The sequence below is a fragment of the Somniosus microcephalus genome, chromosome 8 (genome assembly GCF_052327205.1).
Source record: "Somniosus microcephalus isolate GS21.2 chromosome 8, FLI_Smic_1.0, whole genome shotgun sequence".
Lineage (NCBI taxonomy): Eukaryota > Metazoa > Chordata > Chondrichthyes > Squaliformes > Somniosidae > Somniosus > Somniosus microcephalus.
Window position 1 is genome coordinate 212575415 of NC_140994.1, and position 72089 is coordinate 212647503.

The 72089-nt window shown below is 45.2% G+C and overlaps 1 protein-coding gene across 2 annotated transcripts; it reads right to left on the reverse strand.

Moving 5' to 3' along the window:
* Positions 1–7006: 7006 nt before the first annotated feature.
* On the reverse strand, positions 7007–40448 carry cyp2u1 (cytochrome P450, family 2, subfamily U, polypeptide 1). Of its 2 annotated transcripts, none has more exons than XM_085995694.1 (5): positions 40074–40448; positions 32726–33361; positions 31336–31497; positions 26221–26388; positions 7007–12237 (listed from the first exon to the last, which is right to left on the reverse strand). In XM_085995694.1, the coding sequence occupies exons 1-5, from the start codon at positions 40426–40428 to the stop codon at positions 12059–12061; spliced, it is 1500 nt and encodes a 499-aa protein (XP_085851820.1). In that variant the 5' UTR covers positions 40429–40448; the 3' UTR covers positions 7007–12058. The 2 variants fall into 2 exon arrangements, with proteins under 2 accessions (XP_085851820.1, XP_085851819.1); XM_085995693.1 differs by lacking the exon at positions 7007–12237 and adding an exon at positions 23000–23419.
* Between the last annotated feature and the right edge of the window lie 31641 nt (positions 40449–72089).

Sequence of the window (72089 nt, forward strand, 5' to 3'; positions counted from 1 at the left end):
GCATGCTTTGTCCTTGAACCAACAGTCCTTCTGGTCATGGGTGGATCTGCCGCAGCGATAACATCTCTCGACACCCCGTGTCATTTCATGGGTGCCGAAGTCCTGTGGCTTTTGCTGTATCTCTGCAGCTCCTCTTGCTGCTGCTTCGTATGATACAGCCACACTGAAAGCCTTGTCCAGTGTCAAATCTTTCTCAGAAAGTAGTCTTTTCTGTGTTCCTTCGCTTAGGAGACCACAGACGAATTTGTCTCATAGAGAATCTGCCAGTCCTGCCCCGAATTGGCAGTGCTTTGACAGCTTTCGTAATTCGGTGAGGTAATCAGCGTTACTTTCATTCTTGTGCTGATTCTTCCTGAAGAATTTGAATCGTTCCGCTGTCAGCAGCGGTGCTGGGTTTAAGTGCTCCTGTAAGGTATCAACAATCTCCTTAAAATTCTTGTCCATCGGTTTGGCTGGAGTGATCAAGTTTTGTAACAGCCCGTATGTCCTTGTGCCCATCAGATTTAGAAGTACCGATGCCTTTTTATCATCCGCTACTTCATTCGCCTTGCAATATACCTCCACTCTTTCCACATATGTGGTCCAATCTTCGATATCACTATCGAAAGCAGTAATATTGCCAGTCTTCGGCATCTTGAAAATCTAAAATGGCGCTTCCCGCGCTTTTCCTCCGTCCCCGATGGATCAAAATGGCGCCTCCCGCGCTTTTCTTTCTTCCCCGCCGAGTTAAGATGGTGCCTCCCGTGCTTTCCCGCCGCTGCCGCTGCTGCCAACGCTGTTCTCCGCGGTTCCTGTTGCGACCTGCAGCTTTTCGCGGTATTTCTATATATTTTTTTTTATATATCGCTTCAATAGTTTCTCCATTACTTGGAGAACCATTCCCATCGTGGAGTGGACCCTCTGGGACTTTCCCCTCCCTCTGCTCGGTCTGAACGCCGACCTGCTTTGCAGCACCGGCCGCGCCCTGAGTGCTCCACCCTCTCTCTCTCTTTGCTTCTGCCTCCCGACTCGCTGCCCGGCCCCGTTGCAGAGTCACCCGATCGAGCTCTAGCCCGCCGCAGCCCAGGAAGGATCAGTGCACTACCTACCACCAGCCCGTTTAGCTGGTGAAACCACAGCTTTTTTTTCTTGCTTCTGGCTTCGACCTTCGTCTGAGGAATCGAACTCCTTGAGGTGCTGCCGAATTGCAGGTAAGTTCGTTTCTAACTCGTCGCCACTGTTGGATCCGTGTGTTAATGGAGACATGGAATGCAGGAGTTGATTTAACAAGTGTTTACTGAACAAAGTCTGGAGGTGAACTAACTACACAAGACGCTATACAGGCTTATATACCCGAGTGGTCACTACTGGTACTACAGTATACAGGGGCTTCAAAAACATAGTTCCTCTTAAAGGTACATACACTACACTAATCTCTCATGCGGGACCTTATCGAAAGCCTTCTGAAAGTCCAAATACACCACATCCACTGGTTCTCCCTTATCTATTCTACCAGTTACATCCTCAAAAAATTCCAGTAGATTAGTCAAGCATGATTTACCTTTTGTAAATCCATGTTGACTTTGTCCGATCCTGTCACTGTTTCCCAAGTGCTCTGCTATTACATCTTTTATAATGGACTCTAGCATTTTCCCCACTACCGATGTCAGGCTTACCGGCCTATAATTCCCCATTTTCTCTCTACCACCTTTTTTAAATAGTGGGGTTACATTAGCTACCCTCCAATCCATGGGAACTGTTCCAGAGCCTATAGAATTTTGGAAGATGACCAACAATGCATCTACTATTTCTAGGGCCACTTCCTTAAATACCCTAGGATGTAGATTATCAGGCCCTGGGGATTTATCGGCCTTCAATCCCGTCAATTTCCCTAATACCATTTTCCTACAAATATTGATTTCATTCAATTCCTCCCTCTCATTAGACCCTATGTTCCCCGACATCACTGGGAGGTTATTTGATTCCTCCTTTGTGAAGACAGAACCAAAGTATGTATTTAATTGGTCTGCCATTTCTTTGTTCCCCATTATAAATTCCCCTGATTCTGACTGCAAGGGACCTACGCATGACTTCACCAATCTTTTTCTCTTCCCATATCTATAGAAGCTTTTACAGTCAGTTTTTATGTTCCCTGCAAGCTTACTCTCATACTCTGTTTTCCCTTTCTTAATTAATCCCTTTGTCCTCCTTTGCTGAATCCTAAACTGCTCCCAATCCTCAGGTTTGCTGCTTTTTCTGGCCAATTTATATGTCCTCTCCTTGGATCTTATGCTATCCCTAATTTCCCTTGTTAGCCACGGTTGAGCCACCTTTTTTGTTTTATTTTTATGCCAGACAGGGATGAACAAATTCTGTAATTCACCCATGTGATCTTTAAATGTTTGCCATTGCCTGTCCACCATCAACCCTTTAAGTAATGTTCCCCAACCCATCCTAGCCAACTTGCGCCTCATACCATCATAGTTTCCTTTATTTAAATTCAGGACCCTAGTCTCTGAGTTAACTACTTCACTCTTCATCTTAATGAAGAATTCTATCATATTATGATTGCTCCTCCCCAAGGGGCCTCGCACAACAAGATTGCTAATTAATCCTTTCTCATTACATAATACCCAGTCTAAGATGGCCTGATCTCTAGTTGGTTCCTCAACATATTGGTCCAGGAAACCATCCCGTATACACTCTAGGAATTCCTCCTCCACAGTATTGTTACTAATTTGGTTTGCCCAATCTATATGTAGATTAAAGTCACCCATGATAACTGCTGTGCCCTTATTGCACGCATCTCTAATTTCCTGTTTAATGCCATCCCCAACCTCAGCATTACTGTTTGGGGGTCTGGTTACAACTCCCACTAACATTTTCTGCCCCTTGGTATTTCTCAGCTCTACCCATACAGATTCCACATCATCAGACCTAATATCCTTCCTTACTATTGTGTTAATCCCCTCTTTAACCAGCAATGCTACCCCATCTCCTTTTCCTTTTTGCCTGTCCTTCCTGAATATTGAATACCCCTGGATGTTGAATTCCCAGCCTTGGTCACCCTGGAGCCATGTCTCCGTAATCCCAATTATATCATATCCGTTTACATCTATTTGCACAGCGAATTCATCCACCTTATTACAAATGCTCCTCGCATTAATACACAAAGCCTACCGGTTTGTTTTTTTTAACACTTAATCCTTTTAGAATTATTATTTGCTGTGGCCCTGTTTGATTTATCTTTGATTTCTCTGCCTTCCACTTTTGCTTTTCTCCTTCCTGTCTTTTGCTTCTATCCTTGCTTCCCTTTCCTCTGTCTCCCTGCACAGGTTCCCAACCCCCTGCCATTTTAGTTTAAATCCTCCCAACAGCACTAGGAAACACTCCCCCTAGGACATCGGTCCCGGTCCTGCCCAGGTACAAACCGTCCAGTTTGTACTGGTCCCACTTCCCCCAGAACCGGTTTCAATGTCCCAGGAATTTGAATCCCTCCCCCTTGCACCATTCCTCTAGCCATGTATTCAACTGAAATATCCTTCTATTTCTATTCTGACTAGCACGTGGCACTGGTAGCAATCCTGAGATTACTACCTTTGAAGTCCTATTTTTTAATTTACCTCCTAACTCCCTATATTCAGCTTTTAGGACCTTATCCCATTTTTTACCTATATCGTTGGTACCTATATGCACCACGAGAACTGGCTGTTCACCCTCCCCCTCCAGAGTGCCCTGCAGCCGCTCCGAGACATCCTTCACCCTTGCACCAGGGAGGCAACATACCATCATGGAGTCTCGTTTGCGGCCGCAGAAACGCCTATCTATTCCCCTTACAATAGAATCCCCTATCAATATAGCTCTCCCGCTCCTTTTCCTCCCATCCTGTGCAGCAGAACAACCCATGGTGCCAGGAAGTTGGCTGCTGCTGCCTTCCCCCGATAAGCAATCTCCCCCAACAATATCCAAAGTGGTATATCTGTTTGAGAGGGGGATGGCCACTAACATTGTACACAATGCCCTACCCTCCCATTATATAAAGGCATCCGATCCAAGATCTTTCCCACACAAACTGGGCCATTGTCATTTGGTATGTCCAGTGGCACTGACCTACGCAATACATCTCATGCATCAAAACAGGCTAAGTGGCTCCATACTAAGTGGCTCCACAACTTGGACGGTGGGGCATATTTTCTGATGGAGTGCAGTTCAGGTTTGAACACTTGATATGCTCATCCTACACTCCAGTATAGACTATCAGCACAAGCATAGTGCGATGTAGCGGGGGAGTGAGCGATGGAGAAGAGAAATATGAGAGACAGAGACTGGGGAAAGGAAGTGGAAGAGATGAGATAGATTAGCAAAATTGGCAGAAAGGAAAGTGTTAAATTGCAGTGCAATAAGATCTGAGAACTATGATTGAGCAGCTCATTACTGTTGTTCAATACCAAACAGCGGATCGGCTAATTGTCCATTTGAGATTTTATCCTTGTCGGATGTCAGCCACCTTAATGTTATTTAAATATAGAGCTTGTAGAGAAGGGAGAGTTTCAGTTGAGTGTATTATGGAAGGTATGTTGCTTAAGAGGTGTGAGGTAGCCATTGGCTGTTCATGGTGAGGTTGTCAAAATCTCTGTATCTTGCAATTGAGATTCAGGTTGAAGGTTCTGGAAGAGATAATCCAGCTGATAGTGAGGCTTTGTGCCTTTTTGGTGAGAAGACTGCTAATAAAGAATGGAATCTGGTGAGTAGTAGTGAGATGGTACCTATGGTTATGGGTATTACATCAAAATGGTGGATGCCACTGTACGTGTTGATTCTGCAATAGGTGTACATCATTAATATTGAAATTGGTGCAGTTTTGAGACAGACTCTTATTCCTAATATGAGTCAATGGGGGAGAAATTCAGTAGATTGCGCCACCCGTTAGCACCTTAAGAGGGCGCTAAGTGGGTCGCAAGCCAACTGGCGCCCGGGCGCGGCACTGCCCACGCCTCCCGCTAAATTCCGCGGGGCGTTAGTGGTGGCGCTAACTGTTAGCGCTGCGCCGCTGCCGTCATCGGTGTGTGCAGCACCCCGCTGACGCCCCGGCCGCGATATTTGGCAGCGCCCCCTGATTTACAACCGGACGCTATGTCCGACGGGTTCAGGGGGGCGTACCTGCGGCCGGGGAGGCGCAAATTAAAGGCGAGGTGCGGGGCGGCCATTTTTGTTGTTGGCCGCCAGCCAGCACCTGCCTGCGCTCCCGTCCCCGGCCTCCCGAACTCCCCCCCACTGAGTGCCGGCTGCGCTCCAAGAGCCCGGCACTTCTCTTCGGTGCTGGGCCCTTTTGCCTGCACTCCCGATCCTCGGGGGCCCAGCTGGGCACCAGATCTTGCTGCACAAGGCCCCTCCCCTTTAAGAAGGGGAGGAAGGCCTGCAATACCGCAGCGCGACGTGCCGCAGCGTGTGGCGCTGCGGCACGTAGCGCCACGATATTCACTCGCAGCACCCCAAGAGGGATGTGGGGTGCCTCCAGTAGCGCCGCGCTTCCTTTTGGGGCGCAACCACTCAATTTCCGGTGTGGGGGCACGAATGTTTCCGGGGCGCTACTTTTAGCACCCTGGCGCCCCAAACGGGGCTATACTCAATTTCTCCCCCAATATGTTTAATGAATTGGTAATAAGTTCAATTTCCAGTTGCAGATGCTGCGAGCCTCAGGTTATATAGTGAAATGTTCTACAAGAATTCAATTCATGAGCTTGCTTGGTTGGTATGCCGAGGAGAAGTTTTCCTCGGTCTGTGTCTTTGAAAGCTAGCACTGCCCTGGTTGTTGATCTCTGCCTGTTATGTTATTGGTTTGATGTGTTGAATGGATGAATGCTCGAGTGAAAGATGGCATTTAATTGTTCTGATTGGTTTAACTAAGATGCATTATAAAGTGGCGCTGAATCTAAATGTTCAAATGAGACGGGTGGATCCAGCTTAGCCCAGTTGGTGCCTATCAGACCTTTTGTTTGAGCCCCCAATCGGGGCATGATCCCTGTCCAGTGCACCTAATGAAGTTGGTGCCAAGGCTATGGCAAATTGGTCTGCTGGCCTCATTTGCTTATTACTGGTGAGCTGCAGATGCCAGTCATTGCCCAGAGGCAGCTCGTTGGTTGTGGAGGGGGGCGAATTCGGCTGCTTTGGACTCTTGTTCCTCCCAGCTCCACAGTAAGGCAAGTACAAAAGTCGAATCTTGCCTTTTTTGGTTGTAGCTTCAAGGGATCCTTCCTGACAGGCCTCTGATGCTGATTTTAAATTGGTGAGCTGAGTGCATTGTAGAATGGGCAAGAAAACAGGAATTTTGACGGCTAATCAATTCTGCTTATTTGCATTGATGATGACTCTGCAACAAAGGACTCACTCATTCTGTGCACGACAGCACATTACAGGCATGTAACATTATGGAAAATTTAAGGATGCACAGATCAGAGAGGAATCTAGTGAGTTTCTGAACTTGTGATTTTTCGAGCTCCCAATTCAGTTTCTACTGGTGATAGTCCTTTCACTTTCAGGCTCGTGCAATGTAAAAAATCTCGACCTGTTCCCCCTCCTCCTAGAATGGATCTTGGTCACCATGGTGAGGTCCCTTCTCTGAAAGGGGCTCGAATAGCAAAACTTAGCATTAAAAAAAAAAAGTCCTGATGTGCTCCTTTTTAAAACTGTTCCCGATGGTAAGACCCCTTTTCTGAGGGACCTTTATTGGGAAAAATCTTTCATAGGGGGATTAATTCCAAGATCTTTACTTACAATTAGATTTAGCTTCCCTATGGCGACAATGACCAATCACAAATGAGACACTTGTATCCCTTAGTAGTCTTGTTGAAGGGAGAAATGCACCATAATTAGAGCCCACGGTCCTGACTAATTCAGTAACAGCAGTATTTAAGGAAGCAAGGAACCTAATTTACACCATATGATTAGCAACATTTTCTTGAAAAAAACCTGCATCCTACAAGATCAAAAATAACACATCTGCATCAAAAATGACAAGGACCAATACTGTGTGCACAGGAAATCTTTATTATTCAGCAGCTTGTACAAAAAACAATTCTAACATTGTTCCATTAAAATTTAATGGACAAGGATTTTTAAAAAATTAAATGTTCCAACATTAAGTTAATTCCAAGCAGAAAAACATCTAGAAATAAAAATTTGTAACGTCACCTATATGAAGGTTGGGGCAAATCTACCTTACCTGAAGTATTACATTTTTTAAAAGCATCCATTTAAGATCCTTTTTTCAAAAAAAATTCTACATCTGCAATAGGTGTACAAGTGATTGATCAGTACTGCCACATGATTCTACATTTTGAAATATTTTCAGGCAAGTTGAACTTAATGTTGGTACAAAATATAAACATGGGGCTATAAATTGGTTAGCCCCAGAAAATGGGCACGGGGATCACTATGCGCGATTAACCCACGCTCGTTGAGTGGAATGCAGGCAGCATGCCAACTTTGTACTGCCTGCTAATTATGATTTGTGTGTGCAGCCAGCGCTTCCCCCGTTGCTCATTGGCTGCACACATTAGCAGGGCCCCAATATAGTTAGTAACTTCCATTTCTTAAAGTTAGCCTGCACTACTTAAAGCTGGCATGCACCTCTTAAAGGGGAGGTGCATTGTGGCTGCAGCAGATGCTGAGAGTCGTTCTGCAACTGGTTCTGACCTGGGAAAGAGAGATCAATGGCTGACCATGGGAGAGACCGGGCACCCAGGTTTTTGGACGTTGCAATGGAGGTCTTGGTGGAGGAAGGGGAAAGGAGGCGCAACATCGTGTATCCTCAGGGGAGGCAGGCGGTCGCCCAGAAACACTGAGAAGGCAGTGGGAACAGATAGTTGCAGAGGTCAATGCCAGGAGTTTAGCCCCAAGCACTTGGATGCAGTGCTGGATGAAGTTTAATGATATCACGCAAGTGGTCAAGTCAATGAATGCATCTTCAAATGCCTTATCCTACCAACTGCACCGCGAGCCTCAGCTCAATTCACCACACCCCCATCACTCACCTACCAACAATCTCCATCAATCAGGACTCGTACCTAACCTTCATCTCACCCTCACACACTTAGCACTGTTCAGAGAACAAAATAGACTGTTGCATGCCTCAAAGCCAAATCTCTCAGCTTGCACACACTGGCAGCTATTCAACCATGTCAGCCACATCACCCAAACAGAAGAACATAATAGGAGCAGGAGTAGGCTGTATGGCCCCTCAAGCTTGCCCCGCCATTCAATAAGATAATGGCTGATCATTGACCTCAACTCCAATTTCCCGCCCGATTTCCATATCCCTTGTTTCCCCTAGAGTCCAAAAATCTATCTATCTCAGCCTTGAAGATACTCAAAGACTCAGAATCCACAGCCCTCTGGGGCAGAGAATTCCAAAGTTTCACAATCCTCTTAGTGAAGAAATTCCTCCTCATCTTGGTCTTAAAAGGCCTACCCCTTATTCTGAGACTATGCCCCCTAGTTCTAGACACTCCAACCAGGGGAAACAATCTCTCAGCATCTACTCTGTCAATCCCCTTCAGAATCTTGTATGTTTCAATGAGATCACCTCTCATTCTTCTAAACTCCAGAGACTATATGCCCATTCTGCACAATCTCTCATCATCGGAAAGCTCTCTCATTCCAGGATTCAATCTAGTGAACCTTTGTTGCACTGCCTCCAAGGCAAATATATCCTTCCTTAGATAAGGAGACTAAAGCTGTGCACAGTACTCCAGGTGTGGTCTCACCAAGGCCCTGTACAATTGTAGCAAGACTTCCTTACTCTTATACGCCAACCCCCTTGCAATAAAGGCCAACTTGCCATTTGCCTTCCTTATTGCTTGCTGTCCTTGCATGCTAGCTTTCTGTTTCTTGCACAAGGACACCCAAATCTCTCTGAACACCAACATTTAAAAGTTTCTCACCATTTAAAAGTATTGTTTTTCTATTCTTCTACCAAAGTGAATAACCTCACATTTCCCCACATTATACTCCATCTGCCACCTTACTGTCCACTCACTTAGTCTATCTATATCCCTTTGCAGGCTCTTTGTGTTCTCCTCACAGCTTACTGTCCCACCTAGCTTTGTATCATCAGCAAACTTGGATACATTACACTCAGTCCCTTCATCTGGGTCATTAATATAGATTGTAAATAGCTGAGGCCCCAACACTGATCCTTGTGGTACCCCACTTGTTACAGCCTGCCAACCTGAAAAAGACCCATTTATCCTGACTGTTTTCTGTCCATTAGCCAATCCTCTATCTATGCTATTATATTACCCCCAACGCCATGAGCCCTTGTCTTGTGTAATAACCTTTTTCTATGGCACCTTATCGAATGCCTTCTGGAAATTCAAATATACTACATCCACTGGTTCCCCTTAATCTACCCTGCTAGTTACATCCTCAAAAAACTCTAATAAATTTGTCAAACACAAATTCCCTTTCATGAAACCATGTTGACTCTGCCTAATCATGTTATGATTTTCTAAGTGCCCTGATACCACTTCCTTAACAATGGATTCCAGCATTTTCTTGATGACTGATGTCAGGCTAACTGGCCTGTAGTTCCCTGTTTTCTCTCTTCCTCCTTTCCTGAATAGCAGTGTTACATTTGCTACCTTCCAATCCACTGGGACCACTCTAGAATCTAGGGAACTTTGGAAGATCAAAACCAATGCATCCACTATCTCTGCAGCCACCTCTTTTAGAAATCTAGGATGTAGGCCGTCTGGTCCAGGGGATTTGTCGGCTTTTAGTCCCATTAGTTTCTCTAGTACTTTTTCTCTACTTATATTAATTGCGTTAAGTTCCTCACCCTCATTAGACCCTTGGTTCCCCACCATTTTTGGTATGCTTTTTGTGTCTTCTACTGTGAAGACAGATACAAAATATTTGTTTACCGTTTCTGCCATTTCCTTATTCCCCATAATAATTTATCCTGTCTCAGCCTCTAAGGGACCAATGTTTACTTTTGCAACTCCCTTTTACATACTTGTAGGAGCTCTTACCATCTGTTCTTATATTTCTTGCTAGTTTTCTCATTCTATTTTTTCCCTTTCCTCAATTTTTTGGTCATCCTTTGCTGGTTTCTGAAACTCTCCCAATCCACAGGCTTACTACTATTCTTCGCAACATTATAAGCTTCTTCTTTCAATCTAATGTTATCCTTAACTTATTTAGTTAGCCACGGACAGATCACTTTTCCAGTGGATTTTTGTTTCTCCATGGAATGTATTTTTGTTGAGAATTATGAAATATTTCTTTAAATGCTAGCCACTGCTTATCTACTGCCATACCTTTGAATCTATTTTTCAAATCTACCTTAGCCAACTCGCCCCTCATACATATGTAATTGGCTTTATTTAAGTTTAAGACTCCAGTTTCGGACTTAGGCAAGTCACTCTCAAACTTAACATGAAATTCTATCATATTATGATCATTCTGCCTCAGAAGATCCTTTACGAGATTGCTAATTAACCCTGTCTCATTACACAACAGATTGCACGACACTCACTGACACACTTCCCTCTCTTGCAGAACAAGGTGGCGTATAACCTGAGGCAGCAGGAACTAACCGGAGGGGGAGAGGTGTATCTGCAGGTTCTAGCCCCCATGGAGGAGACGGTGCTGGCCATTATGGGAAGGGCCATTGCTGAGGCCGCTGCCATCATAGCTCTGGATACCAGTGTGCAAAGGGTCTTCCAGGGCGTCACAGCACTCCTGACATCTGTTCTCCAACAGATCTTCTCCCTAAAGACCCTCTGCCGATATAGCTTCCGCCTTCTTCTAGTAAGCTTGTTCTGCTCTGCGTTGCCTCTGCTCTAAAGGTTTCAATAATCTACAGGGAGTGGTCTGGCTGGTGCTGAAGTAGATTATTGAAACTTTTAACAAGTATGGAAAAGCATCCAAAATGTGTAGAATTGCAGCAACAGCCAGAAGAAATAATCCAGCAACTAACCTGTAAGTGGTTGATGATCCCTTTAAATAGCGCTGATGGGGGGCGGGGGAAGGCAGTTTCATGCCATTGAACGCATGTTCAGCTGTGGGAGGTTAAGAGAAGGCGTAGGCTGCTGCATGGAGCTTCAAAATGGTAGCGCTGGCGTTGCACGCTGATTGGCGTCATGATCTGCCTGCTCTGCATACTTCTGGCATTAACCCCTTTACCAGTATGGCGTCTGGCGCACTTCGCGTCAGAATTGCACGTGCTTCACAGACGCCACTTTGGAACCTTAAAGGGTCCTCGTAGCGCCCCAAAACAGGCGCTATTGAGCCCAATTTTACCATGATTTGCATATTGCATACCTTTTCTAGAATTCACAGCTTCTTGAGCCATGGTAATAAGCCACTTAGCTGGAAGGATTTTCCAAGTGAAAAAAATCTACAGCAACTGGCTCTATAACTAGTTGTCATTTCTTTCCTTCAGTGAAATGGAAAACAGCAAATACATTAGAGAATACGTTTTACCCTTCAGCCCAGTGATTTTCATTTACAGGAGCTAATGTCTTTCCTTGGCTTCATCATTCAATGTTTATTCAATCATGTTCGCAAAGGCATAAAAACTGTACTCCCATTGAGTTGTTTGCATTGCTTCTTCTATGTGTTCATTGTAAATTGTAGAGTCTTCAAGAGTAAATACATAAAATGGAACGGGTGATACAATCTTGAGTGTCTTAAGTACAGATGTCCGATCCAACATGACACAGAAAATAGGACATTTTCTGCTGTTGTTTGACCATATTTTGCACAGGAACAATAAATATTCTATCATGGATTGAGATTGGGTGCTTTTTGGAGTTGATTGTAGTTGTTTTGTTAATTGAAGGCAGCAACAAAGTAATGCCATTAGTGACACATCTGAGCTATGGATGCTGCAGTGCAAATAAAGGAGACAAGCTAGGGATTGCCATCTTATGCAAATTAAACAGTCAACATAGTACTGATAGTCAGTGAGTTATAATGGCCATAATATCTAGGGAGTGCAGGAGAGATATTGTTTGTTTTTTTTGCTATTGCCGATTCTAAACCTTGAAGACTGTGACCCGTTCCAACAAGTAGTTTATCGCTTGACAGGAATTATTTTAAAAGGATGTGGAGACAGAGTGAGGCCAAACCGGCCGCTCATGTTTGGTGCATCACAGTCTTCGGGAAGTTTGAAGCAGAATGACTGCAGGAGGGTGCTGAAGATAAGGAACAACTCCATCTTTGCCATCTGTTCTCCCATACAGATCCGTTTCCCTAATCAAAGAAACAGAACTGATCAATATAAAGCACATCGGAATTGTATCATAGCACAGCATCATTCCTTGTCATACTCGTATTATAATGTGGCTCCACTCCCATCTCTGCTGAAATGCCTCAGATTTCTTTCATAAAACAGCACTGCTCTCCATCGACTATATAACCAGGTGAAGAAAACAAAACAATCTGACAAACTAACCACTTTTTATGCCCAAAAGCTCAAACCCACTTTTCCCTATAAAAAGTGTCATTGTAGTGTGTTGCTAACTTTGTCAACCTCAACCAATATGTTAATTGGGGGTCAGTCTCACAAACACAATGGCCTGGATTTTTGCGGTAGAAATCAGTGCTCACCATTAATAGAGTATTTCGGACAGCACATGCGCATTTAAACATAGGAATCGGGAAGTTACTGTCAGAGTTGCCCTGCTCCTCCAGAAGCTGCGCTACACTGGTATCTCACCGAGAGAGTTGGCAGTCAAATGCATGGAAGGGTGTGAAGTTGTGGTACTTACTCACTAGATACCCACTAAACACGCCAGAAAAAAAGGGGCTTGTCCATTCAAGTGTAAGTGCATTTTTAACAACGTGATAAGTCTTAATTACTGGCAAATAACTTCTCTGGCACTGAAAATTAACTTTTACAAGTGTGGAGTCTCATTCCTTCAGATTTTAATTACTGTTGGAAATTTTTCTTTCTGTTTCTTTCTCTCTTTGGGGGTGATTTTGCCAATAGGGACGTGATGGAGGTGGGACTTCTGCTTGTCGGGTTTTAGTCTCGCCTAGATTGACGTCCAGCCAACACACGCTATTTTCCCTTGATTGGCCTTGTTAAGCTCGCCCAGCGGGCTTATCAGACCAATTAAGAGAATGCCAGTGACAGAGAACGTCAGCGTATGATGTTTCATCTGTCAAACATTTTTGACAGATGAATTGTCATCATTTGACAGCTTTAAGAAGCTGCCAAACACTGACATTCTCTGTTGTTTGGTGAGTCCTTGTATTCAAGACTCACCAAACCTATTTCCTGAGCAGAAATCAGATGGCTGTTGCATCGGAGAATGCAGCAGCCATTCTGTCATCTCTGCCGTGGAAATGCCGGAGCCTCCGGATCCCCAAGGGTTGAAGCCTGCAGGAAGAAACAAAGGTAAGGAAACTTTTTCTAACACTTTTCATTCACCTCACATACTTACCTCTCCACACTTGCACCCATCACTCACCTTCACAGCGCACTTTTCAACCCCTCTCGCCCCCGCAGACCCACTGCTCGCCTCGCTGACCCTGGCGGGGTATCCAGACGTCGGGAAGCCCGCACTTGTGTTGGAGAAATGGGGATAATCCTCTTAACTGCCTGTTAACAGGCAGTTAAGTGGCTGTAATCCCCTTCCCGCCTCGAGGAGACGGGTCCCAGCGCGAGTTGGGGACCCGCCTCCTGGGAAGATGGCACGGAGGCGGGTTGGGTTCGGGTTCGGTATCCGCTCCCAGTTTCTGCTATTTTCCCGGCAGTCCCGCCTCCATACCTGCCTCCCCAGGGCTGGCAAAATCGCCCCCTTTCTTTCTGTCACTTTGTTTTGTTTTCTGTACATGATTTGACTATTCTAACTTACACTTCCTGGTTTGACTGTGTGTCTCAGTAAGGATTCTACAATCTGATTGGTTCAGGAGACACAACGTTGCTTGCCCTGAGGAGGGCAGCGCGTTGTTTTGACTCTAATAACGCCAAATTCCAGTAATAATAGCTCATAAAGTCTGTGGGCAAGAGTAAGTGTAATGAACGACTAGCACCATTCGTTTGCCACTGGCTACAAAATCCGAGCCAATGTGCTGTGTCAAAAGTGATGAAATGTGGATATATCCTTCTGATTTTACTTGTGTCCCATGTTGTTCAGTTGACAACTGAAGTGGAGGCTCTGGTGGCATGGAGTTTGTGCCTCGGCGCCACTAAAATACAATGGACTTGGATCATAACACAGACCTACTACTATCTATAGGCAAATGAATTCCCCACAAGAGACTATAGGATCATTTGTTTCCCCCCCCACTATAATACTCAGTTACAACAACATCTTGTATTTATATAGCGCCTTTAACGTAGTAAAACGTCCCAAGTTGCTTCACAGGAGCATTATCAAACAAAATTTGACACCGAGCCACATAAGGAGATATTAGGGCAGATGACCAAAAGATCGGTCAAAGAGGTAGCTTTTAAGGAGCACCTTTAAAGGAGGAAAGAGAGGTTTAGGGAGGGAATTCCAGAGCGTTGCTTAACCGGAAGCCAATGTAGGTCAGCGCCCACAGGGTTGTTGGGTGAATGGGACTTGGTGCGAGTTAGGACACCGGCAGCAGAGTTTTGGATGACCTCAAGTTTACGGAGGATAGAACGTGGGAGAACGTGGAATAGTCAAGTCTAGAGGTGACAAAGGCATGGATGTATGGAAAGCTGGAATAGTCCTATACCTTAGCGTTTATTTGTTTTCTTTTGCTCGACAGCAAGAAAGGGAGAGAAAAGCACCCAAGTTTTAAAATACAAGAACAAGGAAGGACTGAAACACTGGCAAGTATATAGTATTTCCCTTTGCACCATGTAGAATGGCATAGAAATTGAAACAAGTACAGCTTCTCATTTATATAACTGATTATGAATAGACTTCAGTACTGACTTAATGAGTTGGCGCTATGTACTAAAGTCTGGCTTCACATTTTCCTTGATGACTAAATGAAACTCAGCCATTTTAAAGACACACAGCTGTTCATTTGCTAAACTGAAAGGAGTACAGCAATGTTATAGTTATATAAAAAGAAAAAGGGTGGCTAAAGTAAATGTTGGTCCCTTAGAGGATGAGACCAGGAAATTAATGGTGGGAAATATGGAGATGGCAAAAACACTGAATGAATATTTTGTATCAGTCTTTACAGTAGGGGACACTAAGAATATCCCAACACTGAACAAACAGGGGGAGGAGCTAAACACGATTAAAATCACTAAGGAAGTGGTACTCGGTAAAATAATGGGACTCAAGGCGGATAAATCACCTGGACCTGATGGCTTACATCCTAGGGTCTTGAGGGAAGTGGCGGTAGGGATTGTGGATGCATTGGTAATAATTTTCCAAAACTCCCTGGACTCAGCAAAGGTCCCGGCAGACTGGAAAACTGCTAATGTAACACCCTTATTTAAAAAGGGCAGTAGACAGAAGGCTGGAAACTATAGACCGGTTAGCCTAACATCTGTGGTAGGTAAAATTTTGGAGTCCATTATTAAGGAGACAGTAACAGGACATTTGGATAATCATAATTTAATAGGACAAAGTCAGCATGGTTTTATGAAGGGGAAGTCATGTTTGACAAATTTGCTGGAGTTCTTTGAGGAAGTAACATATAGGGTGGATAAAGGTGAACCAGTGGACGTAGTGTATTTAGACTTCCAAAAGGCATTTGACAAGGTGCCACACAAAAGATTATTGCTTAAGATAAAAAATCACGGGATTGGGGGTAATATTCTGGCATGGACAGAGGATTGGCTATCTAACAGAAGGCAGAGAGTTGGGATAAATGGTTCATTCTCAGACTGGCAATCAGTAACTAGTGGTGTTCCGCAGGGGTCAGTGCTGGGTCCCCAACTCTTTACAATCTATATTAACGATTTGGAGGAGGGGACCGTGTGTAACATATCAAAGTTTGCAGATGATACTAAGATGGGAGGGAAAGTAATGAGTGAGGAGGACATAAAAAACCTGCAAGGGGACATAGACAGGCTAAGTAAGTGGGCAGAGATTTGGCAGATGGAATACAATACTGGAAAGTGTGAGGTTATGCACTTTGGCAGGAAAAATCGTAGAGCAAGTTATTATCTTAATGGCAAGAAACTGGAAAGTACTGAAGTACAAAGGGATCTGGGGGTCCTGGTGCACGAAACTCAAAAGGTTAGTATGCAGGTGCAGCAAGTGATTAAGAAGGCCAATGGAATGTTGGCTTTCATTGCTAGGGGGATAGAATATAAAAATAGGGAGGTATTGCTTCAGTTGTACAAGGTATTGGTGAGACCGCACCTGGAATACTACATACAGTTTTGGTGTCCATGCTTAAGCAAAGACATACTTGCTCTCGAGTCAGTACAAAGAAGGTTCACTCGGTTAATCCCGGGGATGAGGGGATGGACATATGAGGAGAGGTTGAGTAGATTGGGACTCTACTCATTGGAGTTCAGAAGAATGAGAGGCGATCTTATTGAAACATATAAGATTGTGAAGGGGTTGGATCGGGTGGATGCGGGGAGGATGTTCCCGATGATGGGTGAAACTAGAACTAGGGGGCATAGTCTTTGAATAAGGGGCTGCTCTTTCAAAACTGAGATGAGGAGGAACTACTTCACTCAGAGGGTGGTAGGTCCATGGAATATGCTGCCCCAAAAAGCTGTAGAAGCTACATCATTACATAAATTTAAAACAGAAATAGACAGTTTCCTAGAAGTAAAGGGAATTAAGGGTTACGGGGAGCGGGCAGGAATTTGGACATGAGTCTAGGTTCGGATCGGTCATGGCCCTGTGGGTAGCGGAGCGGGCCCAGGGGCCGTGTAGCCTGATCCTGCTCCTATTTCGTGTATCTAATTCTGTTAGATTCAGGAGATGGTTCTGTGATAGTAGATTGGCGGTTAGGATCAGATCAGCCATGATCTTATTGAATGGCGGAGCAGGCTCGAGGAGCCGATTGGCCTACTCCTGCTGCTATTTCTTATGTTAGAATGTTCCACTGGGTTGAGGCGTCCCCATTGTTTCTCTGCAATGGACTGCTTTATATTGCATCCCATGAGAGGAGTCTTGAATTCACATCTTAAAGTGATATTACTGCCAAGTATGGATGATAGTCTCAGCTTTTTCTAAAGCTTTTTTTCAACACAAATGAAGACAATGTACAATGAAAATGCTATTCCATTCCTGCAGAACTAAATCATTAGTATTTATTCCTGAATCACCAACCCCTTCAAAATGCAGCTTTTGAAGCAATCATTGGCTAAGAGACAGAAAGCAGAGAGTAGCGGTGAACGGTTATTTATCAGACTGGAAGGATGTATACAATGGTGTCCCCCGGGAGTCGGTATTGGGACCACTGCTCTTTTTGATATATATCAATGACCTGGACTTGGGTATAGGGAGCATAATTTTAAAGTTTGCAGATAAAACTAGGCTTGGAAATGTAGTACACTGTGAGGACAATAGTAGCAGACTTTAGGAGAACATGGACAGATTGGTGAAATGGGCAGACACATGGCAAATCAAATTTGATGCAGAGAAGTGTGAATATACCACCTAATAATAGAAGGGAGGTGGAAGAAGAAATATGGAAATAAATTAGGGAAATGAGTAAAAAGCATAGAATAATAATCATGGGGGATTTCAATTACCACAAAATTAACTGGGCTGAAGAGGTAGATAAACGGGATAAGGGAATGGAGTTCTTACAATGTGTACAGGACTCTTTTCTAACCCAGTATGTAAGAAGCCCAACAAGGGAAGATTTGCTACTTGATCTAGTAATGGGGAGTGAACCAGAGCAGATAAGAGAAGTAAAAGTAGGGGAACATCTAGGCAATAGTGACCATAATATATTGCGCGTTGAGATAATAATTGAGAAGACAATAAAAAGACCAGGATAATAGATTGGAGAAAAGCTGATTTTGGGGGGTCTAACAATAGAATTTGGGAAAATAAAATGGACAATATTGGCAAACAATGATGTAGAACAGCAATGGAAAATATTTAAAACGGTGTTCAAGAGAGTCCAGGAAAAATATATTCTGCGAACAAAACAAGAACAAACTAAACACTAATGAGGCACCATGGATGAATAAAGACGTAAGGGAAAAATTGAGCTTAAGGAAAAAGGCATACACGAAGTACATAGACAGCAGGGGAGAGCACGACAAGGGAAAATACAAAGAGATTTGGAGAGAAGTCAAAAAAAAATTAGGAAGGAAAAGAGGAACTATGAAATGAAATTATCAAGGAACATAAAAAATAGTAAGATATTCTACAGGCACAATTTTTTAAAAAGGAAAGTCAAGATAGGAATAGGGCCACAAAGGGATGGACAGAATAAAATCACAGACAGCAATATCAACATGGCAGAAATATTAAAATAATTAGTTTGCTTCAGTATTTACCAAGGAGATGGGTCAGGTGGACACGACAGCGGAAGATGAGATTAGAAATGATATAACCGCATTTAAAATAAAGAGAAATATTAAATAAACTAATCAAATTCAAAGAGGATAAAACCCCTGTGGATAACTCTTTCAAAGAACCGGCACAGAACAATGGGCCGAATGGCCTCCTTCTGCGCTGTATAATTCTAAGACTATGAGCTCCCTAATTAGGATGACACAGAGTCATAACGGCACAGAAGGAGGCCATTCAGCCCATCGAGTCCATGCCGGCTCTCTGTAGAGCAATCCAGTCAGTCCCATTCCCCGGTCTGTCCCCGTACCCCTCAAGTTTATTTCCCTCAAGTGCCGATCTAGTCTCCCCTTGAAAACATTGAGTGTGCCCGCTTCCACCACTTCCGTCGGCAGCGAGTTCCAGGTCCTCAGTTTGGGTGGAGATAAGGAATAATAAGGGGAAAAAGTCACTAGTGTGTGTAGTCTATAGGCCTCCTAGCAATTACAACTCTGTTAGTCGGAGTATAAATCAGGAAATAGTTGGAGCTTGTAATAAGGGAACAGCTATAATCATGGGGGATTTTAACTTTCATATTGACTGGACTAATCAAATTGGGCATGGCAGCCTTGAGGAAGAGTTCATAGAGTGTATTAGGGACAGGTTCCTTGAGCAGTATGTAACTGAACCAACCAGGGGGCAGGCAATCTCAGGTCCTGTGTAATGAGACAGGATTAATAAAAAATGTCCCAGTAAAGGATCCCCTTGGAATGAGTGACCATAATATGGTTGAATTCCGAATTCAGTTTGAAGGTGAGAGAGTTGGATCTCAAACCAGCATACTGAGCTTAAATAAAGGAGATTATGAAGGTATGAGAGTAGAATTGACTAAAGTGGACTGGGAAAACAGATTAAAGTGTAAGACGGTACAAGAGCAGTGGTCTACATTCAAGGAGATATTTCACATCTTTCAAGAAAAATATATTCCAGTGAGGAAAAAGGGGAGTAAAAGAAAAGACAGCCATCCATGGCTTAGTAAAGTAATAAAGGATAGTATCCGACTGAAAACAAGGGCATATAAAGTAGCCAAATCTAGTGGGAGGATAGAGGATTGGGAAGCATTTAAAAACCAGCAAAGAATAACTAAAAGATTAATTAAGAAAGGGAAGATAGATTATGAAAGTAAACTAGCAAAAAATATAAAAACAGATAGCAAGAGTTTCTACAGCTATATAAAAAGAAAAAGGGTGGCTAAAGTGAACGTTGGTCCCTTAGAGGATGAGAACGGGAAACTAGTGGTGGGGAACATGGAGATGGCAAAGACGCTGAACAAATATTCTGTATCAGTCTTTACAGTAGAGGACACTAAAAATATCCCAACACTGGACAAACGGGGCAATGGGGGAGGAGGAGCTAAACACGATTAAAATCACTAAGGAGGTGGTACTCGGTAAAATAATGGGACTTAAGCCGGATAAATCCCCCGGACCTGATGGCCTACATCCTAGGGTCTTGAGAGAAGTAGCGGTAGGGATTGTGGATGCATTGGTGATTATTTTCCAAAACTCCCTGGACACAGGAAGGGTCCCAGCAGATTGGAAAACTGCTAATGTAACACCCTTATTTAAGAAGGGAAGTAGACAAAAAGCTGGAAACTATAGACCAGTTAGCCTAACATCTGTGGTTGGTAAAATGCTGGAGTCCATTATTAAGGAAACAGTAACAGAGCATTTGGATAAACATAATTTAATAGGACAGAGTCAGCATGGTTTTATGAAGGGGAAGTCATGTTTGACAAATTTGCTCGAATTCTTCGAGGACGTAACATACAGGGTGGATAAAGGGGAACCAGTGGATGTAGTGTATTTGGACTTCCAAAAGGCATTTGACAAGGTGCCACACAAAAGATTACTGATCAAGATAAAAAATCACGGAATTGGGGTTAATATACTGACATGGGTGGAAGATTGGCTATACTTGGGATAAATGGTTTGTTCTCGGGCTGGCAATCAGTAACTAGTGGTGTTCCGCAGGGGTCAGTGCTGGGACCCCAACTATTTACAACTATATTAATGATTTGGAGGAAGGGACCGAGTGCAACATATCTAAGTTTGCCGACGATACAAAGATGGGAGGGAAAGCAGTGAGTGAGGAGGACATAAAAAACCTGCAAAAGGACATAAGACAGGCTAAGTGAGTGGGCAGAGATTTGGCAGATGGAATATAATATTGGAAAGTGAGGTTATGCACTTTGGCAGAAAAAATCAAAGAGCAAGTTATTATCTAAATGGAGAGAAACTGCAAAGTGCTACAGTACAAAGGGATCTGGGGGTCCTGGTGCATGAAACACAAAAAGTTAGTATGCAGGTGCAGCAGGTGATCAGGAAGGCCAATGGAATCTTGGCTTTTATTGCAAGGGGGATGGAGTATAAAAACAGGGAAGTCTTGCTGCAGTTATACAGGGTATTGGTGTGGCCACACCTGGAATACTGCGTGCAGTTTTGGTTTCCATATTTAAGAAAAGATATACTTGCTCTCGAGGCGGTTCAGAGGAGGTACACTCGGTTGATTCCGGAGATGAGGGGGATGACGTATGACGAAAGGTTGAGTAGGTTGGGCCTCTACTCATTGGAGTTCAGACGAATGAGAGGCGATCTTATTGAAACATATAAGATTGTGAGGGGGATTGATCGGGTGGATGCGGTGAGGATGTTTCCAATGATGGATGAGACTAGAACTAGGGGGCATAATCTTAGAATAAGGGGCTGCCCTTTCAAAACTGATATGAGAAGAAACTTCTTTACTCAGAGGGTAGTTAATCTATGGAATTTGCTACCCCAGAGAGCTGTGGAAGCTGCAACATTAAATAGATTTAAAACGGAGATAGACAGTTTCTTAGCAGATAAGGGAATTAGGGGTTACGGGGAGAGGGCAGGGAAGTGGACGTGAGTCTATGTTCGGATCAGCCATGATCCTATTGAATGGCGGAGCAGGCCCGAGAGGCCGTATGGCCTACTCCTGCTCCTACTTCTTATGTTCTCACCACTCTTCTGCTTAAAAAGAATTTTCCTCACGTCCCCGTATTTCTTGCCCAAAACCTTAAATCTGTGTCCTCTAGTTCTTGTACAGGAAACTTTGAGTTATCCGGAGGCGAACCATCCGGCAAGCTGGAGCCACCGGCAAAAATCAGGAGTCGTTTTTTATTCTTTTCGTTTGTTTTCTTTGCTTTTTTTTCTCCATTCAAGCACTGCAAGGTCTGTAGCTATAGCAACAGCTTTAGCTACAGATGCTTGCAGCTGCACCCGACTGTTTAGAAGCTGTTGCTAAGCAACAGTGTTTGTTGCCAGATACGGAGATAAGAACATTAACTCTGGAGTGTCCGGAAGTTTTGAGGGAACGGCAGCAGCTCGGTCCCATCGGTGCCGGATAGCACAAAGTTTCCTGTACCATGAACTAGTGGGAACAGCCTTTCTCCGTCTAGCCTATCCAAACCCGTCCTAATCTTGTACACCTCTTTCAAATCACCCCTGAACATAAATCCAGCTTCTCCAACCTGTCCTTGTAGCTAAGATCACCCAACCCCGGAACCATTCTGGTAAATCTCCTCTGCATCCTCTCAAGGGCCTTCACATCCTTCCTATAGTGTGGTGACCAGAACTGGACGCAATACTCCAGTTGTGGCCTAACCAGCACTTTATAAAGGTTCAGCATAACCTCTCTACTTCTGTACTCAATACCTCTATTTATGAAACCCAAGATCCCATATGCTTTGCTAACCACTCTCTCAATATGTCCTGCCACCTTCAGGGACCTATGCACATTAACTCCCAGGTCCCTCTGTCCATGCACACTCTTTAAAACCATGCCATTAAGTGTATACTGCCTCTCCCTGTTCCTTCTGCTAAAATGCATCACCTCACACTTCTCTGTATTAAATTCCATCTGCCACTTGTCTGCCCATTCTGCTAGCCTTTCTATGTCCTGTTGCAGTCGATTGGTATCATCCTCACTGTTTGCCACACCCCCAAGTTTGGTGTCATCGACAAATTTAGAAATTCTACTCTGTATTCCAATATCCAGGATATATATACAGGAAACTCTTTTTTATCCGGCACCGATGGGACCGGCGTGGTGCCGGTTGATCAACAAGTCCGGACTACAGAGAGGTATACTTACTAAGGTACGAGAGCCCCGTACACGGCCACAGATCCAGGCGTCCCTGTTGCATGGCAATAGGTGCAGGAACCCCAGTTACACGGCCACAGATCCAGGCGTCCCTGTTGCATGGCAACAGGTACAGGAACCCCGGTAACATGGCCACAGATCCAGGCGTCCCTGTTGCATGGCAACAGGTGCAGGAACCCCGGTTACATGGCCACAGATCCAGGAACCCCGGTTACACGGCCACTAATATGAAATAAAACTTACCTGAACCTACTCCTGAATTTTGCCAGTTAAGAGAGATTTCCGGTTATTTAGGTACCGGTAAAAAGAGAGTTTCCTGTATATATATATATATCTCAAAAAAAGCAGTGGCCCCAGCACTGACCCTTGCGGAACACCACTGTCTACCATCTTCCAGTCTGAAAAACAGCCAATTACCACAACTTGCTGTGTTCTGTCCTAAAGCCAATTCCTTATCCAAGCTGCCACCGACCCACCTATTCCATGAGCCTCAATTTTGTTAACCAGCCTTCTATGTGGTACTCTGTCAAACACCTTCCTAAAATCCATGTAGACAACATCCATTGCATTCCCTTCATCAATCCTCCCTGTTACTTCATATAAAAATTCAATCAGATTAATCAAACACGATCTGCCTTTTACAAATCCGTGTTGGCTCTCCTTAATTAGCATAAACCTCTCCAAGTACTCATTAATTTTTTCCTTCATTATTGTTTCTAAAACTTTACCCACCACTGATGTTAAACTGACCGGCCTGTTGTTACTAGGATTGTTCTTACCCCCTTTCTTGAACAGTGATGTCACATTTGCCACTTTCAAATCCTCAGGCACCTCCCCCGCATCTAGGGAAGATTGGAAAATTAGGGCAAGCCCTTCCGTTATCTCCTCCTGCAATTTCCTTAGCAACCTGGGATGCAAGCCATCTGGACCAGGCGGCTTATCCACTCTAATCATACCCAGCCATTCTAGTAAACTCTGTCTATCAATTTTCACCCCTTCCATTGCTTCTACCTTTTCCACTTCTACCGATATTTTGTCAGCATCCACCTCCTTAGTAAACACCGATACAAAGTACTCATTGAGTATTCTAGCCTTGCCCTGCGCCTCTAAGCATATAACACCTTCTTTGTCCCTAATAGGCCCCACCCTATTTTGGGGTTCCCTTTTATGTTAAACTCCATTCTACTCTCATATTCTCTTTTTGCCAATCTTATTTTCATCTTCACTTCCTCTCACAACTTATTATATTTGGTCTGGTTCTCCCTTGAAGAATTCACCCGACATGCATCATACACCCTCTCTTTTTGTTTCATCATCTTCTCTATCTCCCTCATCATCCAAGGAGCCCTTTCATTGGTTCCCTTCCCCTTCCCTCTTGTTGGAATGTACCTAGCCTGTAGTTGCAACATCTTCTCTTTTAAGATCATCCACTGTTCCGTTACAGTTTTTCCTGTCAGTCTTTGGTTCCATTTTACCCTGGCTAGATCCTTTCGCATCCCATTGAAGTTAGCCCTATTCCAGTTTAGAAGTTCCACTCTAGATTGTTCCTTGCTCCTCTCCATTGCTAATCTAAATCTTATGATACAATGATCACTCGTACCCAAGTGTTCTCCCACAGACCTGGCCCACCTCATTCCCCAGCAACAGATCCAGCAATGCCTCCTTCCTAGTTGGGCCAAGAACATACTGGTAAAGGAAATTCTCTGGAACACATTTCAGAAATTCCTCCCCCTCCTTTCCCTTTACCCTAGCATTATCCAAATCAATATTTGGGTAATTAAAGTCCCCCAATATCACCACTCTATAGCTCTTGCATATCTCTGCAATTTCCCTGCAGATTTGCTCCTCTACCTCCCTCTCACTATTTGGAGGCCTGTAGAATACCCCCAATAGTGTGATCATACCCTTTTTGCTCCTCGACTCTAACCAAATGGATTCTGTCCTTGTCCCCTCAAGAACATCCTCCCTTTCCAACACTATAATGTCTTCCTTAATCAGCACTGCCACCCTACCTCCTTTTTTTCCGTCCCTATCTTTTCTGAACACCTTGTACCCTTATTAAGTGCCCAGTCCTCACCGTTTTTAAGCCACATTTCCGTTATTGCCACAGCTAATTGTGCTTGTAGCTCACCAACCTTATTCACCACACTTTGTGCGTTTACATACATGCATTCTAAATCCATTTTTGAATTTTTCTAGTCTTTCATAGTCTGCTCCCATCTAATATGGTACTACTTCCGCCTCTAGTACTACTTTCTTCTCTAGTATTATCCAACACACTCACTCTTTTATGCACCTTATTCCTCTCTTCTACTCCTATATGCTGGTGCCCATCCCCTTGCCAAGCTAGTTTAAACCCTCCCCAACAGCACTAACAAACCTCCCCGCGAGAATATTGGTCCCGGCTCTTGAGGTGTAACCCGTCTGGCTTGTACAGGTCCCACCTTCCCCAGAAATGGTCCCAATTCCTCAGGCCCTCCCTCCTGCACCATCTCTCCAGCCACGCATTCATCTGTTCTGTCCTCCTATTCCTGTACTCACTAGCACGTGGCACCGGGAGTAATCCAGAGATTACTACGTTTGAGGTCCTGCTTTTTAATTTCTTTCCTAGCTCCCTGTAGTCTGCCTACAGGACCTTACATATGGTGAATTTATAATAAATTCTCAGATATTTCAAACAATAATAACGTGCACATATAGAAAAACGTCCTGAGATATTTCACAAAGGTGTAATAAAAAAAAAGGAAGCCAAGCCAAAGAAGGAGATATTGAGAAGGATGAATACAAGCTTGGTCAAAGAGATGGGTTAGAAGGAGAAGAGGGAGGTGGAGAGGTTTAGGGAGAGAATACTAATGCATAGGGCCTAGGTGGCTGAGGGAGGAAGGATGTTCTTGCCATGGAAGGAGTTCAGCGAAGATTCACCAGGCTGGTACCTGGGATGGCAGGAATGACATATGAGGAGAGATTGGGTCGATTGGGCTTATACTCGCTGGAGTTTAGATGAGAGGGGATCTCATTGAAACTTATAAAATTCTAACAGGACTAGGCAGACTAGATGCAGGAAGGATGTTCCCGATGGCGGGAGAGTCCAGAACCAGGGGGTCACAGTCTAAGGATAAGGGTAAGCCATTTAGGACTGAGATGAGGAGGAATTTCTTCACCCAGAGAGTGGTGAACCTGTGGAATTCTCTACCACAGAAGGCAGTAGAGGCCAATTCATTAAATATATTTAAGAAGGAGTTGGATATATTTCTTAAGGCTAAAGGGATCAAGGGATATGGGGAGAAAGCAGGGACCGGGTACTGAATTTGGATGATCAGCCATGATCACATTGAATGGCGGAGCAGGCTCGAGGGGCCGAATGGCCTACTCCTGCTCCTATCTTCTATGTTTCTATGGAACAAGTTGCAACATGGTGGCCTACATTGTTAAATCTGGATTATCTTAAGTGTGGCTACAGAGGTGTCTGTCTACTTGCAACTCTCATGCAAAATCCGAGCACTGAGCATTGGAGTAGCATTCACAGGTGACTATAAACCGGTTGTCCATCTATCTCCTTAGTTGACAAATGGCAGTGAGCTCAAATTGCAGAATTAGGAAAAAATATTTAAAGGGGAACATTACACAAAGAAATGAACTCTACCTATTCCAAATGGCATAAATGCTTCATTTTTCACAATATTTCCATCTGCATCCAAGAATCGAGAAGGATTAAATTCATCAGGTTGCTCCCACATGCTTGGATCTCTATGCACTGACCACAGATTTGCAACCACTATACTTCCCTTGGGTATAGTATAATCTTTAAAGTCTGGAAAAAAGTAAAATACAAATTAACATCATACATGAGAGAGAGGGATTAGCAGCAGAACTTGAATTCAATCTGATTTTTTTTTTTAGTCCCATCTTCCCTGACCCTGTTTAACATTTCATATACTTATAAATTAAAATTGGTTATTTCTGGTTTCAGTACATATTTTACATTTTCTTAAATGTATTTGAGGGCTTTTAGATTTTTTTCTTTTTCCCACCCCCATTTTTTCATCTGCTTCCCTCTTTTGCTGTTCCTGTAATATTGGTTATGAGATGGCCGCATGCATCCTGGAGCGGTTCCAAGTAGTTCAATGAGTGCTGATGCTTGCTGGGAGTAAAGATACTAGCCCTAGATTGGTTTCCATATTGTTTAAAACATGGCTCTCATTAATGACAGCGCTATGGGATGCTAATGAGCAACAAAGTCACATCAGTCATTTGTGTTTCACACTGGGCAGACACTAGTATTGCATTAAAAGTTTAATTGTTGTCTGGTCAGGGAAGTGTAGAGACTCGAATCTGCTTGTCAGTTTCCTTTTGCATCTGAGAAGTACACAGCATTTTAAGATTGTAACAAAATGTGTTATATGGGATGCTGATGTGGTTTTTAATATATTACTAATTGATCTCCTGTGTCATTGCACTTCAGAAGGACACTTTATATGGGAGTGAGTCATCTGTCGCATTATGATAAATTAACAGATGCATTTTTTGGGAAAGAGGGGCTGGTTTTTAAAGATTCAAGAGGGGATGTGGGAGCAGTCAAGGGGGCTCAAAGTGAGCAGTGTGGGTAATTGTGTATAGTTTTGGGACGTATTTGAGGATTTGGGAGAAGTGGTTACTTACAGCAGAGAAGCGAGAAGTGAAGAGGCAGAGAAGCATAGTGAGTAATGGAGGAAGCAGAGAATATTGGGGGAGGTTGGTATAGTGAGCAATTGGGGTGGGGTGCTGAATTTGAGTTCATGGCTAGGGCAGGTGAACATTTGTGGGGTAGAGAGTAACTGCGAAGGAAGTACTTGGGGGAAGATAATGAGTATGGGGTAGTAAGTAATTGAGGTGTGTAGTTAGTATTGGGGCAGTTGAGAGCTGAGTGAGCAGTGTAAAGGGTGGATTGTCGGCACATGCAGAGCTGTTGGCATTAGAAATGTAAAGAGTTGGGAGTTGGGCATTGGGCAATTAAAAGAATACTGTAGAATACAAGAAGCAGATCATTTCTGCTAACCCACTGTGTATTCATAAATAGTGAGTACAGATGCAATGAATTAAAATGTTCACATTATCTACCAAGGAAACATACGTAATGGTAATTAATGCCTTTGGGCTAGAAATTCGATAAGGCCTGAAAACGGACTATGCCACCGCAGGGCGAGATTTGCTCGCGCCCATAAAAAGATTGCAGGCAGCGCCGTTATTTTGGTGCTGCCTGCTGATCAGCATTATTGTGGCGTTCAGCCCAGTGCCCAGCAAGGATTCTGGGGGAGGGCCTGGAAGTCGGGGCCAGGACTGCAGGGAGGTCAGGGCCAGGATCGGGTAGAGATCGGAGAGGGCCTGGAGGTCGGAGTCGGTTGTGAGATCCGAGATGATAATGGTAAGTACTTACCTTTTTTTTTCCATTCGGCGCTGTTTAGCGTTTGATTTCCCGGAGACAGTCTGCACTGGTGCTGGCTGGCTCAGACGCAAGCCAAATTTGTAAGAGGTAGCAGAAGCAGGCAGTAGGCCCCTTATTTGAATATGTTAATGGGCTAATGCCTGCTTCAGGCAAAGGTAAACAACGCCTCTTATTTGCCCTCACCAATATGGCGTCTGGTACAGCCCGCGCTAGAAGTGGGCAGAAGCGAGGCGGATGCCATTTTTTCCATGAAACCTGCCTAAACAGCCGGCGCTAAGGTGCCACATTTCAGGCCCTTTGTGTTTACCTGGGAAGATTCCAAAATTGAATTAATTTATTCTTTGTTTGGAGAAACAAGTTAAGACAAAGAATAATACGTGTTCTCTGTCTGTCTGTCTCTCTGAGCTAAAAAATAACTGAAAATTTACCTGAAAAATTAATTATACAGCTAGTTGTCAAGTAATTTAGAAAGAAACTCAAAAATTCTTTCCCACACTGAGGAAATGTACCCTTTTCAGGCATCGAACAAAATATCAGTTATTCAACTGATGCATGATAGGAAAAATAATGGAATCCCTACTAAAGGAGAAAACTGAATAACATCTGGAACCCAAAAATATAATAATGAATAGTCAGCATGGATTTCAAAAGGAAAAGTCTTGCTTGACTAACCTCATTGAATTTTTTGAAGAGGTAACAGAGAGAATAGACAATGGTATAACTTATTTAGATTTTCAAAAGGCTTTCGATAGGTTACCACATAGGAGTAATAAATAAGGTCAGAGAATGCAGAGTCAGGGGACAAGTAGCAGAATGGATTGTTGGCTGGCTTCAAGACAGAAAGCAGAGAGTGGGAGTAAAAGATAGCTATTCACAGTGGCAGAAGGAGGGTAGTGGTGTTCCACAAGGATCAGTGCTGGGACCACTGTTGTTCAAAATTTATATTAACGATTTAGATTTTGAAATCAAAAACACAATTTCTAAATTTGTGGATGACACCTAATTAGGGGGGATAGTCAATACTGAGGAGTACTGCAACAAATTACATGATGACATTAATAAACTTGCAGAATGGGCATATAATTGGCAAATGAAATTCAACACAGATAAATGAGAGGTATTACATTTTGGTAGGAAGAATAGGGAGGTCACTTATTAATTGATGGGTATGAGTCTGGGTGGGGTAGAGGAGCAAAGGGATCTGGGAGTACAAATATATGAATCACTAAAAGTAGCGACACTGGTTAACAAGGCCATAAAAAAAGCAAACCAAGCACTAGGGTTTATTTTTTAGAGGGACAGAATTGAAAAGTAGTGAAGTTATGCTAAACTTGTATTGAACCTTGGTTAGCCCACACTTGGAGTACTGCGTACAGTTCTGGTCGCCACATTATAAAAAGGATTTGGAGGCACCAGAGAGGGTGCAGAGAAGATTTACAAGGATGATACCAGAAATACGAGGGTATACATATCAGGAAAGGATCAACAGACTGGGTCTCTTTTCGCTTGAAAAAAGGCTGAGGGGTGACCTAATTGAGGTCTTTAAAATGATGAAAGGTTTTGATAGAGTGGATAGAGAGAGAGTGTTTTTCACTTGTGGGGAAGAGCATAACTAGAGGCCATCAATATAAGAGTCACCAAGAAATCAAATACGGAATTCAGAAGAAACTTCTTTACCCAGAGAGTGGTGAGAATGTGGAACTCGCTACCATGGGGAGTAGTTGAGGCAAATATATATACATTTAAGGGGAGACTAGATAAGCCTATGAGGGAGAAGGGAATAGAGGGTTATGCTGACAGAATTAGATGAGGAAAGACAGGAGGAGGCTCGAGTGAAGCATAAATGCCGGCATGGACTGTTTGGGCCGAATGGCCTGTTTCTGTGCCGTATATCCTATGTAATCCTATGATGGGAAGTTCTTCATGTGCTCAAACTGCCATCTCCCTGAAGCTGACAAGAGTGAGTGAGTCTGGGGCAAAATCTCAACTTCAAGCCTAAGCTTTAGGGAGAGGCTATGGCCTTGAAGTAAAAATGTTAATGAAACTATAAAAAGGCTCAAAACATCTTTATAGGTAAGTTTAATTATTATTCTGAAATATACATTTTTATATCTTATGTTAAACACTTTATTTTGGACATTAGAAATTCCAGTCACTGAGAAAAAATGGCCACTAACGATTTTAAAAATATTTCAATCAACCTGTTTGGTTGTTTCAGGTTTGGTAGATATTTGTGGGCCTCCTAGTTACAGGTGAATCTGGATAGAGTTATGATTTGCTCTTCTTTCAGACAATCAAAAAGTGCTCCCAAAGCATGATCCAGGAAGTGTGATGCACTACACACAGGAACCACGCACTATCGTATCTTTTTTTAATATATTGTAGACTAGATGATGGTGTGCCTGAGGCTTAATGCTAATGTCTGACCTCCCTCCAGAAACTCATCTGCAATTTTCAAAAAATTAACAGCCGGGCCTCATTTCCATAAATTTTCTCCGGCCCAAACCCAGATAGATCCACTACTTAGGTGGTGGGTAGGAGGAGGAATTCAGTGGCAGGAGGCCACAGCCAGGGAACAGTCATAAGTGGTGGAGGGGGGGCCTCTGGCCTCAATCGTGAAGCGGGGGGGTGGGGGTGCGGCAAGCAATGTTCCGGCTAAGCTGCACGCGCGCGGCATTGCAGTCATCTGCAAGGTCCCGTGCAGGGACATTGTAAATGCCGTGTGTGTGCAGACATTTAAAGGGACTGCGCATTAACAGAGACAGACCACACAGAGCAAAACACCGCTTACAGGGAATATTGGCGGCAAAGTATCCTTATGGGGCCTGGAGGTGTGCTCCCACTCCTTCAGGCCCACAAGGAAACCATTTTAAAACTCGTCTTGCTGGGCTCTCTTCTGGCCCACAATGCACCACCCGGCCTGTCTGGCCTCCAAGTAAAATTGCAGATTGGGTCCCCATGACATCATCAGACCTGATCTGCATATTTAAAGAAGGACCTCGCTGTCTTCCAGCGGCTGTCCTGCTCGCCTGCTCAAAGGGACACTGTGAAGGCTGCAGGATCAGAGGGGGTAAGTCACTGCCCTCACTTAAACTGCCCGTTTTCTGCCGATTGCGTGGGGGATGGGGGGTTGAGAGGGACAGTCTTTTAATCATCATTTTGTTTGTGCCTATTCAGTTTCAGTCAGATTAATAATGTAAAAGTGTGGCACATAGAATATTATTTAGTTAACTCTGCCCCTATTCCAGCATAAAATCTGGTGGATCTTTCAATACCTTTAGCAGCACACGTCTGAACCTTCTTGTGTAACAATTGTTAATTCAGCAGCACCCTTACCAACTGTTTCTGATACCATATGTGGAATGGCAAGTGGAACCACCGTGGTCATCCGCTGAATTTCCATTATTGTTGCTTCTGTGAAGGGCATGTGAAGTTTGTCTTTGAGAGAAGGAGGTCTGGACTCACCAACAACAGCACTGATCTCCCTGTGAACCCTTTCTACAAAAAGAGGAATTAAGGGCATGTTTACAGAGCATTCCATCACACATTGCATTAGAATACCTGACTAGAGATAGTCTGGGAGCAGACGTTTGTGTATGATGTCATAAAATTCTGTTCCAGTTAAGATTATGAATGGGAGTAGATTGAGAGCAGCATTGTAATTCATGACATTGCTGGAGCAGAACGTCATGATTTAAGAGCAAGTTCGACTCAAAATGTCTGCTTCTCACAGCTAGAAGGGCTCTGACGAACAGTTCGAGAGCTTAAATTAGGACAGCCAAGGGTGATTGGTATCTTCTTTGGGCATAACATTTGGGATTGTATGGAAATTCAGTGAGTTATATTTGCTCTTTAAAGAAGCAAGTCTTTAAACAGAGACTGCACATCAGTAAAATAAATGCAACACTGCTAGGCAAATTGCTTGACAAATCATTGCAGTTCTGTTGTCATGACATGACAGTCAACTTAGTCCCATTACAGTCTCCAAAACCTGTCTGCTCTCCTATCTGTTCCCATACATCAGTTTGCTTCTCTGATTCCCCTCACCAATCTCTCAACAAAATATTTTCTTAAAAACTGGGCCCGACAAGTCTTGAACATGGTTTTTTTTGGAAGGAAAAAATTAACTTTGTTACATTCTTGGAGTAGATTTAAAGTTAAAGTTTATGTGATGGTCATAAGTCGCTCAAACTTACCTTTAGTGGTTAGGAAAAATCTAAACTGAGTTCCCTCGTAGCTCCTAATAATTTTTGTCCTCTCTCCCCTCCTATCTCTTAAAGTATATTCAGTTGTCTTCTGTTCTGTAAGGCTCCCCATGACATGCACCATTCCCTCATCAAAGGATGCTGGTGACCTCCGGACTCCATTGATGCCACTTTCGAGTAAGCCAATAGCAGAGCTCGAGCAGTCAGTATCTGGTTCACTCTTTCAGTTTCCCTCTCTCTATGGGAAACACCAACTATCCATTTTAAGATTTCTGCTCCAGAGTTTGAAAACAATTTATGGGGAAAATAGCAAGTGTATCGTGTAACTCATGGCACAGAGGAGTGTCAATGCACTGTGCCACATTTGGATACTTACTATTATATATTTCAAAGAGCATCATCACCCTTGGAAAAAACTAGTTGGGCAAGTTTTCATGTGTTGAAAAGCATCACTGTGTTACTTGCACACAAACCCTACCCTCATGATTCCCTTTATTAAGCATGTCTAATCAGTTATGTACCTTGAACTTCCGGATATACAGCCATGAAGAGAAAAGCCCATAACAGTGTGTTGGATGTTGTGTCTGTCCCTGCTACAAAGAGATCCCCAATTATATAGAATAAATAATCTTCACTGAAGCTCGTATTTTGGTTTCTTTGTAGTTCACGGTCTACTTCTTTGAGATAAAAGTCAACAAAATCACGTGGGTTTTCAGGGTCCATAGTCTTTCGGTGCTGAGCAATGATGTTTTTCAGGAATGAGGTTACATCTCTTACTGTTTGGACAACCTCCTTGAAAGGCCCAAAAGGTAAATACTGAAGTAAAGGGAATACATTGATGAGCATTGCAGGGCTGTTTGATGCTAATTTCATCCCTCGGACAATCAGACTCAGCATGGTTCTAAATTCCTCGTCATCATAGTCAAACCGTTTCCCAAAGCACATTGAGCAAATGATGTTAGACACAGCATTATTAATGACATGAAAAGGAGAGAAGGCTGTCCCCACTGCTTTCGAAAACTCTGACTTCACAAATTGCAGTTCCTCTATGATTTTTGGCTCTAGATCAAGTTTCCCAAAACCAAAGTGTCTCAGAGTCGAGAGGGAAAATCTTCTTTGTTGCTTCCAGACCAAGCCATATGGTGCAAAGACTATTCCTGAAAATAATCACACATGAGCACTTATTTATTACTTTAACGAGCACTTGCATTCTCCTAAATGGTTACATCATCTTAAATGGTTACATAACCATAAATGTTCTGAAGCCAGATGCCTGTGCACTGACCAGTATCTCCCAGTTGCACTTTATCATGTTCTGTTTTAAAACTGCTGTTTAAAGGGAGCTTGGGAACAGACATTTTGTGAAAAAAGCTCTTCTTTAATGACACTATGAATGAGAACAGTGGGTTGTTCCCAGCAATCGACAATCATATCAGTGGAGAGGGACTTCATGTTACTGCAGGAGTGTCCTACCCAAAATGGTAAAATTGCGCTCTAACAAACAGCTTAAAGTGCAAAACATAGGAACAAGTGCCACTGAGACCATTACGTATACACATACCTCGCCTTTAAAACATTTGGTTACGTGACTTTTCAGTTGAATACACTTCCTCCCTCTTTAATGCATAAAGAATTGCTGACCAACAGGCCTCAAGAAAATATTCACTAATGATTTAAGAGACAATTCGCAAGCTGGAAGGGCAAGCGAGTTACAAGCCTCCCGACAATGAAGTGTTTTCCAGTAGCTCATCGCGCAACAGTTAACAATTCCATTATACTGTTTTTTTGGTACAGGAACACTTACAGCTCCAGACCCATTTAAATTCCAGTAATATTCATGACACTGTGTGACTGGAGATCATGGGACATCATCAGTATTATTTCCAGCTTACACAATAGTGCCAAACAACTCAGTAAACTTCAGATTCCAAAGTATGATAAAACTGCAAATAACTGTTCATACCTCAGAGCACACGTGTTTTATAACTGCAAACCCACAGCATCTTGCAGCACGCCTAGTAGAACTATGATTAAGTATCACTAAGACCGCCTAGTTCCACCTATGCAACATCGCCCATCTCCACTCCTGCCTCAGCTCATCTGCTGCTGAAATCCTCATCCATGCTTCTGTTACATCTAGACTCAGCTATTCCAATCCTCTTCTGTCCAGCCTCGCACCTTGCACCCTCCATAAACCTGAGCTCATCCAAAATTCTGCTGCCCATATCCTAACTTGCACCAAGTCCCTTTCACCCATCATTCCTGTGCTCGCTGACCTACACTGGTTTTCAAATTCCTCCGTGGCCTTGCCCCTCCCCATCTCTGTAGTCTCCTCCAACCCTCCGAGATCTATGCGCTCCTCCAATTCTGCCGTCTTTCGCATCCGATTTTTTTTTTTGCTCGTTGGCGGCTGTGGCTTCAGCTGCCTAGGTCCTCTGGAATTCTCTCCCTAAACCTCTCCGTGTCTCTACCTCTCTCCTCCTTTTAAGATACTCCTTAAAACCACCTCTTTTACCAAGCTTTTGGCCACCTGTCCTAATATCTCCTAATGTGGCTCGCTGTCAAATTTTGTTTGATAATTGCTGCTGTGAAGCACCTGGGAATATTTCACTACATTAAAGGCGCTATATAAGTGCAAATTGTTGTTGTTGTTGTTGTTAATCCATTTTCTCTTCTCCTTTCTTGGGTATCCCCTTGCTATGCACCATTATTGGCTGAGAAGGTGGCCATGCAAGCTGCTCTCGGATCATCTTCCGTGCAGCCTTGAAATTTGCTGGCAGGTGCTTAACAGCAGCTCCGGGTGATTATTTAGGATTCATCCTCCCTTTTCTAAAAGGAAGCATATGGTATCTGCTCGTCATCTCTGTGATGAAGAACTTTCCATATAGAGGAATCATGGGCTCAAAATTCTGAGGGGTCAGAGGAATCCCTACAAAATATCTTGCAGAATACAACTGATCATGGAATCCTGTATAGGGTGAAGTGCACTGAACTAGCTAAAGCTCAGGTGACTGACCTCACACTAGGCAACATGTGAGTTCAGACACAAGTGGCTCACATGTTGAGGGACAGGAACTGCAAGTGTTCCAACCGATGGAGTTACCTCAAGCGTAGCGTCAATATTTATTAAAGGTAGCTCATGACATCAGAAAGAGTGGATTGTTGCAAAACTTTTATTATCTGATATCTTTTAAAAGGGTGTTTATAGATGTAATTTGTCCCTTGCATGTTGGGAATAATTTGGGGAAATACAGGAAACTTTCGTTTAACCGGAGGTTAAATGTCCGGAAAGCTCTATCTACCGGCAAAATTCAGGAGCCGTTTCCTATAAGTTTTTTTACTTCTTGTTGCTTTTTTTTTCCCAGTCAGGCTCTGCAAGGTCTAGCTGAAGCTGTTGCTTAGCTAGAGATGCTTTTAAGCTGCGGCCGACTGTTTTGAAGCTAAGCAACAGGGTTTGTTGATTCACACGCAGCTCAAAAGCTCCGTATGTTTTAACATTAGTGCTGGTTTCTACGGCAGTTTTGATGGTACGGCACCAGCTCGGTCCCGTCAGTGCCGGATACCAGAAAGTTTCCTGTAGTAGGGATGAAGTTGGTTCTCGTCGTACCCATTTTTTTGAACACAAAATTTCTTGTGTTCAAACCCCCCACCCCGAACTAACGCAGGCTTCCAAATTGGAAGCCAGAGACTTCCAAGTGTCCAGGACATCTACCTGAACCAGGCGTTAGGGTGCGAATGCCTGCTCCAAATACGCTGGGCAGAGCATGCGCCACTCAGTTTTTCAGGGTCTACAGTAGCCTAACCAGCGGACCATAAAGGGACCGGTGGAGGCTGCCTACAAAGACATAAGTGACTTCTTTATACTTTTGTTTCTGTGGAACAAAGGAGCAATAGTGCTCCTCCTGATTCCACTAAAATACTGCAGGTCTACAGTGAGAAATATATCTGACAAAAGTCACAGACCTGAAACGTTAACTCTGTTTCTTTCTCCATAGATGCTGCCTGACCTGCTGAGTATTTCCAGCATTTTCTGTTTATATTTCAGATTTCCAGCATCCACAGTATTTTGCCTCGAGAAATATAGGCTTGGACACCGGGAGAGCTCCCTGCTCTTCTTCAAATAGTTCCGTGGGGCTTTTGTAAGCATACATGTGCAGGCAGACATGACCTCAGTTTGACACCCCTGACAATGTAGCACTCCCTCAGTACTGCACAGACGTGTCAGCCAAAATTATACAATCAAGTTCCATGCCATGCTATCCACGAATAATGGCACAGATTTTGATTTGGAGGAGACTCAGTCTGCTTATGGAAAGATCCTTTTTGAAGGAGTGCAAATTAGGAGAAAGTCCAAACTATAACACTATGACTTAACACTCCACTGTGGGGCATGTTCCTGCACCAAGCTGTACCACCGTAGCACAAAATAAAATAATTCTATAAAGAGCAAAGTGTTACATCCTTTATTTCCAACATACCTTTGCACCACCCCCACACCTTCACCCTCTCCCAATCGCTTATTTGATCAAAGCCACAATTCTGTGCGACAAGGCAGACTTTCCACCCGTTTTTTCTAACCACAAGGGCGAGCTAGCCTCTGTCAGACACCACACTCAGCAACAAGGCTGAGCAGTGACATGGCTCGTGACTCGTATGTCTACTGGATGGAGCAATAGTTCGAGCTATGACTGGAATCTGCCCCCACAGTACTGTGAAACAAAATGTCTTCAAACAATTATTACACCAAGTCATTACAGAATTAGTTTCACAAGAAATTGATTCTAATCGGTTCTGTAAATTACCCAGTGATTTTATACAGCGCTAGTCTTTATCAATTTTGATTTTTCAGGAACCAGTCAATACTTTTTGAAGCAGGAGGTGGGTGAGGGCGACTTTTTTTCCCCTTTAGGTTTTTGTGGGGAGGCCACTGGAGTTTTTTTTCTTTTTTACGTTTTGGGTTTTTTGGTTGGGGGGGGGAAGGGGCTTTTGCTGTGTTTTTTGTTTTGTCCTTTAGAGGATCTCCCCTTGTCTTATCTCTCTACCTCCCAGTTTTTTCTGTCTTTTTTAAGTGATCAGTGCTCACTGTTCTCGTGTTTCGTGGCTTCAATTATGCTATTTAATTGAAGCGTAAAGTATTTTCTGCTGCAACCATTAATAGCCTTTTCAGAACTGGCAGACTGACTGTGTTTCTGGCATTCTCCATTTTCATTTCCGACCTCCTGCGTATATAGCAGAGGTGCAAGAATGCCACTAGGAGTGACCCTTCTTTCTAGTTTCTGCCTTTCCCAGTTAGTAACCCCGCCCCCCACCCAATGGTGGCAAAGCTGAGATAAAAAGTTCAGCTTGCAGGCAAAATTAATGTGACTGTTTCTCCCTCAGTTTCCTTTGTTGTTTTTAGTCAGTTTCTGTTTCTCTTGTTTCACTCTTTCTTTCCTTTCTTCCCTGAAGTACTCCCTGAAGAGCCAATGATCAAATAGCATACATAGAAGTGCACAAACATCCTGGAGAACTGTTTAGAAGTCAGGTGCCAATGTAGATGTTCACAATTTGGAAAACATTAATCCCTTGTCTATATTTGTATGTGGAATGATATACAAGATTCTTTATGACTTTTTTATTAAAATTACATAACTGCAAATGACAGTGGGATGAAATTCTCCTATTAAAGAAAAAGAGATTTTTTTTCTCTAATTACAAACCCACTAACAAAATCAAGGGAACGTGCAGCTTTAAAAATGCAAGCTTTATGAGAATACAGTTTTGTTAACAAGTCATTAATTGATGAGAAAATTGGACTATTGTGCTCTTTGTTGAGAAATTTCACTTATTCATATGTCTATTTAAATATATATATTTTGTAATGGTCCATTGCATTGCATCCACATGCAATGCCAAGCATACAAAATATCCTCATTAGGGGCAATTTCCCCACAATGTACATAAGACGTAGGAGCAGGAGTAGGTCATTTGGCCCCTCGAGCCTGCTCCGCCATTCAATAAGATCATGGCTGATCTGATCTTGGCCTCAACTCCACTTCCCTGCCCACTCTCCATAACCCTCGACTCCCTTACCCTTCAAAAATCTGTCTATCTCCACCTTAAATATATTCAATGACCCAGCCTCCACAGCTCTCTGAGGAAGAGAATTCCAAAGATTCACAACCCTCAGAGAAGATATTCCTCCTCATTTCCAATATAAAAGGGTGCCCCCTTATTCTGAAATTATGCCCCCTAGTTCTAGATTCCCCCACGAGGGGAAACATCCTCTCTGCATCTACCTTGTCAAGCCCCTTCAGAATCTTATATGTTTCAATAAGATCCCCTCTCATTCTTCTAAACTCCAATGAGTATAGGCCCAACCGGCTCAACCTTTCTTCATAAGACAACCCCTTCATCTCCAGAATCAACCTCATGAACCTTCTCTGAACTGCCTCCAATGCAAGTATATCCTTCCTTAAATAAGGAGACCAAAACTGTACACAGTACTCCAGGTGTGGTTTCACCAACGCCCTGTACAGTTGAAACAGGACTTCCCTACTTTTATACTCCATTCCCTTTGCAATAAAGGTCAACACTCCATTTGCCTTCCTAATTACTTGCTGTACCTGCATTCTAACGTTTTGTGATTCATGTACAAGGACCCCCAGATCCTTCTGTACCTCAGCATTTTGTAATTTCTCCCCATTTAGATAATAATTTGCTTTTTTATTTTTCCTACCAAAGTGGCTAACCTCGGATTTTCCCACATTAAACTCCATCTGCCAGATTTTTGCCCACTCACTTATATCCCTTTGGAGATTCTTTGCATCCTCCACACAATTTGCTTTCCCACCTATCTTTGTATCATCAGCAAATTTTGCTACATTACACTCGGTCCCTTCATCCAAGTCATTAATAGATTGTAAATAGTCGAGGCCCCAGCACTGATCCCTGCAGCACCCCACTAGTTACAGTTTGCCAACCTGAAAATGACCCATTTATCCCGACTCTCTGTTTTCTGTTGTTAGCCAATCCTCTATCCATGCTAATATATTACCCCCAATCCCGTGAGCTCTTATCTTGTGTAGTAACCTTTTATGTGGCACCTTATCGAATGCCATCTGGAAATCCAAATACACGACATCTACTGGTTCTTCTTTATCCACCCTGCTCGTTAGATCCTCAAAGAACTCCAGCAAATCTGTATACACACTTTGATGTGGCACTCAACTTTATATGCATGCTTATGCCTATTATAGGGCTTCTGTGTGGACTCAGTTCTACCACTTGTGCACATACTGGTCCAAAACGTATGAGGATACTGAATAGGTGGGTGCGGATTACAAAACTGACATCCAATCAATTTAGGATTTGGATATTCTAAGGCACAAAAGTGGTTTTGTTAAGTCAACTGAACCAAAGGCTGTATTGCTCTCTATATTTAACCATTTAGTACTCTCTCATCCATTGGCACTATCTCAATATTTAGCCAGGTGGTACTCATCCACTGGCACTCTCTCTATTTAACAGGTTGGCACACTGTCATCCACTGGCACTCTCTATTTAACCAGTTGACACACTGTCATCCACTGGCACTCTCTATTTAACCAGTTGGCACACTGTCATCCACTGCTACGCTCTCTATTTAACCGGTTGGCACATTGTCATCCACCGGTTCTCTCTCTATTTAACTAGTTGGCACACTGTCATCCACCGGCACTCTCTCTATTTAACTAGTCGGCACACTGTCATCCACCGGCACTCTCTCTAACCAGTTGGCCCACTGTCATCCACTGGTACTCTCTCTATTTAACCGGTTGGCACACTGTCATCCACTGGCACTCTTTCTAACCAGTTGGCCCACTGTCATCCACCGGCACTCTCTCTAACCTTTGCGCTGGGTTATGATGGTGATCAAAGGAATGGTAGGTCTGTCGGAGAACACCTCGGCATGGAGCTGCAGCGCCTCTCTGACCACCTCGAAGCCATTCAGCACAACCAGGAGCCGGCTGCCCAAGTACAGGCTGGAGACGCTGCCGTAAACCTCGCCCATGGCGGTGAGCAGCAGGTGCGGAGGGAGCGGGGCTCCTGAGCTCGACTTCAAGGCCAAGGCCGGCAGCGAGCCGATCAGGGGCCACCACGGCGGGCCGGCGGGGAGCCTAGCCCGACTCCGACCCTTCCACTTCAGGAGGTAGTGGGTCAGGAAAAAAACAGCGAGCGCCAGCAGGCCGACCGCCGCCTCCATGGTGCGTGACGTCACTGGCAGGCGTGGAGTCAAAGGGCGATGGCTCTGCCCAATCAGGTCCTCAGGAGACACTGGGCTGCCCCAGTCTCAGTAAACAATGTGGCAACACAGGCCTCAGCTCAAGGTGCCGTCAAATTCAAGAACTGAAAGGAATGCAATTCACTGAATGAGCAGACGGGCTGCCCCAGAGACCTTAGGTCACCACACTTTAGAAAGGATGTAAAGGCCTTTGAGAGGGTGCAGAGGAGATTTAACAGAATGGTTCTGGGGTTGGGGGATCTTAGCTACAAAGACAGGTTCACACTTCATCTAGAGCCATCTTTTGTCTCTTCACCTGACCTATTACCATCTCGTCTCGTCTTGAATATCTCTTACTGTCTCTTCACTTCCCTTTTGTTCTTTCATCCCCTCCCCCATTTCCCAGCCCCCAAACTGGCCTTTCAATCTGTTTCATTCCCTGCCTTTTTTTTCTCAGTTCTGAAGAAGGGTTTCGACCTGAAATGTTGACTCTATTTCTCGCTCCACAGATGTTGCCTGGCCTGCTGAGTTTTTCCAGCGTCTTCTGTTGTTATTTCGGATTTCCAGCATCCGCAGTATTTTGCTATCGTTGGAGAAGCTGGATTTGTTTTCATTAGAGCAAAGGAGGTTGACGGGTGATTTGATAGAGGTGTACAAGATTATGACGGGTTTGGATAGGCTACACAGGGAAAGGCTGTTCCCACTAGTTGATGGTACAAGGACTAGGGGATGCAGATTTAAGGTTTTGGGCAAGAGATACAGGATGTGAGGAAAAACTTTTTTACACAGTGAGTGGTGATGGCTTGGAAGTCACTGCCGTCAGAAGTGGTGGAAGCGGAGACACTCAATGTTTTCAAGGGGAGACTGGATAGGTAATTGAGGGAAGTAAACTTGCAGGGCTACGGGGATAGAGCGGGGGACTGGAACTGACTGGATTGCTCTACAGAGAGCCAGCACGGACTTGATGGGCTGAATGGCCTCTGTAATGTATGTACCTTTAAGGGGGAGAACTACTTTTTACAGCTCATGTATACTGCAGTACCGGCAGTAACCACACCTGTATATAACGTTGAGTAGTAATCTGTACAGTTCAGTTGCAGTCTGAGCCACGTTGAGTAAACACCGTTTGTACCGTTCTCCGCAGTCTGTGTCTGATTATACACGGACATAACAGTGGCGACGAGGCAGATTCGAACCTACCTGCAACTCTGCATCACCTCCCAGGGATTCGCTCCTGGAGAATAGTGGAAGAAGGTCGAGTCCAGAAGCACGGGCGTCGACCACGGGCAACCGCCCAGTAATCCAGTGGAGATTTGAGCATCGCAGGGGAGGCTGTCGAGAGCCAGGCTTGGCTTTCCAGTCACGGTGGTCCAGCGAAACGGGCTGGCAACAGGTACTGCGCAGACCCTTCCCGGACAGCGGCGGGCTAGAGCCTGACCGAGCGGCACAGAAAAAGGCCGAGCAGCGTCGACGGGGGAGAGAGAGAGGGCAAGAGCGCACAGGGTGCAGCCGGTGTTCAGGACCGAGCGGCGTCAACGGGGGAGAGAGACGAGAGAGAGCAGAGCGCAGCCGGTGTTCAAGGGCCGAGCAGCGTCAACGGGGGAGAGAGGCACGCAGGAAAACGTGAGGCGCTGCCATTGCCACGAGGACCGCAGAGAGCGGCATTGGCAGCAGCGCAGGAGCAGCGCGCGAAACCCACAGGGTGTCGCCATTTGCCACGAGGACCGCCGAGAGTGGCGTTGGCAGCAGTGCGGGAGACGCCATTTTAAGGCGCAGCGGGGAAGAAAGGAAAGCGCGGGAGACGCCATTTTAAGCCAGTCTAACCGCACCCAAAAATGCCGAAGAGTGGCAGTATCACAGCGTTCGACAATGAAGTCGAAGATTGAAGGACATATGTCGAACGCATAGAAGTATACTGCAAGACGAATGAAGTGCCAGATGACAAGAAAGCGCTGGTATTGTTGAATTCAATGGGTGCAAAAACGTATGGTTTACTACGAAACCTAGTAACCCCAGAGAAGCCAGTAGAAAAGGATTTTGAAAACATAGTGTCAATCCTACAGGACCACTTAAACCCCACACCGCTGCTGATAGCAGAAAGATTTAAGTCTCACAAAAGGAACCAGCATAAAGATGAAAGTAATGCTGAGTATTTAACGGAACTGCACAAGCTATCGAAACACTGCCAGTTTGGAACGGGACTAGCAGATACTTTAAGGGACAAGTTTGTGTGTGGGCTTCAAAGTGAAGGAAACCAGAAACGGCTTTTATCTGAAAAGGACCTTACGCTGGAAAAGGCTTTCAGCATTGCGGTATCATATGAAGCAGCAGCACGGGGTGCTGCAGAGATACAACAGAGACCGCAAGAATATGGCACAAACGAAATGTCATGGAACAGTGAAGTGCTATCGCTGTGGCAGAACAACACATGACCAGAATGATTGCTGGTTCAAAGACAAAGTGTGCAGACAGTGTGGAAAAGTAGGACACATAGCACGAGTCTGCAGGTCGGGAAAGAAAACCAGCAATAAGAAACCGACCAAAGGAAAGTACAAGAAGGTACATAAGATAACGGAGAATAGTTCAGACGAACAAAAGAGTGATAACGACACCGAAAGCAGGGAACTGAGTTGTCTGAAACTACATAATGTGATCACAACAGAGGATCACCGAACCATTTGGGTCACTCTCAAGATAGCAGGAGTCCAGGTAAAGATGGCATTGGACACAGGATCACTAACAGTCATAAACCGACGGGACTACGAGCGGCTATTCTCACACATACCCTTGAGAGACACAAAAATTATTTTGAAGACGTACACGGGGCAAAAAGTCTACCCCAAAGGAAAAATAAGGGTGACCGTTATATATAACGGTAAGGAAACACCAAAACTGGACCTGTATGTATTGCAAGATGGAGGACCACCATTACTGGGACGTGAATGGATCCGGAAAATACAACTGGATTGGGCATTCCATACAGGCACTGACTGTGGCTGACAAAAAGGATGACGACGTCACACCTGGGTGACTGTCAAAGATCCTAACTGACGCGAAAGAAGTGTTCCAGCAAGGACTTGGAACACTAAAAGGCATGACAGCGCCGATTAAAATTGAAGAAAATGCAAGTCCAAAATTTTTTAAGGCCACACCGGTACCTTATGTGATCCGCCCAGCCGTCGAAGCAGAGCTGGAGAGTCTGGAACGTTCAGGTGTACTGTCCAAGGTAGACTGGAGCGAGTGGGCTACACCCATCATCCCTGTGATGAAAAAGTCGTTGAGCAGCACGCCTGGGGAACCAAGGAAGGTTCGCATCTGTGGGGACTTTAAGGTAACAGAGAACCCGGTCCTTCACACCGTACGATATCCACTTCCACGGATTGAAGATATTTTCACCTCGCTATCTGGAGGGAAACGCTTCACTAAGATGGATCTGGCCCAGGCATATCTGCAAATGGAGGTAGAAGAAGCATCAAAAAAATACCTCACAATCAACACCCATAATGGTCTCCACCAATACAACCGGCTGGTATTCGGGGTAGCATCAGCTCCGGCTATTTGGCAGAGGGCAATGGAACAAGTCCTGCAAGGGATCCCAGGGACCCAGTGTTATTTGGACGACATCCTGGTCACGGGCGAAAATGACAGTGATCACCTTGCCAACCTGGAGCAGGTGCTCACGAGATTGCAGGAATATGGGCTCCGAGCTAACCACCCCAAATGCGAGTTTTTTAGAAAACAGATCTCGTATTGTGGCCACGTTATCGATAAAGAGGGGTTACATAAGTCCCCAGAGAAGATTGAGGCTGTAGTCAAGGCTCCAGCACCGGAAAATGTGTCACAACTGCGGTCGTTCCTCGGGCTGGTAAACTACTACCATAAGTTCTTGCCAAATTTGTCTACAATACTACACCCACTGAACACCCTACTGCAAACTGGGGTGCCATGGAAATGGACTGACAAATGTAGACGAGCTTTCCAGAAAAGCAAAACACTAATCACATCAAAAGAGGTATTGGCCCATTACAACCCAGCATTACCAATTCGGTTGGCATGTGATGCGTCACCCTACGGCATTGGAGCGGTGCTGTTGCACAAATTCTCGGACGACTCGGAGAGGCCAATAGCCTTTGCGTCACGATCACTAACCTCAGCCAAGCGTAACTACGCCCAGATTGACAGGGAGGCCTTGCTGACTGACCACCAGCCTCCTTTCTCCATTTTTAATCCGAAGAAGGGCGTTCCGGTGATGACTGCACAACGACTACAAAGATGGCCACTTTTTCTAGGGGCGCACCACTATGAGATTGAATATAAGGGCACGAAACAGCATGGAAATGCTGATGGGCTATCACGCCTGCCACTGCCTACTGCGGAGGAAGCACCAGCAGTGGATCCTGTCGAAATATTCCATTCGACTATAGTTGAATACCTACCGGTAACTAACGCTTGTATCGAAAAGGAAACCCGAAATGACCCGACACTGTCTCGAGTATATGATTTGACGGTGAAGGGATGGCCAGCACATGGCAACTCACTGTTGCCAGCATTCTCGACAAGGAGAGAACAGCTGTCAGTGTGCCGGGGGACCTTGATGTGTGGATCCCGAGTGGTAATTCCACCCAAGTTAAGGGATAGAGTGCTCAATGGGCTTCATGAGGGTCATCTGGGAGGGGTAAAAATGAAAAGCCTAGCCAGGGCTTAAGTGTGGTGGCCGGGAATCGATAAACAACTCGAGGACCTCACCAAGAGCTGCTCAGGATGCCAGAAAGTCCAAAATGCACCACCACAGGCCCCTCTACACCCATGGGAGTGGCCCTCATCTCCATGGCAATGGGTGCATATTGATTTTGCTGGTCCATTCATGGACTCTGTTTTTAATAGCCGTGGATGCGCCCTCGAAATGGCCTGAGGTCATCAAAATGTCCTCCACCACCACGGAGAAAACTATTGCAGTCCTACGGACCATTTCTGCCAGGAATGGCTTGCCAGAACAGATTTGCTCCGACAACGGACCACAGTTTGTGTCCGAAGAGTTCCGGAGGTTCTTGAAAAAGAATGGGGTGAGGCATTACACATCCGCCCCGTATCATCCAGCCACAAATGGATTGGCTGAGAGGTTCGTACAAACCTTTAAGAAGGCAATAAAGGCTATGTACAATGACAACATTCCGCTGCAGCACAAGGTGGACAATTTTCTGTTCGCCTACCGGAATGCGACACATGCAGTCACCAACCAGGCCCCAGCCATGATGTTCTTTAACCGAAGGTTAAGACCTCGCCTGGATTTGCTCAGACCAAACGTACGAAGAGATGTTGAGAGTAAGCAATTCCAGCACATCCATGAGAAGCCAACAAGGAGCTTCAATGTAGGGCAACCAGTCTTGGCCCGCGACTACCGAACAGAAAAATGGCAGCCAGGAATGATATGCACATGGCAGGGCCCACTAATGTACACAGTGGACATTGGGGAGAGCATCGTGAGACGCCATGTCGACCAGATCCTAGAGTCACAGGAACAAGTCAACCCCATGCCTCGCCCATACGTACCTGGTGATGAACCCAACGTACAGGTAGCATCTACCCCAGAAACAGTAGCTTCGGAAGCTGATGAACCAATCGACGACAGGGGGCCAGAATTGCCTCCGCACCAAGAGCAAGACACTCGGGAAAGGCGCTATCCAGAAAGGATCAGGAAGCCTCCCCAAAGACTGAATTTATAAATAGACTATTTTCAGCAAATGTTGCATGTTAAAAGTGTTAATTGTAATTAGTTTGATATTTAATTGTTAAATGAGTGTTATGGTACTGTTAATCTAAAAGGGGAGGAATTGGAAAGTATGTACCTTTAAGGGGGAGAACTACTTTTTACAGCTCATGTATACTGTAGTACCGGCAGTGACCACACCTGTATATAACGTTGAGTAGTAATCTGTACAGTTCAGTTGCAGTCTGAGCCACGTTGAGTGAACACCGTTTGTACCGTTCTCCGCAGTCTGTATCTGATTATACACGGACATAACAGCCTCCTTCTGTGCCGTTATGACTCTATGACTTGAGCACAAAAATCTAGGCTGACACTCCAGTGCAGTACTGCCGCATTGTCGGACGTGTCGTCTTTCGGCTGAGACATTAAAACCGAGGCCCTGTCTACTCTCTCAGGTGGACGTAAAAGAGCCTATGGCACTATTTCGAAGAAGAGCAGGGGAGTTATCCCCGGTGTCCTGGCCAATATTTATCCCTCAATCAACATCACTAAAACAGATTATCTGATCATTATCACATTGCTGTTTGTGGGAGCTTGTGTGCGCAGATTGGCTGCCAAGTTTCCTACATTACAACAGTTTCTACACTTTGAAAAGTACTTCATTGACTGGGACGCTTCATCAGAACTGGAAAAAGCTGGAAATGTAACATATTAAGCAGGTGCAGAGACTGGGGGGGGGGGGGGGGTTGGTTTAGGAGGGGAGGAAGGAATTGAAAGAACATACTGTGAAAATGTTGCAAATGGGAATGTCAAAATCATACTGCATGAAAAATGGGGGCAGGGATTATTATCTGAAATTGTTGAACTGGCTGTTGAGTCCGGAAGGCTGTAAAGTGCCTAATCGAAAGATGAGGTGCTGTTCTTCGAGCTTACGTTGAGCTTCATTGGAACAATGTAATAGGCCGAGGACAGAGAGATCAGAGTGGGAGTGAAGCGGAGAATTAAAGTGACAGGCAACCGGAAGCTCAGGGTCACCCTTACGGACTGAACGGAGGTGTTCCGCAAAGCGGTCGCCCAATCTGCGTTTGGTCTCCCCAATGTAGAGGAGACCGCATGTTACATTTCCAGCTTTTTCCAGTTCTAATGAAGGGTCCCAGACCTGAAACGTTAACTCTGTTTTTCTCTCCACGGATGCTGCCTGGCCTGCTGAGTATTTCCAGCATTTTCTGTTGTTATTTCAGATTTCCAGCATCCGCAGTATTTTGCTATTATTTCATTGGCTGTAAAGTGCTTTGGGACATCCGGTGGTCGTGAAAGGTGCTATGGGGTAGAGAATTCCAAAAATTCACAAAGCTTTGAGTGAAGAAATTGCTCCTCATCTCAGTCTTAAATGGCTGACTCCTTATCCTGAGACTATGCCCCCTAGTTCTAGACTTCCCAGCCAGAGGAAACAACTTCTCAGCATCTATCCTGTCAATCCCCCTCAGAGTCTTATGTTTGAATGAGATCACCTCTCATTTTTCTAAATGCAAGAGAGTACAGACCCAATCTACTCAATCTCTCCTTATAGGACAACCCTCTCATCCCAGGCATCAATCTAGTGAACCTTTGTTGCACCACCTCAGATAAGGAGACCAAAACTCTGCCCAGTACTCCAGGTGTGGTCTCACCAAAGCCCTGTACAATTGCAGCAAGACTTCCTTACTCTTGTACTCCAACCCCCTTGCAATAAAGGCCAACATGCCATTTGCCTTCCTAATTGCTCTACCTGCATGCTAACTTTCTGTGACACCTAAATCGATCTGAACACCAACATTTAATAGTATCTCACCATTTAAAAATATTCTGTTTTTCTATTCTTCCTACCAAAGTGAATAACCTCACATTTCCCCACATTATACTCCATCTACCACCTTATTGACCACTCACTTAACCTGTCTAAATCCATTTGCAGGCTCTTTGTGCCCTCCTCACAGCTTACTTTCCTACCTAGCTTTGTATCATCAGCAAACTTGGATATATTGCACTCAATCCCTTCATCTAAGTCATTAATATGGATTGTAAATAGCTAAGGCCCAAGCACTGATCCTTGCGGCATCCCACTAGTTACAGCCTGCCAACCAGAAAATGACTCGTTTATCCCTGTCCATTAACCAATCCTGTATCCATGCTAATATATTACCCCCAACCCCATGAGCCCTTATCTTGCATAGCAACCTTTTATGTGGCATCTTATCGAATGCCTTTTGGAAATCCAAATATACTACATCTACTCGTTTCTTCCTTATCTACCCAGCTAGTTACATCCTCAAAAAACTCTAATAAATTTGTTAAACATGATTTCCCTTTCATAAAACCGTGTTGACTCTGCCTAATCATATTATGATTTTCTAAGTGCCCTGTTACCACTTCCTTAATAATGGATTCCAGCATTTTCCTGACAACTGATGTCAGGCTAACTGGCCTGTAGTTCCCTGTTTTCTCTCTCCCATCTTTCTTGAATAGCGAGGTTACATTTGCTATCTTCCAATCCGCTGGGACCATTCTAGAATCTAGGGAATTATGGAAGATTACAACCAATGCATCCACTATCTCTGCAGCCACCTCTTTTAGAACCCTAGGATGTAGGCCGCCCAGTCCAGGGGATTTGTCGGCTTTTAGTCCCATTAGTTTCTCAAATACTTTTTCTCTATTGATATTAATTACTTTAAGTTCCTCACTCTTATTAGCCCCTTGGTTCCCCACTATTTTTGGTATGCTTTTTGTGTCTTCTACTGTGAAGACAGATACAAAATATCTGTTTAAAGTCGTTGCCATTTCCTTATTCCCCATTATAATGTCACCTGTCTCAGCCTCAGCTTGCTTTTGCTACTCTGTTCCTTTTTATGTACTTGTAGAAGCTCTTATAATCTGTTTTTATATTTCTTGCTAGTTTACTCTCATTCTATTTCCTCCCTTTTTATCAATTTTTTGGTCAAACTTTGTTGTATCAATTTTTTGGTCATCCTTCGCTGGTATGTGTGGCTATGAGTGCAGGTGTTGTTGAGGATTTTTTGTACTTAATAACTGACTCATTCATCTGTTTTAAACTGTGTGGTCGTGACTGGTGCAGAAGCGAGTCATGCTTCCAGCATCTGCATGGACACTCATAACTTATCTTGGCTGACCTGGTGAGGTTACTAAAATGTTTATGACACTGAATCGCCATTTGTGGGATGGTTCTGGTGGTACTGACTGTCAGTGCTACCTTCTTTGAAACTGAGCAGTCCTTTCTGGGGTTTCCTTTTCTGGCTGTCAAAGAACCTTTCTCTCTTGCCTTTATCTCTGTTAGCAAGATGTCTATCACAGCTTCAGAAAATCTCAGGGCTTTGGCTATTATAATCTCCTTTAAATTGCTCCTTCTTCTGTCACTGGAATTGTTACTTGAGCTCTGGCTCCAGCGGTCTTTCTCTCTCTCTTCTAATGCTTCTGGCCTCTTAAGCTGCAGCTGCCATTGAACTGCTGCAGCTTTTCCCTCTCTTCCAGTAGTGGAGAACCAGTCCAGTGTGGGATTTCTGCTCTAAAGCAGCCATAAATGACTCCACCTCTCCACCAGCTGTGGCTCAGTTGGTAGCACCCTTGCCTCTGAATCAGAAGATTGTGGGTTCACGTCCCACTACAGAGACTTGAGCACAAAAATCTGGGTTGATACTCCAGTGCAGTACTGAGGGAGTGCTGCACTGTCGGACGTGCCGTCTTTCAGGTGAGACATTAAACCGAGGCCCCATCTGCGCTCTCAGGTGGATGTAAAAGATCCCATGGCACTATTTTGAAGAAGAGCAGGGGATTTATCCCTGGTGTCATAGTCAATATTTATCCCTCAATCAACATCACTAAAACAGATTATCTGGTCATTATCGCATTGCTGTTTGTGGGAGCCAATTGGCTGCTGCATTTCCTACATTACAACAGCGACTACACTTCAAAAAAGTACTTCATTGGTGTTGTGTATGTACCTTTAAGAGAAGAACTGATTTTATACTGCAGTACCGGCAGTGACCACACCTGTATATAAAGCCAGAGCAGGCTTCTGTACTTCAGTCTTAAGTTACCCTCTGTTCAGTAAATACCTGTTATTATTGTTCTCCTGCAGTCCGTGTATTATTGATACTCAGACACTCCACTGGTGATGAACAGGTTCGAACTCACCTGCAGTACTGTATCACCTCACGGGGATCTTTCCCTGAGAAGAAGCTTCTTGGAGGTCGAAGTCAGAGCAACGGGCGTCGACCGCGGGCAACTGCCCAAGGATCCATCGGAGTTCAGAGAATTGCAGGGGAGGCTGTGGAGAGCTGGGCTTGGCTCCCCAGTCAAGGTGTTCCAGCAAATCGTGCTGGTAGCAGGTAGTGCGCTGACCCTTCTGGACTGCGGCGGGCTCAAGCTCGATCGAGCAGCTCTGCAAAGGGGCCGTGCAGCGTCGTCAGGAGGAAAGAGAGAGAGAGAGGGTGGAGTGCACAGGGCGCGGTTGATGCTCAAGAACCGGGCAGCGTAGAGAAAATAAAACGAGGGGAAGAAAAAGTGAGACGCGCCGAAGCCGCGGGTCGCCGCCATTACACTGTAGAACGCTAGGAGCAGCGTGGCAGCAAGGGGAAGAAGGAAAAGCGCGGGAGGCGCCATTTTATTCCATTGGGGAAGAAGGAAAAGCGTGGGAGGCGCCATTTTAATCCATTGGGGAAGAAGAAAAAGCACGGGAGGCGCCATTTTAAATCACCCAAGATGCCGAAGAGTGGCAGTATCACTGCTTTCGACAATGAGGTAGAAGACTGGACCACGTATGTGGAAAGAATTCAAGTGTACTGCAAGGCAAATGAGGTGGCTGATGGAAAGAAGGCGTCGGTATTATTAAATTTGATGGGCGCGAGATCGTACGGCCTATTGCGGAATTTAATTACCCCAGCTAAACCAATGGAGAAAAGTTTTGAAGAGATTGTTAATATCTTACAGGAACACCTAAACCCTACACCGCTGCTGATAGCAGAAAGATTCAAGTTCCATAAAAGAAACCAGCACAAAGATGAGAGCAATGCTGACTATCTTACGGAACTACGCAAGTTATCGAAGCGCTGCCAGTTCGGAGCAGGACTGGTAGACACCTTACGGGATAAGTTTGTCTGCGGGCTCCAGAGTGAAGGAACCCAGAAACGACTACTTTCGGAAAAGGACCTGACGCTAGAACAGGCTTTCAGCGTGGCAGTATCCTACGAAGCAGCAGCACGGGGAGCTGCGGAAATACAACAGAAACCACAAGAATACAGCGCTAACGAAATGGCGCATGGAGCAGAAAAGTGCTATCGCTGCGGCAGAACAACCCATGATCAGAAGTACTGCTGGTTTAAGAACAAAGTATGCAGGCAATGTGGGAAAATGGGACACATAGCAAGAGTCTGCAGGTCGGGAAAGAAAACCAACACTACAAGAACTACTAAGGAAAAGTACAAGAAAGTAAAGAAATTGACAGACAGTAGTTCGGAAGATCAGGAGAGTGATAATGACTCCGGGAGCAGGAGACTAAGTTGTCTAAAGTTACACAACGTGATCGCAAAGGAGGATCACCGAACCATTTGGGTCACCCTCATGATAGCAGGGTCCCCAGTAAAGATGGAATTGGACACAGGATCAGCCCTAACTGTCATGAATTGATGAGACTATGAGCGGCTATTCTCACACATACCCTTGAAGGACATGTCCATTGTATTGAAGACATACACGGGGCAAAAAGTCTACCCCAGAGGAAAAATAAGGGTGCCAGTTAAATACAACGGCAAGGAAACACAGAAACTGTATGTATATATACTACAAGATGGAGGACCACCATTATTGGGACGTGAATGGATCCGAAAAATACAATTGGATTGGCATTCCATTCAGGCACTAACTGTGACTGACAAAAAGGATGATAACGTCACATCTGGACGACTGTGAAAAATTCTAACTGACGCAAAAGAGGTGTTCCAACAAGGACTTTGGAATCTAAAAGGAGTAACGGCAACGATAAAAATCGAAGATAACGCAAACCCCAAAATTTTTAAGGCCAGACCGGTACCGTACGCGATCCGCCCAGCCGTTGAAGCAGAGCTGGAGAGTCTGGAGCATTCGGGTGTGCTGTCCAAGGTGGACTGGAGTGAGTGGGCCACACCCATCATTTCTGTAATGAAGAAATCATTGAGCAGCACGCCTGGGGAGCCGAAGAAGGTTCGCATCTGTGGGGACTTCAAGGTAACTGTGAACCCAGTCCTGCACACAGTACAATATCCACTTCCACGGATAGAAGATATTTTCGCCTCACTATCTGGAGGGAAACGCTTTACGAAGATTGATCTGGCCCAAGCGTATCTACAAATGGAGGTGGAAGAAGCATCTAGGAAATACCTCACGATAAACACTCACAAAGGCCTTTACCAGTACAATCGACTGGTATTCGGGGTAGCATCAGCCCCGGCTATTTGGCAGTGGGCGATGGAACAGGTCCTGCAAGGGATCCCGGGGACCCAGTGTTATTTGGCCGACATCCTGGTTACGGGCGAAAATGACAGTGAACACCTTGCCAACCTGGAGCAGGTGCTCACTAGATTACAGGAATATGGGCTACGAGCCAACCGCCCCAAATGCGAGTTCTTCAGGAGACAAATCTCGTATTGTGGCCACATGATTGATGAGGAAGGGTTGCATAAGTCGCCAGACAAGATTGAGGCTGTAGTCAAGGCTCCAGCACCGGAAAATGTGTCGCAACTGAGGTCGTTTCTCGGGTTGGTGAACTACTACCATAAGTTCTTGCCGAATTTATCTACAATTCTGCACCCACTGAATGCCCTGCTGCAAACTGGAGTAACATGGAAATGGAGTGATGAGTGTAAGTGTGCCTTTCAGAAATGTAAATGCCTAATCACTTCAAAAGAAGTATTGGCCCACTACAATCCAACATTACCGATTCGGTTGGCATGTGATGCGTCTCCCTACGGCATCGGAGCGGTGCTGTCACACAAATTCCTTGACGGTTCAGAGAGGCCAATGGCCTTTGCGTCGCGCTCGTTAACCTCAGCCGAGCGTAACTACGCCCAGATTGACAGGGAGGCCCTCAGCCTGGTGTGGGGGGTGAAGAAGTTCAATCACTATCTGCACGGGCAGAAATTCACCCTACTGACTGATCATCAGCCCCTGGTCTCCATTTTTAACCCAAAGAAGGGCGTTCCGGTGATGACGGCGCAACGGCTGCAAAGATGGTCACTTTTTCTAGGGGCACATCAGCACGACATAGAGTACAAGGGTACAAAACAGCATGGAAATGCTGATGGGCTGTCGCGCCTACCGTTGCCTACGGTAGAGGAAGCACCTGCAGTGGACCCTGTTGAGATATTCCATGCGACCATAGTCGAATGTCTACCTGTTACAAACTCAAGTATAGAGAAGGAAACCCGAAATGACCCAACACTCTCTCGGGTCTATGATTTGATGGTGAAGGGATGGCCAGCACATGGCGACTCACTGTTGCCAGCATTCTCGCCAAGGAGAGAACAGCTGTCAGTGTGCCGGGGGACCTTGATGTGTGGATCCTGAGTGGTAATTCCACCCAAGTTGAGAGATAGAGTGCTCAATGAGCTTCATGAGGGTCATCTGGGAGGGGTAAAAATGAAGAGCCTAGCCAGGGCGTTTGTGTGGTGGCCGGGAATCGATAAAGAAATCGAGGATATGACCAAGAGATGCACAGGATGCCAGAAGGTCCAAAACGCTCCACCACAGGCCCCGCTACATCCATGGGAGTGGCCCTCATCTCCATGGCAACGGGTACACATTGATTTTGCTGGTCCATTTATGGACTCCATGTTTCTAATCGCCGTGGACGCCCATTCGAAATGGCCAGAGGTCATCAAAATGTCCACCACCACGGAGAAAACTATTGCAGCCCTACGGACCATCTTCACCAGGAATGGCTTGCCAGAACAGATTTCTCCGACAATGGGCCACAGTTTGTGTCCGAGGATTTCCGGAGGTTTCTGAGGAATAATGGGGTGAAACATTACACATCTGCCCCATATCATCCAGCCACAAATGGATTGGCTGAGAGGTTTGTTCAGACCTTTAAAAAGGCAATAAAGGTGATGTATAACGACGACATACCACTACAACACAAGGTGGATAATTTCTTGTTTGCTTACCGGAATGCGACACATGCAGTCACCAACCAAGCTCCAGCCATAATGTTCTTCAACCGAAGGCTAAGATGTCGCCTGGATTTGCTCAAACCAAACATAAGACAAGATGTTGAGGATAAGCAATTCCAGCACATAAATGAGAAGCCAACCAGGAGCTTCAAGATAGGGCAACCAATCTTGGCCCGCGACTACCGAACAGAAAAATGGCAGCCAGGAACGATATGCACACAGCAGGGACCACTAATGTACACAGTGGACGTTGGAGAGAGCATCGTGAGATGCCATGCTGACCAGATTCTAGAGTCACAGGAACAAGCCAAAACCATACCACGAGCATGTGCACCTGGTAATAAACCCAAAGTACAGATTGCGTCTACCTCAGAAGCAGTGGTATTGGAAGCTGACGAACCAACCAATGACAATGAGCCAGAATGGACTCCGCCGCAAGAACAGGATACTCGAGAAAGGCGCTATCCAGTCAGGATCAGGAAGCCTCCTCAAAGACTGAACTTATAAATGATTATTTCAGTTGATGTATATAGTACAGAGAAAATTGTAATTGTAATTAGTTATTATTTAGTTGTTAAATGAACGTTATGTACTGTTTATCTAAAAGGGGAGGAATTGTTGTGTATGTACCTTTAAGAGAAGAACTGATTTTATACTGCAGTACCGGCAGTGACCACACCGGTATATAAAGCCATAGCAGGCTTCTGTATTTCAGTCTTAAGTTACCCTCTGTTCAGTAAATACCTGTTATTATTGTTCTCCTGCAGTCCATGTATTATTGATACGATACTCGGACACTACAATTGGCTGTAAAATGCTTTGGGACATCCGGTGTTCGTGAAAAGTGCTATATAAATGCAAGTCTTTCTTTTTCTCCTCTAAAGAAAATGCTGTCAGGGCTCAGCGGGATCACATGGACAGGTGGAAAACCTATCGTCCCATCACTTGTCCAATGGGACCAGGAAAATCTGCGCTGATGCTTCCAATGTCCTAATTCAGAAACAATCATGTTCCACACAGCATTTAGTTATATCTCAGTTGATTTTTTCTTATAACCCACAATCCTGTTCCCAACCAGATGTTCTGGCAACATTTTTTTCTGACTGCTTTATTTTTATTGAGAAACCATGATGATGCATCAAAGGCCATAGTACAGAACACCACCAAAGTTGAAAAAGAATAAAAGAGGTGAGGTAAATCAGTCAATGCTGTTTAGGTGACACCAAGCTTGAGCTTTAAAAGCAAAGTCTTGATTATAGCACAATGAGGATGTATAGTGTATAGGATGAAGCATTTGCATTGAAGGAAAAAGAAAGGAATATTCAGAGGAACACTGATCATAGCAATAATGATAAAATAGAGAAAAGAATACAATGGATAGGGAGGCTGGAGGTGAGAGATGAATCATCTGTCAAACAACTTCAGTAACTGCCTTATCCTCATATTTATTTAACATATCCATGAGTCTGTGGATGCAAACACTTTTAATCCCAAATCTGGCTTTATTCTTGTCTGCAAGGATGGCTGGTGTGGGAAATGGAAAAATCACAGTAGTATTGTTAGGGGTGCTCTTCTGACCCATACTTCTGAGCAGCGGTTTAAAAAGAGCGGGAGCAGTGAGCAGAGCGACGGTTTAAAAAGAGCGGGAGCGGTGGTTTAAAAAGAGCGGGAGCGGCGGTTTAAAAAGAGCGGGAGCGGCGGTTTAAAAAGAGCGGGAGCGGTGGTTTAAAAAGAGCGGGAGCGGTGGTTTAAAAAGAGCGGGAGCGTTGAGCAGTGAGCAGAGCGGTGGTTTAAAAAGAGCGGGAGCGGTGGTTTAAAAACATAGAAACATAGAGATAGGAACAGGAGTAGGCCATTCGGCCCTTCGAGCCTGCTCCGCCATTCAATGAGATCATGGCTGATCTTCGTCTGAGATCATAGCTGATCTTACCAGTTCAGTACCCCGTCCCCGCCTTTTCTCCGTAACCCTTAATCCCCTTAGCCTTCAGAAATATATCCAATTCTCTCTTGAAAATATTTATTGAATTAGCCTTCACAGCCCTCTGTGGCAGGGAATTCCACAGGCTCACCACTCTTTGAGTGAAGAAATTCTTCCTCATCTCTGTTTTAAATGATTTGCCCGCTATTTTTAGACTGTGGCCCCTGGTTCTGTGCTCCCCGGCCATTGGAAACATTCTCTCTGAATTCAGCCTGTCCAGGCCTGCCATAATTTTATATGTTTCGATGAGATCCCCTCTCAATCTTCTAAACTCCAGTGAGTACAAGCCCAAACTATTTAATCTCTCTTCGTAGGTCATTCCCGCCATTCCAGGTATCAGCCTGGTGAATCGCCGTTGCACTTTTTCCATGGCAAGAACATCCTTCCGCAGATGGGGCGACCAAAACTGTACACAATACTCCAGATGCGGTCTCACCAGCACCTTGTACAGCTGTAGTAAGGTATCCCTATTCCTATACTCGAACCCCCTTGATATGAAGGCCAACATACCATTTGCCTTCTTAATCGCCTGTTGCACCTGCATGCTCTCCTTCAGTGACTGGTGCACAAGAACACCCAGGTCCCTCTGCACTTCCCCATCTCCCAATCTATTGCCATTTAGATAATAATCTACCCTCCTGTTTTTACCCCCAAAGTGGATAACCTCGCATTTATCCACATTATAGTGCATCTGCCACGTATCCGCCCATTCCCCCAACCTGTCCAAATCGCACTGTAGCCTCCTGACATCCTCATCAGAGCCCACCCCTCCTCCTAGTTTAGTGTCGTCAGCGAATTTGGAAATATTGCATCCAATTCCCTGATCCAGATCATTTATATATATTGTGAACAGCTGGGGTCCCAGGACAGATCCTTGCGGCACCCCGCTGGTCACTGCCTGCCACTCCGAAAACGAGCCGTTTATTCCAACTCTCTGTTTTCTATCCGCCAGCCAGTTCTCTATCCACGTTAATACTTTGCCCCCAATCCCATGAGCCTTAATTTTGCATGATAATCTTTTGTGTGGAACCTTATCGAAGGCTTTCTGGAAGTCAAGGTACACCACATCCACTGGCTCTCCCCCATCTATTTTACCAGTTACTTCCTCAAAAAATTCCAGCAGATTAGTCAAACACGATTTACCCTTTGTAAATCCATGTTTACTCTGTCCGATCCTTTCCCCATTTGTCAAGTGCTCCGCTATTTTATCCTTAATAATGGACTCTAGCATTTTGCCCACAACCGATGTAAGGCTTACTGGTCTATAATTCCCTGCTTTCTCTCTACCCCCCTTTTTAAATATTGGGGTAACATTAGCTACCCTCCAATCCACGGGTACTGTTCCCGAGTCAATGGAGTTCCGGAAGATGATCCTTAGAGCATCTGCTATCTCCAGGGCCACCTCCTTAAGTACCCTAGGATGTAGTTTATCAGGCCCCGGGGATTTGTCGGCCTTCAGTCCCCTCAACTTACCCAACACCATATCCCTAGAGATACTAATTTCTGTCAGCTCCTCCCTCTCATTAGTCCCTATGTTTGCCGATATTCCTGGGAGGTTATTTGTGTCCTCCTTTGTGAATACAGAACCAAAGTATGAGTTTAATTGGTCTGCCATTTCCTTATTCTCCATTATATATTCTCCCGAATCGGACTGCAAGGGACCGACTTGGGATTTTACCAGTCTTTTCCTCCTGATATACCGATAAAAGCTTTTGCAGTCTGTCTTTATGTTTGCTGCAAGTTTACTTTCGTATTCTATTTTCCCCTTCCTGATTAATCCCTTTGTCCTCTTTTGCTGTATCCTGTACTGCCCCCAATCTTCCGGTCTGGTGCTTTTTTTTGCCAGTTGATATGCTCTTTTTTTTGATTTTATGCTGTCCCTAATTTCCCTCGTTATCCACGGTTGAGTCACCTTTTTAGGTTTATTTTTATGCCAAACCGGTATAAACATGTTCTGGAATTCTTCCATTCTATCTTTGAATGCTTGCCATTGTCTATCCACTGTCAATCCCCCCAGAAACACCACCCAATCAATCTTACCCAATTCCCGTCTCATACCCTCGTAATTCCCTTTATTTAAGTTCTGGACCTTAGTCTCTGATTCAATTTCCTCACTCTCCATCTCGACTGAGAGCTCGATCATATTATGATCGCTCTGACCCAAGGGGCCTCGTACAAGAAGATTGCTGATAAGTCCCTTCTCATTGCACAATACCCAGTCTAAAATGGCCTGATCTCGAGTCGGCTCCTCGACATATTGGTCCAGATAACCGTCCCGAAAACATTCCAGGAATTCCTCCTCCTCAGAATTTTTACTAATTTGGGTAGTCCAATCAATATGTAAATTAAAGTCACCCATGATGACAGCTGTGCTCTTATCGCACGCTTCTCTAATTTCCCTTTTTATGCCTTCCCTCACCTCCATATTACTATTTGGAGGCCTATATATCACACCCACTAACGTTTTCCTCCCCTTGCTATTTCTCATTTCTACCCATACAGATTCCGTTTCATCCGAGTTAATATCCTTCCTTTCCATTGCATTAATCCCCTCCTTTACCAGCAATGCTACCCCACCTCCCCTACCTTTTTGCCGATCCTTCCTAAATATTGTATATCCCTGGATGTTAAGTTCCCAGCCTTGCCCACCCTGCAGCCACGTTTCTGTAATCCCAATCAAATCATACTTGTTTACCTCTATTTCCACAACTAATTCATCCACCTTGTTCCTAATGCTTCTAGCATTAAGATACAAAGCCTTCAGGCTTGCTTTTTTCACACTCTCATTATGAATTAGTTTGGCCCTTTGTGTTTCTCTCCTTTGCTTATTGCTTCTCACCTTTCTACCATCTATTTCTGACTTCATATGACTTCCCTCTTTTCCACTACCTAGGTTCCCATCCCCCTGCCAAATTAGTTTAAATCCTCCCGAACCGCCCTAGAAAATATTACCCCGAGGACATCGGCTCCCTCACAGTTCAGGTGTAGACCGTCCCCTTGGTACAGGTCACTCCTCCCCAAGAACTGGTTCCAATGCCTCAAGAATTTAAATCCCTCTCCCTTGCACCACTGCTCAAGCCACGTATTTAGCTTATCTATCTTACTCTCTCTAAACTTATTAGCTCGTGGCACTGGTAGCAATCCAGAGATTACTACCTTTGAGGTCCTACTTTTCAATTTAGCTCCTAACTCCCTAAATTCAGCTTGTAGGACCTCCTCCCTCTTTTTACCTACATCGTTGGTACCTACATGTACCACGACAACTGGCTGATCCCCCTCCCCCTTCATAATGCTCTGCACCCGCTCCGAGACATCCTTGACCCTTGCACCAGGGAGGCAACATACCATCTTGGAGTCTCGGTCTCGGCCACAGAAACTCCTATCGATCCCCCTTACAATTGAATCCCCTATCACTATAGCCCTATCCCTCTTTTTCCCGCCCTTCTGTGCAGCAGAGCCAGTCATGGTGCCCTGAACCTGGCTGCTGGTGCCTTCCCCTGATAAGTCATCTCCCCCAACAGTACCCAAAACGGTAAACCTGTTTTGGAGGGAGATGACAGCAGGTGACTCCTGCACTACCTTCCTGCCTTTACCCTGCCTTTTGGTCACCCATTTACTGTCTGAGCTAGCCTTTACCTGCGGTGTGACCAACTCACTGAATGTGCTATCCACAACATCCTCAGCATCGCGTATGCTCCAGAGTGAGTCCATTCGCAGCTCCAGCGCCGCCATGCGGTCCGCTAGGAGCTGCAGCTGGACACACTTCCTGCACACATAGTTGTCAGGGACAGTGTCCCTGATTTCCCACATGGCACAGGAGGAGCATGACACGGGTCCGAGCTGCCCTTCCATGACTTAACCCTTACAATACCCTTTTATTTACTACGATTTAGCTTAATTATTGTATTCTACTTAGAATAAGTTTGTGAAAGTACTCACCAACCAGTCACCTACCTGTTTTCTGGTGCTTTATTTGCACTGCCGCCTCCTGTCCTGGAACCTTTTCCACCTGGGTTAGGCTCCTGAAATAAAATAAATTGAACCTACCTTTTCAACTTCCCCTAACCCCTAAAAGGTTAGAGGAGGTGGAAGGGTGGGAGACACTACACTGTAGTGTTTCGGGTTTAGCAACAGCTCCACCTATATAAGAGTTACTGGCCTCCTGCTCTCCCGACTGCCCCAGCTGTGAAAGAAAAAGCCCGCGAAAGGTGAGCTTTTAAACTCACCAGTTACTGGCCTCCTGCTCTCCCGACTGCCCCAGCTGTGAAAGAAAAAGCTCCTGAAAGGTGAGCTTTTAAACTCACCAGTTACTGGCCTCCTGCTCTCCCGACTGCCCCAGCTGTGAAAGAAAAAGCCCGCGAAAGGTGAGCTTTTAAACTCACCAGTTACTGGCCTCCTGCTCTCCCGACTGCCCCAGCTGTGAAAGAAAAAGCCCGCGAAAGGTGAGCTTTTAAACTCACCAGTTACTGGCCTCCTGCTCTCCCGACTGCCCCAGCTGTGAAAGAGCGGGAGCGGTGAGCGGTGAGCAGAGCGGTGGTTTAAAAAGAGCGGGAGCGGTGAGCAGTGAGCAGAGCAGTGGTTTAAAAGGAGCGGGAGCGGTGGTTTAAAAAGAGCGGGAGCGGTGGTTTAAAAAGAGCGGGAGCGGTGAGCGGTGAGCAGAGCGGTGGTTTAAAAAGAGCGGGAGCGGTGAGCAGTGAGCAGAGCAGTGGTTTAAAAGGAGCGGGAGCGGTGGTTTAAAAAGAGCGGGAGCGGTGAGCGGTGAGCAGAGCAGCGGTTTAAAAAGAGCGGGAGCGGTGGTTTAAAAAGAGCGGGAGCGGTGAGCGGTGAGCAGAGCGGTGGTTTAAAAAGAGCGGGAGCGGTGAGCGGTGAGCAGAGCAGTGGTTTAAAAGGAGCGGGAGCGGTGGTTTAAAAAGAGCGGGAGCGGTGGTTTAAAAAGAGCGGGAGCGGTGAGCGGTGAGCAGAGCGGCGGTTTAAAAAGAGCGGGAGCGGTGGTTTAAAAAGAGCGGGAGCGGTGAGCGGTGAGCAGAGCGGCGGTTTAAAAAGAGCGGGAGCGGTGGTTTAAAAAGAGCGGGAGCGGTGAGCGGTGAGCAGAGCGGCGGTTTAAAAAGAGCGGGAGCGGTGGTTTAAAAAGAGCGGGAGCGGTGGTTTAAAAAGAGCGGGAGCGGCGGTTTAAAAAGAGCGGGAGCGGTGGTTTAAAAAGAGCGGGAGCGGCGGTTTAAAAAGAGCGGGAGCGGTGGTTTAAAAAGAGCGGGAGCGGTGAGCGGTGAGCAGAGCGGTGGTTTAAAAAGAGCGGGAGCGGTGAGCAGAGCGGTGGTTTAAAAAGAGCGGGAGCGGTGAGCAGTGAGCAGAGCGGTGGTTTAAAAGGAGCGGGAGCGGTGGTTTAAAAAGAGCGGGAGTGGTGGTTTAAAAAGAGCGGGAGCGGCGGTTTAAAAAGAGCGGGAGCGGTGGTTTAAAAAGAGCGGGAGCGGTGGTTTAAAAAGAGCGGGAGCGGTGGTTTAAAAAGAGCGGGAGCAGTGAGCAGAGCAGTGGTTTAAAAGGAGCAGTGAGCAGTGTAATGTATATACCTTTAAGGGGGGAACTACTTTTTACAGCTCATGTATACTGTAGTACCGGCAGTGACCACACCTGTATATAGCACTGAGTAGTAATCTGTACAGTTCAGTTCCAGAGTGAGCCACGTTGAGTAAACACCTGTTGTACCGTTCTCCTGCAGTCTGTGCCTTACTACTAACGGACACAACATTGGCGACGAGGCAAATTTGATCGTACCTGCAACTCTGCATCACCTCCCAGGGGTTCGTTCCTGGAGACTAGTAGATTGGAGGTCAAGGCCAGAGACACGGGCGTCAACCATGGGCAACCGCCCAGTCATCCAGCAGAGACTCGAGAATTGCGGGGGAGGCTGTTGAGAGCCAGGCTTGGCTTTCCAGTTGCGGTGGTCCAGCGAAACGGGCTGGCAACAGGTAGTGCGCAGACCTATCCTGGACAGCGGCGGGCTAGAGCCCGACCGAGCGGCACAGAAAAGGGCCGAGCAGCGTCGACGGGAGAGAGAGAGAGAGGGCAGAGCGCACAGGGCACAGCCGGTGTTCAGGGGCCGAGCAGCGTCGAGGAGAGGGAGAGAGACGCGCAGAAACCCGCGAGGCGCCGCCATTGCCATGAGGACCGCCGAGAGCGGCATTGGCAGCAGCACAGGAGAAGCGCGCGAAACCTACAGGGCACCGCCATTGCCACGAGGACCGCCGAGAGCGGCATTGGCAGCAGCGGGGGAGGAAGGAAAGCGCGGGAGATGCCATTTTAAGCCATTTTAAACGACACCCAAAATGCCGAAGAGAGGCAGTATTACCGCATTTGACAATGAGGTCGAAGATTGGACTACATATGTCGAACGAATAGAGGTATACTGCAAGGCAAATGAGGTGTCAGATGACAAGAAAGCGCCAGTATTGTTAAATTTAATGGGTGCAAAGACGTATGGCTTATTACGAAAACTAGTAACCCCAGCGACGCCAGTGGAAAAGAGTTTTGGAGACATAGTGACGATACTACAGGAACGTTTAAACCCCACACCACTGCTGATAGAAGAAAGATTCAAGTTTCACAAACGGAACCAGCATAAGAATGAAAGCAATGCTGAATATTTAACAGAACTGCGCAAACTATCGAAACACTGCCAGTTTGGAACGGGACTGGCAGATACCTTAAGGGACAAGTTTGTGTGTGGGCTTCAAAGTGAAGGAACCCAGAAATGGCTTTTATCTGAAAAGGACCTAACGCTGGACAAGGTTTTCAGCATGGCGGTATCATATGAAGCAGCAGCACGGGGCGCTGCAGAGATACAACAGAGACCGCAAGACTATGGCACAAACTAAATGTCATACAGAACAGAGAAGTGCTATCGCTGCGGCAGAACAACACACGACCACAATGATTGCTGGTTCAAAGACAAAGTGTGCAGACAGTGTGGAAAAGTAGGACACATAGCACAAGTCTGCAGGTCAGGAAAGAAAACCAGCAATAAGAAATCTCCAAAAGAAAAATACAAGAAGGTACATAAGGTGACGGAGAATAGTTCAGACGAACAAAAGAGTGATACCGACTCCGAAAGCAGGGAGCTGAGTTGTCTGAAACTACATAATGTGATCAAAACGGAGGAACACCGAACCATTTGGGTCACTCTCAAGATAGCAGGAGTCCAGGTAAAAATGGAATTGGACACAGGATCACTAACAGTCATAAACCGACGGGACTATGAGCGGCTATTCTCACACATACCCTTGAGAGACACAAAAATTATTTTGAAGACGTACACGGGGTTAAAAAGTCTGCCCCAAAGGAAAAATAAGGGCGACCGTTATATATAACGGTAAGGAAACACCAAAACTAGACCTGTATGTATTGCAAGATGGAGGACCACCATTACTGGGACGTGAATGGATCCGGAAAATACAGCTGGATTGGCATTCCATACAGGCACTGACTGTGGCTGCCAAAAAGGATGACGATGTCACACCTGGGCGACTGTCAAAGATCCTAACCGACGCGCAAGAAGTGTTCCAGCAAGGACTCGGAACCCTAAAAGGCATGACCGCAACAATTAAAATTGAAGAAAACGCAAGCCCAAAATTTTTTAACGCCAGCCCAGCCGTCGAAGCAGAGCTGGAGAGTTTGGAACGTTCAGGAGTACTGTCCAAGGTAGACTGGAGCGAGTGGGCTACACCCATCGTCCCTGTGATGAAAAAGTCGTTGAGCAGCACACCTGGGGAACCAAGGAAGGTTCGCATCTGTGGGGACTTTAAGGTAACAGTGAACCCAGTCCTTCACACCGTGCAATATCCACTTCCGCAGATTGAAGATATTTTCGCCTCGCTATCTGGAGGGAAACGCTTCACTAAGATTGATCTGGCCCAGGCATATCTGCAAATGGAGGTAGAAGAAGCATCAAAAAAATACCTCACACTCAACACCCATAAAGGCCTCTACCAATACAACCGGCTGGTATTCGGGGTAGCATCAGCTCCGGCTATTTGGCAAAGGGCAATGGAACAAGTCCTGCAAGGGATCCCAGGGACCCAGTGTTATTTGGACGACATCCTGGTCACGGGCGAAAATGAAAGTGATCACCTCGCCAACCTGGAGCAGGTGCTCACTAGATTGAAGGAATATGGGCTCCGAGCTAACTGCCCCAAATGCGAGTTTTTAAAAAAAACAGATCTCGTATTGTGGCCACGTTGTCGATTAAAGAGGGGTTACATAAGTCCCCAGAAAAGATTGAGGCAGTAGTCAAGGCTCCAGCACCGGAAAACGTGTCACAACTGAGGTCGTTCCTCGGGCTGGTAAACTACTACCTTAAGTTCTTGCCAAATTTGTCTACAATACTACACCCACTGAACACCCTACTGCAAACTGGAGTGCCATGGAAGTGGAGTGACGAATGTAAACGAGCTTTCCAGAAGAGCAAAACTCTAATCACATCGAAAGAGGTATTGGCCCATTTCAACGCAGCACTCCCAATTCGGTTGGCGTGTGATGCGTCACCCTACGGCATTGGAGCGGTGCTGTCGCACAAATTCTCGGACGGCTCAGAGAGGCCAATAGCCTTTGCGTCACGATCACTAACCTCAACCGAGCGTAACTACACCCAGATTGACAGGGAGGCCCCTCAGCCTAGTGTGGGGAGTGAAAAAGTTCAATCACTATCTGCACGGGCAGAAATTCACCTTGCTGACTGACCACCAGCCTCTTGTCTCCATTTTTAATCCGAAGAAGGGCGTTCTGGTGATGACTGCGCAACGACTACAAAGATGGTCACTCTTTCTGGGGCGCACCACTATGAGATTGAATATAAGGGCACGAAACAGCATGGAAATGCTGATGGGCTATCACGCCTGCCACTGCCTACTGCGGAGGAAGCACCAGCAGTGGATCCTGTCGAAATATTTCATTCGACTATAGTTGAATACCTACCGGTATCTAACGCTCGTATAGAAAAGGAGACCTGAAATGACCCGACACTGTCTCGGGTATATGATTTGACGGTGAAGGGATGGCCAGCACATGGCGACTCACTGTTGCCAGCATTCTCGACAAGAAGAGAACAGCTGTCAGTGTGCCGGGGGACCTTGATGTGTGGATCCCGAGTGGTAATTCCACCCAAGTTAAGGGATAGAGTGCTCAATGAGCTTCATGAGGGTCATCTGGGAGGGGTAAAAATGAAAAGCCTAGCCAGGGCTTATGTGTGGTGGCCGGGAATCGATAAACAAATCGAGGACCTGACCAAGAGCTGCTCAGGATGCCAGAAAGTCCAAAATGCACCACCACATGCCCCTCTACACCCATGGCAACGGGTGCATATTGATTTTGCTGGTCCATTCATGGACTCAGTGTTTTTAATAGCCGTGGATGCGCACTCGAAATGGCCTGAGGTCATCAAAATGTCCTCCACCACCACGGAGAAAACTATTGCAGTCCTATGGACCATTTTTGCCAGGAACGGCTTGCCAGAACAGATTTGCTCCGATAACGGACCACAGTTTGTGTCCGAAGAGTTCCGGAGGTTTATGAAGAAGAATGGGGTAAGGCATTACACATCCGCCCCGTATCATCCAGCCACAAATGGGTTGGCTGAGAGGTTCATACAAACCTTTAAGAAGGCAATAAAGGCTATGTACAATGACAACATTCCGCTGCAGCATAAGGTGGACAATTTCCTGTTCGCCTAGCGGAATGCGACACATGCAGTCACCAACCAGGCCCCGGCCATGATGTTCTTTAACCGAAGGTTAAGATCTCGCCTGGATTTGCTCAGACCAAACGTACGAAGAGATGTTGAGAGTAAGCAATTCCAACACATCCATGAGAAGCCAACAAGGAGCTTCAATGTAGGGCAACCAGTCTTGGCCCGCGACTACCGAACAGAAAAATGGCAGCCAGGAACGATATGCACACGGCTGGGCCCACTAATGTACACAGTGGACGTTGGGGAGAACATCGTGAGACGCCATGCTGACCAGATCCTAGAGTCACAGGAACAAGTCAACGCCATGCCTCGCCCATACGTACCTGGTGAGGAACCCAACATACAGGTCGCATCTACCCCAGAAACAGTAGCATCAGAAGCTGATGACCCAACCGACGACAGGGTGCCAGAATCGCCTCCGCACCAAGAGCAAGACACTCGGGAAAGGCGCTATCCAGCAAGGATCAGAAAGCCTCCCCAAAGACTGAATATATGAATGGACTATTTTCAGCTAACGTTGTATGTTAAAAGTGTTAATTGTAATTAGTTTGATATTTAATTGTTAAATGAGTGTTATGGTACTGTTAATCTAAAAGGGGAGGAATTGTAATGTATATACCTTTAAGGGGGGAACTACTTTTTACAGCTCATGTATACTGTAGTACCGGCAGTGACCACACCTGTATATAATGCTGAGTAGTAATCTGTACAGTTCAGTTCCAGAGTGAGCCACGTTGAGTAAACACCTGTTGTACCGTTCTCCTGCAGTCTTGTGTCTTACTACTGATGGACACAACAAGCAGTGAGCAGAGCGGCGGTTTAAAAAGAGCGGGAGCAGTGAGCAGAGCGGCAGTTTAATAAGTCCGATTGCGGTAATTACAGAGAAGTCTCCCTGCTGTCTGCTACAGGGAAAGTCATCGCAAGAATCCTCCTCAATCGCCTTCTCCGAGTGGTCGAAGTGCTCATCCCAGAGTCGCAATGCAGATTCCGCCCACTAAGGGGCACAATGGACATGCTCTTCACCACACGTCAATTACAAGAGAAATGCAGAGAACAGCACCAACTGCTGTACATGGCCTTCTTTGACCTCACAAAGGCCTTCGACACTGTCAACCATGAGGGATTATGGAGTGTCCTCCTCAAATTCGGCTGCCCTCAAAAGTTTGTCACCATCCTCCGCCTGCTGCATGACGACCTGCAAGCCATGATCCTAACCAACGGATCCACCACAGACCCAATTCACATATGGACCATGGTCAATCAAAGCTGTGTCATCGCACCAACGCTCTTCTCGATCTTCCTTGTTGCAATGCTCCATCTCACCCTCAGTAAGCTCCCCGCTGGAGTGGAGCTAACCTACAGAACAAACGGTAAACTGTTCAACCTCCATCGCCTCCAGTCCAGTACCAAGGTTGTCCCATCCTCTGTCATTGAATTACAGTATGCAGCCAATGCTTGCGTCTGCGCACACTCGGAGATCGAACTCCAAACCATCGTCAACACCTTCACCGAAGCGTACGAGAGCATGGGTCTTACACTAAACATCCGTAAGAAAAAGGTCCTCTACCAACCTGCCCCCGCCACACAGTACTGCTCCCCGATTATCAAAATCCATGACGAGGCCTTGGACAACGTGGACCACTTTCCATACCTCGGGAGCCTACTGTCAGCAGGGCAGACATCGATGACAAAGTCCAACACTGCCTGCAGTATGCCAGTGCAGCCTTCGGTCGCCTGAGGAAGAGAGTGTTTGAAGTCCAGGACCTCAAACCCAGCACCAAGCTCATGGTCTACAGAGCATTAGTGATACCCGCCCTCCTGTATGCGTCAGAGACATGGACCATATATAGCAAGCACCTCAAAGCACTGGAGAGGTACCACCAACGCTGCCTCCACAAGATCCTGCAAATCCATTGGCAGGATAGGCGCACCAATGTCAGTGTTCTCGCTCAGGCCAACATCCCCAGCATCGAAGCTTTGACCATGCTCGATCAGCTCCGATGGACGGGTCACATTGTCTGCATGCCCGATACGAGACTCCTAAAGCAAACGCTCTACTCAGAGCTCCGACATGGCAAGTGAGCTCCAGGTGGGAAGAGGAAACGCTTCAAGGACACCCTCAAAATCTCCTTGAAAAAGTGCAACATCCCCACCGACACCTGGGAATCCCTGGCCCAAGACCGCACAAAGTGGAGGAGAAGCATCTGGGAAGGCGCCGAACACCTCGAGTCTCTTCGCCAGGAGCAAGCGGAAGCCAAGCGCAAATAGCGGAAGGAGCGCACGTCAACCCAAGCACCCCACCCACTCGCCCCTTCAACCACTGTCTGCCCCACCTGTGACAGAGACTGTAGGTCCCGCATTGGACTCATCAGTCACCTGAGAACTCATTTATAGTGTGGAAGCGAGTCATCCTCGGTTCCGCGGGACTGCTTAAGAAGAGAAGAAGAAGGTTTAAAAAGAGTGGGCGCAGTGAGCAGAGCGGCAGAGCAGCAAACTGAGAGGAAAAAAAAATCACATAGTGACATCATAATCGACGGCAGATGCGGAGGAGCCTGAGCTCAGTGTTTGATTTACTTTATACATTCTCTTTAGTGTTCATTTTTTACTTTGACCTTAACTATAAATAAATCATGAAATAAATATTCAGAATAATTGATAATTAATATAAAAAATAGTTTAAGAAGAGCAGGCAGTGAAACTAACGAATGGGAAAACCCGATAAAGTGAAGTCACGGAGAGCAGGAAGGAGGAGCTCGATCTGAGTAAACCTGGTGAGTAAATAGTAAGTCATTTGCTTTTTCTTCAACAAAAGCTGTCTAGCTAATTTTAATTTAAGTTTAATTAAATAAATAAACTCACCAGGAGCAGCAGGGCAATGGATTCAAAAAATCAAGGCGTGACTCACAGGACAGCAGGTAGGTGATTGGTTGGTGAGTAGTACAGCTTTTTTTCCCTGTCTAAGTCAAGGAATTGGGTTAAATTAAGAGCTGGGAGAATAATAACTGCTATTACTTTATTAAATTAATAACTTAAACTAGCTTAATAATTATATAAATAAAATAAGGTTAGATGGAGATGGCAGTGCAGGTGGTGTGTCGTAACTGCAGCATGTGGGAGTTGGTGGAGACCAACGAGATCCCGAGCAACCACATCTGCAGTAAGTGCCTGCAGCTCGAGGAACCTCGGCTTAGAGTTGTTGAGCTTGAGTCTGAGCTGCAGACATTGTGGCATCAGGGAGGGGAAGAGTTACCTGGATACTTTGTTCCAGGAGGCAGTCACACCCCTTAGGTTAAGCAGTACTTTAGAGTTAGTCAATGGTCAGGGACTGGAGATTGACTGCGAGTCAGGAAGGTATGGGGACCCAGGATATAGTGATGGAGGAGCCTCAGCCCTTAACCTTGTCCAACAGGTATGAGCTTCTTGCTACCTGTATGGATAAGAACAAGGACTGCAGGGAGGGTGGGCAAACTGACCACGGCACCGTAGTACAGGAGGCCATTCAAATGGGGGAAGTAAAAAGGAATGTGGTAGTGGTAGGCGGCAGTATAGTCAAGGGAATATACACTGTTCTCTGCAGCCACGACAGGCAGTACCGGAGGCTGTGTTGCCTGCCCAGTGCCAGGGTTAAGGATATCTCCTCGCGGCTGGAGAAGAACTTGGAGTGGGAGGGGAAGCATCCAGTTGTCTTGGTCCATGTAGGAACCAATGGCGGCACAGGTAGAACTAGGAATGAGGCTCTGCTGAGGGAGTTTGAGGAGCTAGGATCCAAATTAAAAAGCAGAACTTCAAAGGTAATAATCTCTGGATTGTTATCTGAGCCATGCGTAAATTGGCATAGGGACAAACAGATTAGAGGTTTAAATGTGTGGCTCAAAGAGTGGTGTGGGAGGAAGGGGTTTCAGTTCATGGGGCACTAACACCAGTACTGGGGAAAGAGGGAGCTGTTCCGTTGGGATGGGCTCCACTTAACCAGGCTGGAACCAGCATCCTGGTGAATTGAATAACTAGGACAGTAGGCAGGGCTTTAAACTAATGAAGGAGGGGGCGGGTTGGGGATGATTTAGGAAAGAGTAAATTTAAAAGCAGCAAGAGAAATGTCAAGGCTGTAGAGCACAGTAGAGGTTTAGGTAACGAAGGGACAGAGAGAGTAACAAAGGTAATAGAGCATCAGTGGCTAAGGTGACATCAGGGAAAAATAGAAAAAGTCAAAGCTAAAGGCAATATATCTGAAAGCGCGAAACATTCGCAACAAAATAGATGAATTAATAGCGCAGATAGAAATTAATAGGTTTGATCTAATAACCATTACGGTGGTGTGGTTGCAAAGTGACCAAGGTTGGGAACTAAATATTCCAGGATACTTAAACTTTTAGAAGAGATAGGCAAAATGGAAAAGGAGGATGGGTAGCCCTGATACTAGCGGATGGGATAAATACAGTAGAGAGAAAGGACCTTAGCTCCGAAAATCAATAAGTAGAATCAGTTTGGGTGGAGCTAAGAAACAGCAAGGGGCAGAAAACTTTGGTGGGAGTTGTTTATAGGCCCCCAAACAGTAGTTGTAATGTAGGGCAGAGTATAAATCAGGAAATTAGAGACACATGTATCCAGGGTAATAGAGTAATCATGGGGAACTTTAATCTACATTTAGACTGGGCAAAACAAATTTGCAGTAATAGTGTGGAGGACGAATTCATGGAATGTATACAAGACAGTTTTCTAGATCAGGATGCTGAGGAACCAACTAGGAAACAGGCTATTTTAGATCTAGTATTGTGCAATGAGAAAGGGTTCATTAATAACCTTGTATTAATGGGGTCTTTAGGGAAGACTGACCATAATATGATAGAATTTTATATTGGAAAAATAGAAAAAAGTCCTGCCCGCTCCCCATAACCCTTGACAATTCAGCAAATGAGGACCAAGAAATTGATAAGGAAAGAGAAAAAAGAATATAAGAGTAAATTAACAAGAGACATAAAAACAGATTGTAATCATTTCTATAGGTATGTAAATAGGAAGGAATTAATGAAAGTAAACGTGGGTCCATTAGAGGCAGAGACAGGAGAAATTATAATGGGCAATAAGGAAATAGCAGAGACATTAAACAAATATTTTGTATCTGCCTTCACAGTAGAAGACACAGAAAACATTCTGGAAATAATGGGGAATCAAAGGTCTAGAGAGAATGAGGAACTTAAAGAAATCAATATAAGTTATGACATAGTACTGGAGAAATTAATGAGACTAAGTGGCGACAAATCCCCTGGACCTGATGACCTGCATCCTAGGGTTTTAAAAGAGGTAGCTGCAGAGATAGTGGATGAACTGGTATTAATCTTCCAGAATTCCCTAGATTCTAGAACAGTCCCCAAGGATTGGAAGGTAGCAAATATAACCCCGCTATTTAAGAAAGGAGAAAGAGAAAAACCGGGGAACTATATGCCAGTTAGCCTGACATCAGTAGTAGGCAAAATGCTAGAATCTATTATTAGGGATGTGGTAACAGGGCACTTAGAAAATCGTGATATGATTAGGCAGAGTCAACATGGTTTTATGAAAGGGAAATCATGTTTGACAAATCTGTTAGAGTTTTTTGAAGATGTAACTAGTAGGATGGATAAGAGGGAACCAGTGGATGTAGTGTACTTGGAGTTTTAAAAAGCATTTAATAAGGTGCCACACAAGAGGTTATTACATAAAATTAGGACTCATGATATTTGGGTAATATATTAGCATGGATTAAGTTTGCTGATGATACAAAGTTAGGTGGGAAAGTAAGCTGTATGGAGGATGCAAAGAGGCTGCAGAGAGATATACAGGTTGACTGAGTTGGCAAGAACATGGCAAATGGAATGCAATGTGGGGAAGTGTGAAGTTATCCACTTTGGTAGGAAAAACAAAAAAGCAGAATATTTTTTGAATGGTGAGAAACTGGAAAATGTTTGCACTCAGAGGGACCTGGGTGTCCTTGTACATGAATCACAGAAAGTTAACATGCAGGTACAGCAAGCAATTAAGAAAGCA

What these genes read in the sequence shown, in the direction of transcription:
- cyp2u1 (XM_085995693.1), bottom strand. Translation starts at nt 40,428, where the DNA reads ATGGAGGCGGCGGTCGGCCTGCTGGCGCTCGCTGTTTTTTTCCTGACC. An exon ending in CATCATAACCCAGCGCAAAG is followed by an intron (nt 33,362 to 40,073) that starts GTTAGAGAGAGT and finishes GATTATTTTCAG; the next exon opens with GAATAGTCTTTGCACCATAT. An exon ending in ATTTATGCCATTTGGAATAG is followed by an intron (nt 23,420 to 26,220) that starts GTAGAGTTCATT and finishes AATCTTCCCTAG; the next exon opens with ATGCGGGGGAGGTGCCTGAG.